At 41.8% G+C, this 70,366-nt stretch overlaps 5 protein-coding genes across 5 annotated transcripts; all 5 read right to left on the reverse strand.

The window, feature by feature from the left end:
- Window positions 1-6,058: 6,058 nt before the first annotated feature.
- LOC132780087 (cytochrome P450 2G1-like) lies at window positions 6,059-18,376 on the reverse strand. The gene is made up of 9 exons (XM_060783623.2): window positions 18,104-18,376; window positions 15,855-16,017; window positions 15,617-15,766; window positions 10,798-10,958; window positions 10,198-10,374; window positions 8,879-9,020; window positions 8,411-8,598; window positions 7,494-7,635; window positions 6,059-6,569 (listed from the first exon to the last, which is right to left on the reverse strand). The coding sequence occupies exons 1-9, from the start codon at window positions 18,281-18,283 to the stop codon at window positions 6,388-6,390; spliced, it is 1,485 nt and encodes a 494-aa protein (XP_060639606.2). The 5' UTR covers window positions 18,284-18,376; the 3' UTR covers window positions 6,059-6,387.
- Window positions 18,377-21,505: 3,129 nt separating this feature from the next.
- LOC137094738 (cytochrome P450 2G1-like) lies at window positions 21,506-32,599 on the reverse strand. The gene is made up of 9 exons (XM_067461235.1): window positions 32,420-32,599; window positions 30,744-30,906; window positions 30,506-30,655; window positions 29,314-29,474; window positions 27,331-27,507; window positions 25,515-25,656; window positions 25,100-25,287; window positions 23,352-23,493; window positions 21,506-21,946 (listed from the first exon to the last, which is right to left on the reverse strand). The coding sequence occupies exons 1-9, from the start codon at window positions 32,597-32,599 to the stop codon at window positions 21,765-21,767; spliced, it is 1,485 nt and encodes a 494-aa protein (XP_067317336.1). The 3' UTR covers window positions 21,506-21,764.
- A 2,876-nt stretch (window positions 32,600-35,475) lies between these two features.
- LOC137095664 (putative inactive cytochrome P450 2G1) lies at window positions 35,476-36,602 on the reverse strand. The gene is made up of 3 exons (XM_067462431.1): window positions 36,512-36,602; window positions 35,956-36,097; window positions 35,476-35,594 (listed from the first exon to the last, which is right to left on the reverse strand). The coding sequence occupies exons 1-3, from the start codon at window positions 36,569-36,571 to the stop codon at window positions 35,476-35,478; spliced, it is 321 nt and encodes a 106-aa protein (XP_067318532.1). The 5' UTR covers window positions 36,572-36,602.
- Window positions 36,603-39,905: 3,303 nt separating this feature from the next.
- LOC137095052 (cytochrome P450 2G1-like) lies at window positions 39,906-56,012 on the reverse strand. Its single transcript, XM_067461237.1, has 9 exons — window positions 55,811-56,012; window positions 54,131-54,293; window positions 53,893-54,042; window positions 51,476-51,636; window positions 46,059-46,235; window positions 44,257-44,398; window positions 43,838-44,025; window positions 41,824-41,965; window positions 39,906-40,417 (listed from the first exon to the last, which is right to left on the reverse strand). Exons 1-9 carry the CDS (start codon window positions 55,988-55,990, stop codon window positions 40,236-40,238), a joined length of 1,485 nt encoding a protein of 494 aa, XP_067317338.1. The 5' UTR covers window positions 55,991-56,012; the 3' UTR covers window positions 39,906-40,235.
- A 2,587-nt stretch (window positions 56,013-58,599) lies between these two features.
- On the reverse strand, window positions 58,600-69,157 carry LOC137095053 (cytochrome P450 2G1-like). Its single transcript, XM_067461238.1, has 9 exons — window positions 68,701-69,157; window positions 65,306-65,468; window positions 65,069-65,218; window positions 64,290-64,450; window positions 61,810-61,986; window positions 60,335-60,476; window positions 59,920-60,107; window positions 59,361-59,502; window positions 58,600-58,999 (listed from the first exon to the last, which is right to left on the reverse strand). Exons 1-9 carry the CDS (start codon window positions 68,878-68,880, stop codon window positions 58,818-58,820), a joined length of 1,485 nt encoding a protein of 494 aa, XP_067317339.1. The 5' UTR covers window positions 68,881-69,157; the 3' UTR covers window positions 58,600-58,817.
- Between the last annotated feature and the right edge of the window lie 1,209 nt (window positions 69,158-70,366).

A 70,366-nucleotide genomic window follows, 5' to 3' on the forward strand; every position in this document is an offset into this window, starting at 1 on the left:
TGTGGCCAACCTTCCCTCTTTCTCTCCTTCTTTCCCTCCTTCCTTCCTTCCCTCCCATCTTTCCTTCTCCTCTTCCTTCTCTATCTCTTTCCTTCCTTCCCCCCTTTTCTTTCTCTTCTGGTCTCTTTTCTTACTTCTCTCTTTCCTTCTTTCCTTCCCTCCCTCTTTCTCTACATCTTCCCCCTTCTTTCACTCTCTCTTTCCTTCCTTCATTCCCTTAGAATCATAGAATCAAAGAGTTAGAAGAGACCTCATGGGCCATCCAGTCCAACCCCCCGCCAAGAAGCAGGAATATTGCATTCAAATCACCCCTGACAGATGGCCATCCAGCCTCTGCTTAAAAGCTTCCAAAGAAGAAGCCTCCACCACACTCCGGGGCAGAGAGTTCCACTGCTGAACGGCTCTCACAGTCAGGAAGTTCTTCCTAATGTTCAGATGGAATCTCCTCTCTCGTAGTTTGAAGCCATTGTTCCACGTCCTAGTCTCCAAGGAAGCAGAAAACAAGCTTGCTCCCTCCTCCCTGTGGCTTCCTCTCACATATTTATACATGGCTATCATATCCCCTCTCAGCCTTCTCTTCTTCAGGCTAAACATGCCTAGTTCCCTAAGCCGCTCCTCATAGGGCTTGTTCTCCAGACCCTTGTTCTCCAGACCCTTTTTTCTTTCCTTCTCTCCTTCTTTCCTTCCCCCTTTTTCTTTCTCTTCTGGTCTCTTTTCTTCCTTCTCTCTTTCCTTCTTTCCTTCCCTCCCTCTTTCTCTACATCTTCGCCCTTCCTTCACTTCCTCTTTCCTCCTTCATTCCCTTTTTTCTTTCCTTCTCTCCTTCTTTCCTTCCCCCTTTTTCTTTCTCTACTGGTCTCTTTTCTTCCTTCTCTCTTTCCTTCTTTCCTTCCCTCCCTCTTTCTCTACATCTTCGCCCTTCCTTCACTCCCTCTTTCCTTCCTTTATTCCCCTTTTCCTTTCCTTCTCTCCTTCCTTCCCCCTTTTTCTTTCCCTCCCTCTGTCTCTTATTTCTTCCTTCTCTATCTCTTTCCTTCCTTCCCCCTTTTTCTTGCTCTTCTGCTGTCTCTCTTTCCTTTCCTTCCATCTTTCCTTTTCTTTCCTTTTCTTCTTCCTTCTTTCTCTAACTTTCCTTCCTTCCCCCTTTTCTTTATCTCCCTTTCTCTTCCTTCCTTCCTGTCTTTCCTGGATTTTGACAGGGCAGGAAGGGGCGGGGTGGGGTTTGGAGGTGGCGTGAAGTAAAAGGAGGTAAGATTGGGGCAGGGGAGTGATGGAGCGTGGGGTTGTGTGTGTGTGTGCGGCGGCGGGGGGGAGTGATGGAGCGTGGGGTTGCGTGTGTGTGTGCGGCAGCGGGGGGGAGTGGGGTTGCGTGTGTGTGTGTGGCGGTGGGGGGAGTGATGGAGCGTGGGGTTGCATGTGTGTGTGCGGTGGGGGAAGTGATGGAGCATGGGGTTGTGTGTGTGCGTGCGGCAGGGTGTGTGTGTGTGCGGGAAGCGGCGTGGCGGGGCTTGGAGTGGGCATGGCTTCCGCAGAGGGAACGTTGGCCGGAAGACTGTGTGCGCGCGCGCCAGGGAACTTGCGGCTGGGCACCAATGCGCATGCTCAGTTGTTTTGCCATTTTGTGAGTGTGTTGTTGTGTTGTTTTTCATTTTGAGTAGATATGTTTGTACCTTATGGGTTCTGTTATGGGCATGGAAAGTTTGGTTAAGTTTCGTTGGGGGGTTTGTGAGTTTTGTTGTTTTGCCATTTTGTGAGTGTGTTGTTGTGTTGTTTTTCATTTTGAGTAGATATGTGGGTTGTGTTATGGGCATGGGAATTTTGGTTAAGTTTCGTTGGTTTTTTTGAGTTTTGTTGTTTTGCCGTTTTGTGAGTGTGTTGTTGTGTTGTTTTTCATTTTGAGTAGATATGTTTGTACCTTGTGGGTTGTGTTATGGGCATGGCAATTTTGGTTAAGTTTCGTTGGGTTTTTTGAGTTTTGTTGTTTTGCCGTTTTGTGAGTGTGTTGTTGTGTTGTTTTTCATTTTGAGTAGATATGTTTGTACCTTGTGGGTTGTGTTATGGGCATGGCAATTTTGGTACAGTTTCGTTGGGGGGTTGTGGAGTTTTGCTGTCCGGTTGAACCAACCTAACAGATTTATATATATAGATTGCTCTAAAAAGAAATTGCATTTAAACCATTGTATAACCATTGTATAAGTTGAAATGGGCTCTGGTCCTTCTTTTGACTGAATTTATTCCATTTCCCCCTTAGTGGCAATGTTGACTTTTGTGGATTTGATTATTTGTGGATTCGATTTAAGATGTTCTCTTTAGGAAGGTCTAGGGACTTCATCCCACTGTGGGTAGAAAGAGGGGGGAATCAATAATAATAATAATAATAATAATAATAAGTACTAAACACTTGGGAAGTGTTTGACTTGTGATTTTGTGATACAAAAATCACATATATATCTCGTTTGCTGTGACATACTGTGATTTTGTGTCAGTAAAATAATAATAATAATAATAATAATAATAATAATAATAATAAGATACATCCTTTTTTCGATAGCCACGCTTTTGAGGTTCTGATTTGTAATAGCATTTCATAACTGTGCGGTTTTCTGGTGCTATATATTTCTACCGCTTCTGTGACTGTTCATTTGTATTTTGATTCTGTAGTCCACGTGTTGATGGATGTCCAGAATCAGCAGCATCCACCACAGTCCTTTTTATCCTGGGCGTCGACCGAGCCAGTATAGACTTCACTTTGGTTTTTTTCTCCATAGCGTTAATGGGTTAGGTGCTCTTAGTTCCACTCCTCAGCTGAGACCTCTCTGGCCTGGTTGGACCTGCTGGTAGTTACACTACTGCCAGCACAGCTCTCAGCATCCTTGGAGCAGTTAAGCCCCCCACCACGACAAGGTGGCACCCTAGAAGGTCTGGTGGCAGAGGACTTTTACAAGTAAAACAAGCAGTTGAAGAAGAAAAACACACCCTGGGCAGAATATGTCAAGGAAAGCCAAGAACCCGCTTTAATTGAAGTCAGTAATTGGAAACTTCTCAAAGCACAGTAGGCAAAGAATCAGTACAAGAAAACTGCACTCCAAACCAGAGCTGACAGCTGGCACAACAAAACATTGCATGGGCAGTTCCTTGACAAAACTGAAGGAAAAGTTGACAGGGAGAAGACCTGGTTATGGCTTACAAATGGAACCCTGAAGAAGGAGACAGAAGGCCTGATTCTTGCAGCCCAGGAGCAAGCCATCCGAACAAATGCAATTAAGGCCAGGATTGAGAAATCAGCTGATGACCCAAAATGCAGACTGTGCAAGGAAGCTGATGAAACCATGGACCATGTCATCAGCTGTTGCAAGAAAATTGCACAGTCGATTCCCACAAAAAAAACCAAATACAGCCTTTATTTTATGAACTAGAGCAGAAAACTCTGAGCATGTCTGTTAAAAAGGAACCTTCTAACATGTTCCAATGCACAGTGTGTCCTGGCAGGGCCGTAGCCAGGATTTCGTTTCGGGGGGGGGGGGGGGATTTCAGGGGGAGTTTCGGGGGGGGGGGGCTGAGTCTGAGTGAAAGAGGGTCTAGCCTAGCAAACCTTTTGTATCATTACCCCAATATCCCCATGCATATGGGATAGATTGAGTATGGTGATCAGATCATGATATGAATAAACATAGCAGTTTAAATAATGCACCAGTAAGGTCTTTTCGCGAACCACCATGAGAATTTGGGGGGAGGGGGGGGACTGAAGCCCCCCAAGCCCCCCCCCCCCCCCGGCTACATGCCTGTATCCTGGTGTATATTTTGCTTAGGGTTACATTGAATGTTTGGGCATATTGTGTACTGGAACCTTTGTGCATCAGGATTTCTTGTGTGGTTTCGTATTCTGCACGGGCCCAAATAATTATCAAAGCTGTGCGTCATGGCAGGGATATGCACCCTTACTAGTTAATGTAACATTGGGCCCTTCCACACAACCCCATATTTCAGAATATCAAGGCAGAAAACCCCCAATATCTGCTTTGAACTGCAATATATGGCAGTGTGGACTCAGATAACCCAATTCAAAGTAGATATTGTGGGATTTTCTGCCTTGGTATTCTGGGATATAGGGCTGTGTGGAAGGGTGCTTTGCCATCATAAAGTTACACATCACACCCTTTGTTGGAGGATCTTGGTTGTTATTTCTTATGAGCAATAATTGTTTCAGTTACAGATTACTTCCAAACATTGGTGCATTTCAGTACATGCTGGTGGTATAGTATAATACGTATGTGCATACACAGGGGCAAAACTATGACTTGTCAACAAGTGAGGCAGAAATGAGTCAGAGTACTTCCTCCTGTCTTGAGTAGTTTGTGTTTGGAAACAATCATGCTGAATGTAGTGGCTGAGTGAAAGGGAAACTCACAATGCCCTTGGCTAATGGTGCGTATCCCAAACAGTCCCAGCTCACCCCCAGGAAGATTTTGAGGCACTCAACTTCTTTGTGAGATCTTCTGGTTGAATACGTTGTGAATACTTATTCTAGCTCACCCTAATGCTCATTGGGTGCTTCTGGTATTATAGTCAGGCCTTCATATTTGTTGTTTTTACATATTTTATTACTCTCAGGTTTGATGAATATGTTCTCTCTAAAACATATAGTTAACTGTGAGTCACACTGGAGGACCTAGAGATGCCTAGATAGAAAACCTGTTTAGTCATTTGTCGATCCTCCACTGGAAGCTGACCATGGAGTTAGGCTGGAGGACCTAGAGACTCTCAAAGGGGCAATCTCTTAGGTTAAAAAAACCCACAGAATTTGTTATTCACAATATTCCCGATCTCATTATGGATCTTGTGTCCTAAACCCTGTGACAGGGAGTGGTCAACCCACCTGTTTAAGGAGCTCCACTGGCTGCCGTTTATTTTCCGGTCCCAATTTAAGGTGCAGATGCTTACCTACAAAGCCCTAAACGGTTTGGGACCTGCCTACCTGCGTGACCGCATCTCTGTGTACGAATCCACACTATCTCTTCAATCATCTGGAGAGGCTCTGCTTGTGCTCCCACTTCTATCGCAAGTGCAATTGGTGGGGACGAGGGAGAGGGCCTTCTCGGTGGTGGTCCCTCAACTCTGGAACTCACTCCCCAAGGACATCAGACATGCCCCAACCCTGGCAGTCTTTAGGAGGAGCCTGAAAACGTGGTTGTTTCAGTGTGCCCTCCAAGAATAAGGAAACTCCAAGCAATATGTCCCTAAACACACTTTATTAGTTATCTGGGATTGTCTGCACATTTCATCCCTCTCTAAAATTTCTATCCTAGTTATATGTCACCTGGTCATGCCCAGCATTACTTTTAAATTTTAATTATTACATTTGGTCGAGCCATAGGTTTTAAACGTCGTGTTATTGTTAATGTTTATTGCTTATTTTCTGCTTATGAGTTTATTTATTCAGTTCTTGTGGGTTTTTTCGGGCTATATGGCCATGTTCTAGAGGCATTTCTCCTGACGTTTCGCCTGCATCTATGGCAAGCATCCTCAGAGGTGAGGTCTGCTGAAACTGGGAAAAAATTCACACCTAGCCCAACTTACAAAAGCCCTTTGTCTCACCCTGGTCATTCCACAGATATATAAACCCCCCTTTTCCCCAGTTCCAGCAGACTTCACCTCTGAGGATGCTTGCCATAGATGCAGGCGAGACTTCAGGAGAAATGCCTCTAGAACATGGCCATATAGCCCGAAAAAAACCCACAAGAACTGAGTGATTCCAGCCATGAAAGCCTTCGACAGTTTATTTATTGTTTTGTATTACTGTTGCTATTGTTTTTATTGTTGTATTGTGGGCTCGGCCTCATGTAAGCCGCACCGAGTCCCTTGGAGAGATGGTAGAGAGGTACAAATAAAGTATTATTATTATTATTATTATTATTATTTATTAAAATGAGGGGTCTGCTTTGTTGATCTAGATGTCCAGCTCTGTTTGAGGGATCAACAGTAGTCCTTAGAGCAAAGTAGCCTTATGATAAACCTGAAGCAAAACACAAAAACAAAACAAAAGCAAATGAACAAATGCTCAATGCATTGCTGTTATATTTCAAGGTGACCCCAAGGCTTAAACACTTCATAGGTATAGAGGCAAAACTAGAGAAAACAGCATCACAGCCTTTGGACTCAAGGCAGATGTCACAGTATACAGTTAATCATGAGGTTCTTGACTCTCAGCGGGGGTTATCAAGAAGCCTACATTCTAACAAGCCCTGATCTGTGGATGAAGTGCAGAGACCAATTTATTTAAAAGAAACTATGTCTGAGCTAGAAAACAGAACGTGGGGTCTCCACTGAGGAGCTGTGGTATTCAGCATATATAAGAGAGTGACGGCTGTAGACCATGCATCCTTTGTCTCAGCGTGGGATGACGGAGAGCTGGTAGAAAGGTGGAATGGTGGCAAAGCCACTCTCCTGAGGACTGGTGTTAATATCTTCAGGGGGTACAAGAGATTTCAGCTGGAAACTCTGCAGGATGGTGGTGAAGAAGAGGAAAAGCTCCATGCGGGCCAAGGCTTCACCAAGACAAATCCGTTTCCCTGCAAACAAAAAAGGAGACTGTTGCTGAAGGCTTTCATGGCTGGCATCACTGGGTTGTTGTAGGTTTTTCGGGCTGTATAGCCATGTTCTAGAAGTATTCTCTCCAGACATTTCACCTGCATCTATGGCAGGCATCAGAGGTAGCTCTACCTAGTTCCAACAGACAAGAGTTCTTTCTCCCATCCTTCACTTTCAACAGATATATAAATCCAATTTTCCTGGTTTCCAACAGACCACATGCCTCTGAGGATGCCTGCCAAAGATGCAGGCAAAACATCAGGAGAGAATGCATCTAGAACATGGCCACAGCCCGAAAAACTTACAACAACCCAAAAAAGGAGACACATCAGGAGAGAAGGGAATAATTGTCTTAGATATTCTATATACTTTACCATTCGTTAGGCATGACCAGAAAAGACATTGAGATCAACAGACACAGAGCAAAGTGAGGTCATGGGCAAAACCTGCTTGAGATGGGATTGCTGGTCTTGAGGGAAATTATATAGAATATCTAAGACGATTATGCCCTTCCCTCCTGATGAGTCTCCTTCTTCTTACAAAGAAGTCTATTGTAAAATCTAGAGTTCATATTTAATATTAGGATAAACTGAACTTATGGGAATCCTAGTATCAAGTTACAGATTTGGAAAGAATCTTCAGACTCTTTACCATTTGTTAAGCATGACCAGAAAAGTCATTGAGATCAATAGACACAGAGCAAAGTGAGGTCATGGGCAAAACCTGCTTGAGATGGGATTGCTGGTCTTGAGAGTTTGAAGATTCTTTCCAAATCTGTAACTTGTTCAGTTTATCCTAATATTAAATATGAACTCTAGATTTTACAATAGACTTCTTTGTGAGATCATGATATTAGAGATGAGAAAATATTGGAAAAATAATTTAAGTGTATGGAAGAACTGTACCTGAGGAGAATGGGACAAAGGCGTCATTCTTCTTGAAACGCCCATTCTCATCCAGGAAATTCTCTGGGTAGAAAGCAAAGGGTCTTTTAAACATTTTGGAGTCATGAAGGACACTGCTGAGAACAGGGTAGATTTCTGTCCCCTGTAGAAAAAAAAGAAACAGGGTTTTAGTGGGACATTCAAAGTTACAGGAATGGCACCAGGAGGTTCTAGAGCCGCATGTGGTCCACCATCCATCCATTGGTGGCCCATATTTTTCATTTAAATATTCAGCATAAAGATACTGAACCGACTGAGACTATCTGTACCTGGATCCATGCACCATTTTGTTTTCCTGATAGGAAAAATTAAATCTGTTTCCACCAAGAGCAGATTAGCAAATAGGTAAAGTAGAACATCCCATAAATACTGCTCATTGCTTCATGACACAATTTCTGGGACCTTCCTCTTTCTTTCTTGCAGTCACAATCCTTTATCCTTTAGAAGTGACATAGCTTACATCTTCCGTACAACTATGTGTTCCAGATTTGGGAGACAAGTTTGAACTCCCCCCCCCCCCCCCCGGCCAAATACCCCAAAAGCTGTTTTGAATATCAAAAATAAGGAGAACTATCCTACTCGACAGTGTTAAATGCCTTTTTGGATATAGTATTTGACGTATATAAGAATAGCCACCAGAACATCCCACATTAAATGTCCATAGCAAATTTCAGGCTGTAGGAAGGCATGCTGCATATTGGGGGGGGGGGGGGGGGGGGGGAGGGGGGATATTCCATAAAAATGGATCACCATTTCAAAACAACATATTCCTTATTCACTTTACTTATACCCCATCTTTTTTCCTGACCCATTTTGTTTAAGGTGGGCTAAGTACACCCATATTGCTAGGGGTTACCTGCAATCCCTTCATCCTGTACCTTAGGGATGAGGTATCCTCTGAATTCAGTGTCACAGATAACCCGGTGAGCCACATCCATGGGAATGAGATCACTGCATCTCTGTATTTCATGGATGACGGCATCCATGTATGGCATCTGGCTCCGGTCTTCGATGTTTGGGACACGATTGTGGCCAATCACTCGATCAATTTCTTCATGCACTTTTGCTGTCAAAAATATTCATTAAGTTAATCTTCAGAGTAAACATTCTGAAAGGGAGTTGAGTTTCTAATGTCAATATAAGCAAATGGAACAACCATAGATGCAGGCAAAACGTCAGGAAAGAATGCCTCTAGAACATGGTCATATAGCCCGAAAAAACCTATAACAATGGGACAACCCTTTGAATACCAATTTCAGGAGGTATTGTGAAAGTGTATGTGTATGTCTTCTGTTGTATTCATTGGGATGTTTCTAGTTGCGTTTCCCATACCAACCCATCCATACCTTGAACTTCAGGATGTTTCATCAGAAACAGAAACCCATATCTCAGGGTGGAGCTGACTGTCTCTGTTCCAGCAAAGAAGAGGTTCAGGGTCGTGAGTAATAAGTTCCTGTCATTGAATTCACTGGATGCCTTGTCTTTTTCCTGAAAACAGGATAGAGCAAAACATTGTGAGGCCACTCTAGTAAGGACAATTGGGAAAACACAACCAAGTTGCATGTTTCTTTCTTCATCATAAGAATCCTAGCATTTTAGAGTTGGATGTCATCCCAATGGCCACCTGGTCCACCCATATGCAACTGAATGTCTAAAAGATGCCCAATACAACCACTTTTTAAAGACTTCCAAAACTGAAGTATCTATCACTCTTCCAGACAGTTAATTTTACTGTTGGAAAGCTCTTATAGTGAAGACGTTCTTCCTGACATTGTGGTAGAATAATATATTTTAGGTTAGTAACATTTCACTTTGTACAGTAAAAAGGAGCCTCCGGTGGTGTAGTGGGTTAAACCCCTGTGCTAGCAGGACTGAAGACCAACAGGTCTCAGGTTCAAATCCGGGGAGAGGCGGATGAGCTCCCTCTATCAGCTCCAGCTCCTCATGCGGGGACATGAGAGAAGCCTCCCACAAGGATGATTAAACATCAAATCATCTGGGAGTCCTCTGGGCAACGTCCTTGCAGACAGCCAATTCTCTCACACCAGAAGTGACTTGCAGTTTCCCTGACACGACAAAAACAACAACAACAACAAAAACTTTGTACAGTGGGGAGCCTCCCACAGGATAGTAAAACACCAAAACATCTGGATGTCCCCTGGGCAATATCTTTGCAGACGGCCAATTCTCTCACACCAAAAGTGGCTTGCAGTTTCTCAAGTTGCTCCTGACACGAAACCCCCCCCCCCCCCCCACACAACTTCATACATGAAATGCAAACTAGGGAATAAGTTCCAGATAATACGAAACAACAAGTCATTGTTATTTTTTAATTACTTATTTCTCTTTGGCACCTCTTATTTTATTAAGGATAGGATGATAATACACTGCACAGTCACATTGATCTACCCAACAGTGTAAGTGCACATTGATCTACCCAATAGTATAAATGCATTAGACAAATGCCATAGTCTCCTATCTTTTTAAATACACAGCTACAGGTCAGTCTTATAACTCCAGACAAGGTTAGGAAGTTTGGTGTCCTATGATTCCTATAAGATGAAACATCATAGCCAAGGGTCGGGAAGAGGAAAAGAATTGTAATCTGGAGGACACCAGGTTGCCTGGAGTTGGCCAATCATCAATTCATGACCCACCAAATTACCTTCTCCATCTGGGCAAGGAAGCAATCGATGAAATCCCGTGGGTAGTTGGGATCAAAGGTGTCTTTATTCTTCTTCACTTTCTTAGCAATGAAGCTTATCATATCTTCCAGGATATCATAGATTTTAGTGTGGGGTCCAGGGAAATACTTCAGAAGGTTTTCATACATGTCATAAAGCTGCATGAGAAGATAAAATATGTCCAGTTGATCATTTGCCAGATTACTCCCTGGCATCATAGAATCATAGAGTTGGAAGAGACCTCACGGACCATCCAGTCCAACCCCCTGCCAAGAAGCAGGAAAATTGCATTCAAAGCACCCCCAACAGATAGCCACCCAGCCTCTGTTTAAAAGCCTCCAAAGAAGGAGCCTCCACCACACTCCGGGGCAGAGAGTTCCACTGCTGAACAGCTCTCACAGTCAGGAAGTTCTTCCTAATGTTCACATGTTCAGTAGAGTTTTCCTAGTTTTGCCCATTTTTAGCTGGATGTCCCATTTTGTTTAAGGTGGGCTAATTACACCCAGAAAAATCTTTGGGCAGCATCCTCTTACAGACTTGTGTGCATGGAGGGATACCCCAGGAGGGATATTGGTGGTTACCTGAGACCAGGATGTGCTTATCTCTCGGAAGCTGTTGTTCATCATCTCCATAAGGGCCTGGAATTCCTTATCTTCATAGTCAAAGCGGTCCCCAAAGACAATGGAGCATATGACATTGGAGACAGCCCGACTGAGGAAGTAAGTCGGATCAAAGGGCTTCTCTGAAATACAAGACAGAGGGACAGGAAGAAGCGGGGTCTCATCACTTCACTGAAGATATTTCTTATACCCTGCAGATGTTTCAGATAGATGGGAATTTTAGCTCAGAACATCTGGAAAGTTGTATTGTCGAAGGCTTTCATGGCCGGAATCATTGGGTTGTTGTAGGTTTTTTCGGGCTATATGGCCATGTTCTGGAGGCATTTCTCCTGACGTTTCGCCTGCATCTATGGCAAGCATCCTCAGAGGTAGTGAGTGAATTCACTCACTACCTTTGAGGATGCTTGCCATAGATGCGGGCGAAACGTCAGGAGGAATACCTCTAGAACATGGCCATATAGCCCAAAAAAACCTACAACAACCCATCTAGAAAGTTGTCATCAGGATGGGGACAGTTGGCTTAGACCAGTGGTTCTCAACGTGGGGTCCCCAGATGTTTTTGGCCATCAACTCCCAGAAATCCTAATAGCTGGGATTTCTGCGAGTTATAGGCCAAAACACCTGGGGACCCACAGGTTGAGAACCACTGGGTTACACAATACCTTGCAGGATGTGTGAAAAATGGAATGATTGTCAACTCTCCCCTATCTAGTGACAGTATCACCTGTTACAAGGTTACAAAGTTCCTTTGCAGGGGAGATTATTTTTCTTCTCCCCACTTTCCCACACATTTAGAAAGAAAGAAACATTCCATTTTTCCTTTCATTTATTCTCCCTGATTTTTTTCAGTATTCCTTCCCCATCCATCCCACATTTGGGCATCATGCCCTAAACCGCAATGTCTTCCATTGCTTCTGTTATTTATCTGGAACTTAAACCTTCCTCAATCTGATGCCTTCCAGATATATGGAAGTCATGTCAGTTCTTGTCTAACATGTCGGGAAATATATTAAAATGTTTATCTGCATAAAAACATTGGCTTGACTTCATGATTGCAGTTATGAATACATAACCTAAAGTTACACCTTCCTAAATGATTTGCATGCACAATCTCTATGTCTTTGACACTGTGGGGAAGTCACCTGATCCTGACATCCTGGGCAGCAGCCACTGCAAGTGATGGGATTCTATTCTCCTACCTATTCAGGTGCAATAATTTTTTTGAATATTTTTAATTGATGTTTTATCAAAATAAAAAAGAAATAGAAGAAAGTATTTCTTTACAATGAAAGTGGGGGAACATTTTCATTTACAGAAAGTAGGAAATAGAAGGGGGGGAAGAGAGAGAGAAGAAAATAAAAATAAAAATATTTGTTGACTTCCTTCTTGCTTTTGATGATCGTCTGGTTTATTTATAGATAGAATTATACTATTGTTTTTCTGCTTCCCCTCCGTTTTCTCCCCCCCCCCTTAAAATTGATCCTCTTCAACAAATGAGATCTATTTTCCTCTGTTTAAAATAGTCTTTTACTGGGTACCAATTAATTTCTATCTTAGGAAAGCCTTGGTTGGAAGAGAGCCAATAGGTAAGACTGTCCATATTCAAAATCTCAAGTACTTTGCTGGGAAGAAGTATGGAATAGGAAATTAAAATATTCAAAGGCAATGGAACTTAAAGAAAATTGGATTAAGATGGCCCATAGGTGGTATATCACACCACACAGATTAGGAAAATTCAACAAAAACACAAATACAAAATGCTGGAAATGCGGAGAACAAGAAGGGATGTACTACCACTTATGGTGGACCTGTCCGAAAGCAACAGAATATTGGAAGAAAATACAAAAAAGTTACAAAACATATTAGAGATAAACATACCCCCAAAACCAGAAATTTTCCTACTAGGAATACACAATATAAAAATGGGGGGAAAAAAAGACAAAATTCTATTCCTTTTGACAACAGCGGCCAGAATAACATATGCAAAATACTGGAAAAAGAAAGATTCCCCCAGATGAAGAAGAATGGCTAACAAAAATATTAGATATAAGAAACATGGATAAACTGACGTACATACATATTATCAAAAAAGAAAGGTACTCCGATGGCAGAAATAGACTGGAAACAACATATTTAACAAAAGAAAAGAATATGAAAATAATCACTTAAAGGAACATGATTGAGAACATGGAAATAGGGGAGAGCAAGATATAAAAGAAGGAAAAAGAAGAAAGAAGAAGGAACAGGACAAAAACTCTCCAGAGGATACCAGGAAGTCAACACAACATCTACAATAACCACATACACCCCTATCCCTCACTGTACATTTCTAAACTTCTTTTCTCACAATTCACACATAAAAAGAAGGACAATCTGGACACTCTCCACTACATCTATACTATTATTTATTTATTTATTTATTTATTTGCTTTATTTCTATACCGCATTTTTCAGCCCAAAAAGGCGACTCAATGCGGTTTACAGGATACAAATTATCATAACAATGTCAGTGCAATTAAAAAACACAACAAATATAACAACAGGATCAACAACACCGATCCACAACAATTAACAAACAACATGAAACAAACATAGCGCCTCAATGAAATCAGATCCGAACTCATAATCCTTGTATCATTCCTATGTTCCATTTACTGTTTTCCTATGTTCAGTTGCACTGTTAACCAAACGCTTGTTCATAAAGCCAGGTCTTGACCTTTCTCCGAAACGCCAGCAATGATGGTGCCTGTCTGATGTCTACCGGTAAGGCATTCCATAGCCGAGAGGCCACCACTGAGAAGGCCTCTTACCACTGAGAAGGCCCTTCCCCCCCCCTTTTCCCCCTCTCTATATTTTCCCTCACAGAGCGAGAAACTTTTATAAGTCTAAAAGTTTCCAACACTATCTTTATCTATTGTTGTATTTTTAAGAAAAGAAATAAAGATTATTTTACAAAAAAAATAATAATCTCAAATTCTTTGCTCAACCAGTCCTCTTTTTTTTGGTATATCTTTTAGTCTCCAGTTCCTTGCATAGACTATTCTAGCTGCAGTTACCAAAAAGTTAATCAGAATCTCTTTATTTTTGTCTTTTTCTATGTCTAGCATGCCTAATAAAATTATTCCTGTTCTCTTCAAATTTTTATTTTTAAGATCTTTTGTATGGCATCATCATTTATAATTTTCCAAAACTGTGGTGCTTTCGGATGAGACCATCAAGTATGAAAAAAGTTCTGACCTGTTGATCTCATTTCCAACATTTGTTGGATGCATTTTTGTAACATTTGGAAATTTTATATGGTGTGATATACCATCTATATAGCATTTTAAACCAATTTTCTTTCAGATCATAAGAATAAGTATATTTAAGTCTTTGATTTCAGGTTTCCCCCCCATTGTTTTAAATCAATTTGGTGGCCAATGTTTTGAGCCCATTTGACCATATATTCTTTTATCGGTTCTTTTTTTGTTGTCCACTCAATATATTTTTTTGTATATTCTGGTAATCAACTTATTTTCTGTCTTCTTTATCTTATCCCAGAAACCTTTCTTATCTGCAAAGCCTAACTCTTTGTCTTTCTTGAAGAGTAAGAGTCCAGGTGCAACAAATTGATTCACGCCCCTTCCATGAGCTATCTCTGGTACAAGGAGGCTTTGAAAAAGGGACTCTGCTCCTGACTATTTCACAAGAGATTGCTTGTGGAAAGAAGTCAAGAAAGACAGCCTACTGAGTCCCAATCGAAATGAAAACAGAGCCCTGTCACTCACAGTGGCTGCTACCTGGTACGTCAGGGCTGGAGTGTTGGGCCAAAAGACATTATTTAGTCTCATTGCCCTTATTTTACAGGTGCTGTTACAACATGCCTCACTTGTATATGAGGTCTGTATGAGTCATTGCTCACCATTATATCCCCCAGTACCCTGGTATCTCCTCTATTTGGAGATTCTAAATGATTTAAAACATCTTTTTTGAGGGTAGCATGAGTAATGTAGCTTGGTCAGGATACCATTCTGGCATCTAAATCATTAGAAGTTTGTCCTTCCTCTAGTTTTTACTCTAGTAGCATGAGTAATGTAGCTAGATCATAGCTACATTTCCCAGTGAAGTATCTCAACCATAGTAGTAACCAGAAAATTCACAGAAAATGTTATTGTTTTATTGTCTTGTTTGATTTTAATTGCTTGTGTTGTTGTTGTTGTTGTTGCTTGTACTGTTGTATTCTGGGCTCGGCCTCATGTAAGCTGCACCGAGTCCCCTGCGGAGATGGTAGCGGGGTATAAATAAAGATTATTATTATTATTATTATTATTATTATTATTATTATTATTATACTCCACTGGGAAATGTAGCTATTATGTACTTACTTAGGTGATCCCTCGTTGGCTGAGTAGGATAGTCTTCCAGGATCAGAATTCTTGTGAGTCTGTAGGTGGCTGTGGAGCCCTATTCTTGACCTGCATCTTCTTCCGCAGTGAGGGCATTGGTTTCCTGGTGGAAGGCGGTCTCGGTCAGGGTAGCTTGACACGCCTTCCTCTTGGCATGTTTCTCTCTTTCACCCTCCATTCGTGCCTCTTCAAATTCTGCAGCACTGCTGGTCACAGCTGACCTCCATTATATACTACAATGACTTTAGTATCCTGACCTAACTACATTACTCATGCTACTAGAGTAAAAACTAGAGGAAAGGCAAACTTCTAATGATTTGGATGCCAGAATGGAAAATGACATGGCTGATATTTTTTGATGAGGTTGTATTGCTATTTATCACATCTCAAATCACCCTTAGTCTTCCTGAATTCCTCCAGCAGGAATTGGGCCTCCTCCTGGATTCGCTCATGAATGGATTTTTTCCCCATTCCAAAATCCCTCAAGACTGTGAGAGAAAATCGCCGTAGTTGCTTCCAACGCTCTCCATTGGCAAAGACCACCCCTGTGGGAAATAGAAAAGATATGAAGCAGCCAACAGGAAGAAGCAGAAAATGGGAATTGTGATAGCAAAGCTAATAGGAATGGCTCACCATGTCCTTCGAAGGTCCGTTCCAGGGTAAAGTGGGTGGCCCTTCCACTGAATTCTTCTGCCTTGTCTATCAGGGCTTCTTTCACGGCATCATGTCCACACAAGACCACAACTGGGCGTGTTCCAAAATAAACAGTGAACACAGGGCCATATATTTCACTCAGCTGTGTAGAAGAATAAGCTGTTATGTAGGGACAATCTGGTTATGAGATCAACAGATCTTTTGTAATGGTGACCCTTTGATGTGGTTCTGTCCCATAGTTCAAGTGTGCAAAAACTAATGAGTCCTACAGCATAATGATAGTTCTTCCACACTTGAGTTATGGGACAGAACCACATCAAAAGATCACCATTACAAAGGATCTGCTGATCTCATAACCAAAGGAAAGGCTCTGGCATAAACCAATACACCAGTGGTAATTGGCACACTGGGTGCCGTGCCAAAGGATCTCAGCAGGCATTTGAAAACAATAACATTGACAAAATCACAGTCTGTCAACTGCAAAGCCCACCTTACTTGGATCTGCGTGCATCATTTAAAAATACATCACACAGTCCTAAACGCTTGGGGAGTGTTCAGCTTGTGATTTTGTGATACGAAATTCAGCATATATCTTTCGTTTGCTCAGTTTTCTGTGTGCCAAGGAGGGAGTCTCTCATTTGGTATCAGCCACTGATTGAGGTTCTGGGTTTTAACCTGCCTCTTTTGGATTCTCGTTGGCTGAGGTGACTTGGAAGGCACTGAACAGACTGCGCTCTGGCACCACAAGATGCAAGCCAACCTTAAGAAATAGGGCAACAAAGTGGAGTCCATGGCATGCGAGTGTGGAGAAGAACCAACCATAGACCAACTATTACAATGCAAGCTGAGCCCTGCCACATGCACAATGGAGGACCTTCTTATAGCAACACCAGAGGCACTCCAAGTGGCCAGCTACTGGTCAAAGGACATTTAATAGAATGCCAAGTTTGCAAACGTTGTGTTTTTTGTTTTGGTTTTGGTTTTTTTTTTTAAAAAATACAATACAACTGTTTGGGTCGCTCCTGATATGATAAATAAATAAATCTGGTTTGCAGTGCCATACTGTGTTTTTGTGTCGGAATAATAATAATAATCATCATCATCATCATCATCATCATCATCATCACATCAAACTACTCTGGGACTTCTGAATTCAGATTGACAAGGTTCTGGGGCACAATACTCCTGACCTCAAAATCATGTTAAAAAACAAAGTATGGATTGTTGATGTTGCAATCCCAGGTGACAGCAGCATTGAAGAGAAACAACTGGAAAAGCTGACACGATATGAGGATTTAAAGATTGAACTGCAAAGACTCTGGCACAAACCAGTCAAGGTGGTCCCAGTGGTGATCGGCACACTGGGTGCAGTGCCTAAAGACCTTGGCCTGCACTTAAACACAATAGGTGCTGACAAAATTACCATCTGCCAGCTGCAAAAGGCCACCTTATTGGGATCTGTATGCATTAGTCACGATACATCATACAGTCCTAGACACTTGGGAAGTGTCCGACATGTGATCCAATACAACAGCCAGCAAAGTGATCTTGTCTGCTGCGGACTCATCTTGTTGTGTTTCAGATAATAATAATTCTTACCCTGCTCCCCTCATGGCTAAATAATTCCATAGTAGAGGCTTTTCTGGTTTTCTTTTTTTAAGTAAGCACATTAGATTTGGCCAGAGCAAACCACTGTCTGCACTAAAATCATAACATCCAGGTATTTTTCTCAGTTCAAGGAGAAAGAAACCCAAGTTTGGTCACACCCCAGATAAATTGTTTGACAAAAAAACTAATAACTTTCTACAGTCTTCTTATCCTGTTCAAGATCCACTGACAGAACAGTCTAAAAAGCTGTCAGTGTGTATCCAAACAAATCAAAGTCAGCTTGAAATTATGCAGGTAATTACAAGTGCCTGCTGTCCTTTAAGATGGGTGTTGCCTAGACAGTCCACAAGCAAGCAGAAGGACCATGGGCTGGTGGAGGGAGATGTTTTAGTTGGAGGAAACTCTAGGAAAAGATCACCAAAATCAGACACAGAAAAAAAATAGATTCATGATTATTTGGGAGGAATTGCAGGGAAACAGAAGAGTCTCCTGAGGTTTTTGCAAGAGAAGAAATGGGAGAAGGGTCAGGAGACAGCAGAACCTTGAATAAATCTTGATAGCCTCCTTAGATTTGCCACCATCCCCAACTTGCTCATACTGTGTTTCCAAGGGATACTCACCCTGAGAAGAGATTTTAAGGTTTCTGATGACTTGATCTGTAGGAAATTCCCAATCACAGGCAAGGGAGTGGGTCCTGGAGGAAGTCTCCCCTTGTTTGATAGTTTCCTCTTAAATGATACAATGGCAAGGCAAGACAGGTAGATGACAAGGAAAAGAATGACTGCTCCGGATAGATCCATTATGGAATTTGCACTCCTTATGCTCCTTTACCCAGAATGGGTCCACTCCATGTATTTAATACAGCCTGGATTGGGCCCCACCTTCTGCCTTACATAACTAAATTACATGCACATGTGGGATGTTTATCTGTAGAACCAGAGTCAACATTAATAATTTATTTCCTAGTTAATCATTTTTATTATGACAGAGGGCATGTAGATTTGTCTTCCTGCAGGGAAAAAAACCTGCTTAGCTTTCTTGAACCCTTGCAATAAAATCATGTCTGGCAATTGAGATCACCAGCACCAACAGCCAGAGGGAATGGCACTCCTTGAATATATAAGTAGAAGTGGAAATTGTCCTAACCACTGGATAGTAACGGTGAAGGTTTCACTGTGACATTAAGTCTAGTCATGTCTGACTCTAGTGGGTAGTGTTCATCTCCATTTCTAAGCCAAAGAGCCAGCGTTGTCTGTAGACTCCTTCTAGATCATGTGGTTGGCATAACTGCATGTAGCACCATTTACCTTCCCACTGTCTATTGATCTGTTCACATTTGTATATTTTCGAACTGCAAAAGCTGGTGCTAACAACAGGAGCTCACCGCGTTCCCTGGATCTGAACTGCTGACCTTTCAGCCAGCAAGTTCAGCAGCTCATTGCATTAACCCACTGTGCACTGGGTTATACAGCATTGTAAAAATGCAACAAATTTATTTGAACGGTGGACACCCTGACTAATTGCACATGCTTATGCTCAGAATGATTTTGTTGTTGTTGGCGGTGGTGGTGGTACACCAACAAAGCATTCATGTATGGTCACCATGTCTTTCTATGCACAGCATTTCAATGTACTGTCAAAGGTTTTCATGGCTGGAATCACTGGGTTGTTGTAGGTTTTTCGGGCTATATGGCCGTGTTCTAGAAGCATTCTCTCCTGACATTTTGCCTGCATCCATGGCAAGCATCCTCAGAGGTTGTGAGGTCTGAGACAAAACGTCAAGAGAGAATGCTTCTAGAACATGGCCATATAGCCCAAAAAAACCTACAACAACCCACAGCATTTCATTTTGATTCATTCCAACATAGATGTCAAGCAGATGAAGAGATACTTCAAGTGAAGCTCAACTGTCAATAGTGAAACCCACAGAGATGCAAACCCACATCTTTTGGAAACCAGGAATCCATGGCCAACAGATGTATAATTTTTGAATGCTTTATAGCATTTGATAAAGATATCAAATAATTGCTTGCATACAGAATTGTAACTGATGATGTTGAAAAACTAGGGACCTCATAAGAAAATAAATAAAAAACTTTATTATTAATTGCTTTCCTTTCGTACAGCGTTTCTCAAATTCTGCTCTTCCGGATGTTTTGGACTTCAGCTCCCACAATTCCTAAGATTTGGTAAGCTGGCTGTGATTTCTGGGAACTGAAGTCCAAAACACCTGCAGGAGTACAGTTTGAAGAACACTGCTTTAGAAGATCCTTTAGATTGCTCTTGTAGTTCTGGATTGTGCCTTTGACAAGAAAATGAATGTGGAAACAGATACCAATAGTCATGGAGTAAGTAGGAGAGAAGAACAGAGAAGTAAATAATGAGAATGTAACCTATTAACAGGTACATTATGAACTATAGTAGCCTAGAATTCACTTTAATGATAACAATCATGCGCATGGAAGAGCTTTTAATATGGTAATATGCCCCCAATTTTTATTATTGGCTGTGAACACTCATACTGGCATGCAAAGAATTTAGTCATGATGTAATGTGATGCAAATGCAAATAGCGATGACTGTTCTATTCCTTCTCATAAGGAAATGTATACATTTCTAGCTGCTGTTAGGTTGGGATTGTGCTAGCCTTGGGAAATATCCCTTTGCTCATTCCTTCGGTGCAGAGAGTTGGATCTCCACTCTGATGTATATTTCATTGGGCTGAGCTGGCTGGGCCAAAAAACCACAGGAGATATTCAGCATGAAAAGGGGCAGTTTTCCTAAAGTTTGCGATCTATCAGAAAAATTGTAGCAGAGATAGTAATAAAATGAGAAAATGTCAAAAATATAGGGATAGATTGGTACCAAAAAGGCCCTATAAAATTTGAACGTCTCTCTCTCCATCTCTCTCTCTCTCTCTCTCTCTCTCTCTCTCTCTCTCTCTGTGTGTGTGTGTGTGTATGTATGCTTGTCTGTCTGTACCACAAAGGCTATTGCTAGATGAAGAGACTGTCTGTGATATCACTGGACTAGCTGTTGCTAGATCAAGTGGGCCTCCATAATATCACTGGAAAAGAAAACTAACATGCATTTGAGGGGAAGGGAGGAAGGAAGGAACCAGGAAGAGAGCCTTGGAAACATGACTAAATTGGCCCTCTCAGAGCAGGAGATGGGAGGAAGGGAGGGGAAGAGAGGAAGGATAGAAAGGGAAAAAAGAAAAAAAAGAAAAGAAAAATAAGGGGAAGGGGAAGGAAGGAAGGAAAAGGAAAAGGAGAGAAGGAAGGAACAGAAATAAAAGTGGAAGAGGTATGAAGAGAGGGAAGGAAAGAAAGCTACAGAAGAAGTGAAAGCAAAGGGGCAGCAGGGTCTTTGACACGTGCGAATACAAGGTATATACTAATATAGATAGATAGATAGATAGATAGATAGACAGACAGACAGACAGACAGACAGACAGAAATGGGGGGGGGATTCTAGAATTGGAGTTGAGTTAGAGTTGCACTGGTTAATTGGAGTCGCACTGGAGAACACATGTTTAGGCATTTGTAGGTCCTCCAATGGATAGTTTCTCTCAGATTAAAAATGTGTGTTATTCACAATGTTCCCACTTTCACAGGAGTCCTGCGCCCCTCACCCCTGTGAAAATGAAACATCTACAGGCTGTGTTTGAGGCATTAGCAGTGGTCCTTACTGTAAAGGACCTGCTATCCCATGAAAAAGGGGGTCCAAAGCAAATGCTCAAGGTATTGTTTATATGTTTTATATTTCAAGATGTACACATTCCTTAGGTACAGAAATTAAAAACAGAGAAGATGGGATGACAGGCTTTTAGACTCAAAGTATATGTCTTAGTCCACAACGAATCATGAACTTCACACTTTTCATGTGGCAAAAAACAGAATATGGGGTACGACTGAGAAGTTGTGGGATTCAGCCTCTGTAAGAATTGTAACCTACACAGGCAGCACAGGAACCAGCTGGAAGCTAGACAGTGGCCAAAAAGATCCACTGACTGCAGATCAATCTAATTCAAAGAATATATTGTTGTTACATTTTATATCTCAAGATTTACCCATTCTTTTGGTACAGAGATCAATAGAGAGAAGAGAACATGACAGTCTTTCAGGCTCAAAGCATATGTCTTGGTCTGAAGTGAATCACAAGTTTCCTCCTTCTCTACACAGAGTATTCAGCAGAAAACCGATTATGGGGTCTCCACGAAAGAGCTGTGGGATTCAGCAAGTGTAAGAGATGAATGGCTGTAGACAATGAGCCCTTTGGGTCAGCGTGGGATGACAGAGAACTGGTACAAGGGTGGGACAGTGACTAAGCCGCTTTCCAGAGGAGTGAGGTCAATGTCTTCAGGGGGGATAGTGGGCTTCAGGAGGAAGTTCTGCAGGATGGTGGTGAAGAAGAGGAAGAGCTCCATGCGAGCCAAGGATTCACCCAGACAGATCCGCTTCCCTGCAAGCAAAAAAAAATAAAAAATAAAAAATAAAAAAATAAAAAAGCAGAATCATCAGGAGGAAAGGACATAAACAGCTTATTTTGAGATTTCTTCTGCTGAAGCTTTTGATGAGGCCTTTGCTATATAGACACCCTGACTCACTAGTAAAAACCTAAGGGTTTTTCTATGGATTTTCTTTCATAATGAGCAATTGCACCTCAAGCAAGTTTTTGCTCATGTCTTCACTTTTTTTCTGGGTCTTTTCTGGCCATGCCTAACTGTCCAAAGATTATTTGCAAATTCATAACTCTTGATACTGGGATTTAATACTACATCTAAACTCTAGATTTTATAACTTCTGTAATTAGTACCACACTGTGGTTGCCTTCAAGCAGCACCTCCTAAAAACTTCTCAGTGGATTATAAGGTATTAGAAAACACTAGAAAAACAATTTTGTGTTCAGTAACCTTGGTGAGATCAATCCTGAATTTTTGAAATCTTGACAATTTTGAGTTTTTTCTGCACAAACTTTTTCTGCACAAAGAATTTCAGGGCAAAAAATAATATCACTGCTGGAAACAATTGTTTTCTGGAGAGAAAAATGCTTTTTTTGGCCAAATATGTTTTCTTCTGCACTATTTTCTGTGCCAGGAACTACTACGGAAAATACTGTTTACTGTATGAAAACATGTGAAAAGTAGTATAGAGAAGTCCTAAACTGCAATTAGTATTTAAAAACTGCACAACTGTTAAAGATTTAATTTTTAAATTGGAAAGAAAAAACCCTTCAATTATTTGTTACTTTCTTTAAGAAAGAAATTAGCAAATAATTACATCTCAGTTATTGATACCGTCAGTGAAAGCTGGGAAGACTCGAGAATGCTTAGAAACTACTTAGAAACAGTATAAATACTCAAGGTACAAAAATAACAATGTAAAGATCTTCATAATATAAAACCTTTGGTTTGGCTGTGTGCAGTAGGTGAGTACTACAGGAAGATAGGCTGCTTTTTGTGAGAGATCAAGGACACTCATGATCATAGGAATAGGAGCTCCTGGCATCACAGTGGGTTAAACCCCTATGCTGGCAGGACTGAAGACCAATAGGTCGCAGGTTCAAACCTGGGGAGAGCGCTGATGAGCTCCCTCTATCAGCTCCAGCTCCTCATGCGGGGACATGAGAGAAGCCTCCCACAAGGATGTTAAAACATCACAACATCCGGGTGTCCCCTGAGGAACGTCCTTGCAGACAGCCAGTTCTCTCACACCAGAAGCGACTAGCAGTTTCTCAAGTTGCTTCTGACACAACCAAAATAAAATAAAATAAAATAAATCATAGGAATAAAAGCCAGACATGTGGAGAAACACCAAACATGTTGGAGTTCTGCTTCTCATTTCCAAAATGTGGGAAAGGACTGTACCTGAGGAAAATGGGACAAAGGCATCGTTCTTCTTGAAACGCCCATTCTCATCCAGGAAATTCTCTGGGTCGAAAGCAAAGGGTCTTTTAAACATTTTTGGGTCATGAAGGACACTGCTGAGAACAGGGTAGATTTCTGTCCCCTGCGGAAAATATAAATAGGGTTGTGGTGGGAAATTCAAAGTTACAGGAATGGCATCAGGTCATTTTAGAGCACAGCCTGGTCTGTCACCCATTGGTTGCCATGAATACTATTTAAATGTTCAGTGTAACCAACCAACAACATTTACCTTCTCTTTCTTGCAATCACAGTCCTTTGTACTTTAGTGGTGACATAGCTTGTGAGTTCAGTACAACTTATGTGATCCAGATTTAGTAGACAAGATTGAACTCTGAAACATGTCTTACCAGAAAGAGCATCATTCTGGGCAGCTAAATCAGGAAATCCCAATTGGATGGTCCCCCACGAGGGTCTAACTCCAGGGAAAAACCAAGAGTGGTCAACTTGGAAGTCCCTGAACAGACTTGGAGTGGGCAGATCAAAAGACAACCTGGCAAAATTGAACCATCTAAAAGAATCCTCCACCTTGTGTGACTGTGGAGTAGAACAAACAGGTCCACACCTGTATTCTTGTCCACAATGCCCTGCTTCATGTACAGAGAAGGAATTGTTTAAAGCTATAGACAATGCGGTTGCTGTTGCTCAGTTTTGGTCAAAAATTATTTAGCCACGTGCTCCTTCTAATTATATCAGTTTTATACTTATGTATGCAATGTTTTTGAGATGAAATAAATAAATCATTGGCTCAGCAGGCAGGATGGCTAATGTTGAGATCCAGGACACGTGTGTAGTTGCAAACTTTGTTATCAGCTGAAACCAATAAATAACCTTTTGTTATCCCAAAATGTCTGCACCCTACACCACTGGAGAAATTACACTGTCTAGCCGGTATCGCACCACCTGACATCCACCGGGAAGTGGCAGCCAATAGTGAAAGGACCAAGGCAGAGACATCTCCAGCTCATCCCCTGTTTGGGTATCAGTCAGCACGTCAACGACTTAAATCCAGACATAGTTTTCTAAGATCTACAGAGGCACTTGCTGGAACACCTCAGCAAGCGAGAGTCCAAAAGTGGCAGGCTCAAACCCAGAACCTCAACCAATGGCTGATACCAAATGAGAGACTCCCTGCTGGGCACACAGAGGACTGGGCGACTTGGAAGGTGCTGAACAGACTGCGCTCTTGCACCACGAAATGCAGAGCCAACCTTCAGAAATGGGGCTACAAAGTGGAATCCTCGACATGCGAGTGCGGAGAGGAGCAAACCACAGACCACCTGCTGCAATGCAACCTGAGCCCTGCCACATGCACAATTGAGGACCTTTTTGCAGCAACACCAGAAGCACTCCAAGTGGCCAGATACTGGTCAAAGGACATTTAATCAACTACCAAACTCACACATTTTGTATTTTCTCTGTTTGTTTGCTATGTTCTGTTAGAAATGTAATATAATTGACTGGCTGCCCTGACACGAGAAATAAATCCCAAAATGTTCTCTGTGTATCATGTGCTTCATTGTGAATAGTGCCTACAATGCTCACACAACATCCAGAACTAGACAATGTCCATAGGCATTTCCAAATATACTTAGGATGGCTTTGGGGGAAATGAAGCACTGAATAAAAATATAGCAGCATTTCGGAACAACATATCACTAGGGGTTACTTGCAATCTTTACTGCTTATACCTTAGGGATGAGGTATCCTCTGAATTCAGTGTCACGGATAACCCTGTGGGCCAAATCCATGGGAACGAGATCACTGCATCTCTGTATTTCGTGGATGACAGCATCCATGTATGGCATCTGGCTCCGGTCTTCAATGTTTGGGACACGATTGTTGCCAATCACTTTATCAATTTCTTCATGCATTTTTGCTGTCAAAAATATAGTAGCTGTGAATTAATCTCCAGATTAAGAATTCTGAATGGGAGCTCAGTTTCTAATGTCTATATAACCAAATGGAACATCTGTTTTCAGAGATAGCCAACCTCTGAATACCAGTTTTGGGAAGAATCCTGAAATTTTATGTGAGGGCCTTTGCCCTAAAGGTTGAGGGGATAGTCAACTAGTTTTCCCCTTGTCATTGCCCACCATTCCATACCTTGAACCTCAGGATGTTTCATTAGATACAGAAACCCATATCTTATGGTGGAGCTGACTGTCTCTGTTCCAGCGACAAACAGGTTCTGGATAGTGAGCTCTAAGTTCCTTTCATTAAATTCACTTGCTGGCTTGTTTTTTTCCTGAAATAGGAAAGAACAAATTCATTGTGAGAACACTACAGGAAGGCCCTTGATAGCAAGACTGGGAAAGTGTATTCTGTTTTGAGGGTGAAAGGAGACTGGACAAGTTACATATTTCCTTCCCAGTCACTCAAATCCTAGAATTCCAGAGCTGGAAGGTATCCTAACATCCATCTAGCCCACCAACCCTTTACTACAGAAGAATATGCAACTAAAGCATATTTAAAAGATGCCAATCCAACCACTTTTAAAATACTTTTTAAAGCAGAAGAATCTACCACTCTTCCAGGTAGCCCGTTCTACTGTGGAATAGTTCTTATGGGGAAGAAGTTCTTCCTAATGTTTTGATAGAATCTCTTTAAGATGAGAACCAGAATGTAGTTCCATTTCATTTTGTACTTGAAATGCAAACTAGGAATGATATTGGCTGTTAGCAGCAGTTCCAGACATTGCAAAATGACCAGTCTTGATTAAAACTATTGCCCTTTTCTCTTTGCATACAATATTATGGATATGATCATAATGCATTTTGATTTCCTGGCCTAATGTTCCTTATCAAAGCCACACCCAGCAGTATAAATGGCAGAGTTCTGAGAAATGTATTGGGATCATCTTCTGTCTTGATCAGTATGAAACCACTGGTGGCCCCAGAGCGAGGTAGGAATCTTGATGCCTTACAAGTGTTTGGAACTAAAACGCCTAAACTCATAGACATGTGTCAAGGAGAAAAAAAGAATTGTAATTTGGATGACATCAAGTTGCCTGGAGTTAGGAGATCTTCAAGTCATTAAAACTTTATTACGGTCCAGAGAACCAAGCTGCTCAATGACAAAAGGTGCACAACTGCAAACGGACCAACAAACCGATAAGAGCAACTGAACACTGGATGGCGTGCAATGCAGGATGACACAAACAAGGGCAAGAACACTACAAATAGATACAAGTCATGTTTCAGCCTGAGTCCAACACAGGAAGTTGTCTTATCTTGTCTTAACCTGGTTACCTCAGAGAGAAACTTGTCAACAGCCAAGGTCACATGCGGGAAATTGTCACCTAGTAAAAACTTTACCGGGAATTGGCTTGAATTACTGGGTAAGTTTCTCGGCAGTGGTTTAATAACATGTAGCCAAGCCTGCTTATAAAATCTGCAGGACAATAAGGTGTGATACATACATTCAACATCCTGGTTATTAGACAGGCAAACTCTTGCCCATGGGACTCCTGCAAATCTACCTCAAAGCACTTCAATTAGGAACACATTGCGCCCTGCCTTACGGAATACGCAGTGATATTTGGCCACAGTCAAGTTCATAAGATAATTTGCTTCTTGGAGAGGTCTAGCATAATGTATACTCAGGGCACTTGGGGAACAAGAAACACATGAGCAAGAATGCGGCTCATAGAAAGCAATGGATTTAAGTGCCATGTCAAATGGATTTAAGTGCCATGTCAAAACCCAGATTAGATAAAAAGGATGAAGAAAGATCAATAGAAGAGACTTTTTAAAGAGTTAAGCTTGAATCAGTTGCTAGTGTAATAATTCTGGGCTGATGATGAATCAGACCTGAGCCCAGTCTGAAAACACTGATCAATATTTAAGGGCCCACCACCGAGCTCTTGTCGACAGGGGAATTTCCCCGGATTCTTCACGTCCTTTATGAAACACCCAAATACCTTTTCCATCTGGGTGAGGAAGCAATCGATGAAGTCCCGTTGGAAGTCAGAGTCAAAGTTCTCTCTGTTCATCTTCACTTTCTTGGCAACAAAGAGCCTCAAATTTTCCAGGCTATCATAGACTTTGGCGGGGGGTCCTAGGAAATACTTCAGAAAGCTCTCGTACATGTCGTATAACTACATGAGAAGACAAAACATGCCAATTTGAAGATCTGCCATATTACTCCCTGGCATCAGTAGTGTTTTCCTAGTTTTGCCCAGGAGAATTTCTATGTGAGCTAAGTACAATCAGAAACTTCTTTAGGTGGCATTCTGTTTCAGACTTCTGTCCATGGAAGTGCCACATCTCATGCTCAAATCCCTTTTTGTATGGCAGGCAGAAAGCTATTTCCTTGCTTTAGTGCTTCACTCCCACTTCCCACCAATAAGGGACAGCTGCAAGAATCCCTTTCCAGGGTTTTCCAGCTCTGTTTTTTAAATGAATATCTCATTGTGTCTCAACCAATTCAACATAGATGTGCAGCCTCAAAGGTGAAGTTTCTGGAATATAACAACTATTTTCAAAGTAGGTACTAAACAATGAAAAAGAAAACAACATTTTAAAAACCAAGAAGAGATTTCCCCCCAAATTTTGTTACATAGTACTATCTATGGCTTCGATTTAAAATATTATCTTTAGGAATCTCTAGGTCCTCCAATGTAACTCTAGCATACCAGATCCATATGATATTTACGTGTATTTTACTGATTGATCAATGTATCTGTACTAGAAGACCTAAAGATTCCAAGACAGGCATCTCTCAGGTACCCCAACCCAGAGAATGTGGAGGACTGGTGTATTTAGGAGTTCTGAAGTTCTTGGCTGCATATAATAAAAAGGCAAATAAAATAAAGATTGCAGATACATTTATTTATGTATGTATAGAGAGCACAGCATATATACAGTACAAGAATTCATTATATGCATACATAAACATTAAAAACATTTGTCTCAAAATACACTGTTTAAAACCATCTTGATCATCTGTGTCTAATCTAATTGGCCTGGTAAGGTATCGCTGCTTTATTGCACTGTCCCGAAAACTTGGTTCCACAGCCACGTTTTTACTATCCTTCTGAAGGACAGGAAGGAGGGGGCCAATCTGATCTCAGCAGGAGGGGAGTTCCATAGCTGGGGGGCAATCACCAAGAAGGCTCTGTCTCTTGTCCCCACCAATCATGCCTGTGACAATGGTAGGATGGAGAGCAGGGCCTCCTTGGAGGATCTTAATCTCTGCCATGATTCATAAGGTGAGATGCATTCGGAATTGTGCCTGGTAGCAAACTGGCAGCCAGTGGAGCTGGCGTAACATAGGAGTTATATGCTCCCTGTGTGCCACCCTAGTTATTAACCTGGGTGCCTATCGTTGGAGTATTTGAAGCTTCTGAGCAGTCTTCAACTACAAGTCCATGTAGAGTGCATTGCAGTAGTCTATCCTGGATGTAATGAGATCGTGGACCGCTATGGCCAAGTCTGGCTTCCCAAGATACGAGCACAACTGGCGCACAAGTTTTAACTGTGCGAAAGCTCCCCTGGCCACTGCCGTAACCTGGGATTCCAGGCTCAGTGATGAGTCCAGGAGAACTCCTGAGCTGCAAACCTGTGCCTTCAAGGGGAGTGTAACCCCATCCAGCATTTGACTAATCAGTCAAATACATGAAAAGAACATACAAGTCTTCTATGCTAGTATCATGGCTAGCTGAACATTTCTGAGGTGGAAATATTTCCTTTAGATCAGTGGTTCTCAACCTGTGAGGCCCCAGGTGTTTTGGCCTACAACTCCCAGAAATCCTAGCCAGTTTACCAGCTGTTAGGATTTGTGGGAATTGAGGGCCAAAAAAAATCTGGGGACCCCAGGTTGAAAACCATTGCTTTAGATACTACAGGTGGCATCAAGATCCTCCTTCATTGATGTAATAGTCAGAAGAAGAGGTATGGGTTACCTGAGCCCAGCTTGAGCTTGACTCCCGGAACAAGGTGTTAATCATCTCCATGAGGGACCGGAATTCCTTGTCCTCATAGTCAAAGCGATCCCCAAAAACAATGGAGCAAATGATGTTGGAGACAGCCTGGCTGAGGAAGTAGGTGGGGTCAAAGGGCTTCTCTGAAGTACAAGGACAGAGAGAAAAGAAGGGTTTCGTAGAAAAAGTCTCATACAACTTGATGTTTGAAATGAATGTGCCTTGTAGTCCAATATATCTGGAAGGTTGGCATCAGGTTGGGTTAGACCAGTGGTTCTCAGCCTAGGGTCCCCAGATGTTTTTGGTCTTCAACTCCCAGAAATTCAACTCCCAGAAATCCTAAACTGGCTGGGATTTCTGGGAGTTGTAGACCAGAAACATCTGGGGACCCCAGGTTGAGAACCACTGGGCTACACAATATCTTGCAAAACATGTGGAAACATGGAATGGTTGTCATGGGTTTCAATTCCAGCCCCTTCCCTAGTGGCGATAGTTTCACCAGTATCTAAGGGTGCATCCACACCGGCACTAAAATCAAGTTCCAAGCCATCTCAAGGTCAGGTCAACCACGAAATGTACATCCTCGATGAGAGCTGCAGTGTACTTCCAGATGGAAAGAACATATTAAAAAATCTCACTAGAAATTCCAGAGTAAGCCACAAAATCCACTGCAACTAATAATCAGTGTATATTCCATTTAGGACAGAAACCCAAGACCAAAATCTGTTTCATTTAGTCTTCATTTAGTCCTTTTTTCAAAATTCCTTCCCCAGCATCCATGCCAAATTTGGGCATCGCCTTCAAAAATGATTTGTATGCACCGTCCCTATGTATTCAACAGTGTGGGGAATATGTACAGAAAGTAAAGTCAAAGGACAGTAAAGCCAAAGCAACCACTGCAAGCGATAGCGTTCTCTTCTCTTAACTATGAAGGTGATGCAGACTGATATTTTCATTCTCCTTTAATGAGCTATCACCCAATAGATTTCCATGGCTGAGCAAAGATTTGATGCTTGGCTTTCCACTGACTTACAATATCATAACTACAGTAATTAATATTTATTGTTTTTGCATTATTGCAGTAACTGAAATCCTTCTGTTAGAATTGCTGTTGTAACTTGCCTCACTTTAATAGGAGAGGGCTGTATGTGTCCTTGTTCATCACTCAACTTACCCTTAGTCTTCCTGAATTCCTCCAGCAGGAACTGGGCCTCTTCTTGGATCCGCTCTTCAATTGATTTTTTCCCCATTCCGAAATCCCTCAAGACGCCAAGGGAGAATCGCCGAAGTTGCTTCCAACGCTCTCCTTCGGAAAAGACCACCCCTGCAAGAAAAAGGAAAGAAATGAAGAGGCCCATGAGAAGCAGCAGAAAATGGGGACCATGATAGCAAAGCTGATAGGAATAGCTTACCATGTCCTTCAAAGGACCGTTCCAGGGTAGGGTTGGTGGCCCTTCCACTGAATTCATCTGCCTTGTCTACCAGAGCCTCCTTCACGGCATCATGTCCACACAAGACCACAATGGGCTTTGTTCCAAAATAGACAGTGAACACGGGGCCATATCTTTCACTCAGCTGTGTGGGAATATATTATGTAAGGACAATCTTGTTATGAGGTCGGCAGATCTTTTGTAATGGTGTTCTTTGAAATTGTTCTGTCCAATAACTCAAGATCTCTTGTAATGACATTCTTTCACATTGTTATATCTGGGGGGCTCAATTGTGCAAGAACAAGCAGGCTCTGAGTCCTCCAACAGAAGGGGACAGAGTGGAGGAGGTCTCTCTAGTTTATGATTAAATCATTCCAGAGGCTTCCCTGATTCATTTAAAAGGCTTTATGTTTGAACAGAGCAGGGGTCAAATGGTGTCCCTTAAATCTCTTGGTACAAGGCATTGCCATCATTAAAATCCTCCCCAGGTATTTTTTTCCCATTTAAAGTGGAAGAAACCTAAGTCCAAGCACACATCAATGAACAAATCTATAACAAAGATGCTTCTTTCCCTATATGTGTGTGTTTGTGTGCCTGCCTAGACCTACTTAAATATTTATTTATTTCCATCATTTCTACCCCATCCTTCTCAACATCCCAAAGAGGGACTTAGGACAGCTTATATTTGGCACAATTTGATGCCATTAAATATAACAAAGCAATATAGCAACAATTAAAACAATAAATAGAACATTAATTAAAACAATAAAGCAATATTAACTGCTGTATCACCGTTCCAGTCAAATTCCATATCCAAAGAGCTATATATGCCTGCTGTCCAAATGCCAGAACCATGACTCCAATTTCTTCCTAAAAGACAGGAGGGATGAAGCTGATCTTACCTCGTTGGGAAGCAAGTTCCACAGGTGGGGGGCTACAGCCGAGAAGGCCCTGTCTCTCATCTCCACCAGACATATTTGCGACACTGGTGCGAGTGAGAGCAGGGTCTCCCTGGATGATCTTAAACTGCAAGGCGGGAGGTAGAAGGAGATGTGTTCAGACAAGTAAGCTGGGGCAGAACTGTAGAGCTTTAAAGGTCAAAACCAGCACTTTGAATTGTGTTCGGAAGTGGATCAGCAGCCCATGGAGCTGACACAACAAGGGGGTGGTGTGCTCCCTGTATGTTGCTCCAGTTTGTAATATGGCTGCAGCCCGTTGGATTAGTTGAAGTTTCTGAACAGTCTTCAAAGGCAGCCCCCATGTAGACTGGAAGCCCAAGAAAACACTCTCATGAACATTAAAACAAATCAGCTTGTAAGCAACCTGGGTTAAGAACATTGTTGCATCTGCATACTGTCATTTCAAATATATGTAGACTATACAGTCTACAAGCAAACAAAAGGATCATGGGGAGGAGAGGTGGTGCATGAAGATATCTCAGTTGGAAGAAGGTCTGGAAAATCCCCCAAAATTAGAGAAAAACTCATGATTACTTGGAAGGAATTGCAAGGAAACAAGGATTCCTGCAAGATCTATTGCAAAGGAAGGGTTGGAAGAGGTTTCAGGAGGCAGCCAGCATTTTGCAAATGTTGATTCTTCCTCAGATTTACCTCTATCCCAAATATGTCCCATTATGTTTCCAACTGACAGTCACTCACCTTGAGTAGAGATTTTAAGATTTCTGATGACTTGATCTGTAGGAAATTCCCAATCAGAGGCAAAGGAGTGGGTCCTGGAGGAAGCCTCACATTGTTCGACAATTTCCTCTTATATGATACAATGGCAAGGCAAGACAGGTAGAAGACAAGAAAAAGGGTGACTGCTCCAAATAGCTCCATGGTGGAGTTTGCACACCTTATGCTCCTTTACCCAGAATGTGTCCTGTCCGTGTATTTAATTTGGCCTGGATTGGGCCCCGCCTTCTTTCTTACATAACTATGTTACACTCACATGTGGGATGATTAATCAAGATTAATAATTTATTTCCTTGTTAATCATTTTTATCATCACAGAGGACATGTAGAATTTTACATTTCTTGAACCCTTGTAAGAAAATCATGCCTCGTAATTGAGATGACTAACTAACAACAAAACAATACAAATTGAGAGGGAAGAACAATGCTGTCTATGTACAAGTCAAAATATGTATGTATTTAGCGGTATTGCTTCTAGATGACTTGATGGATCTGGACCAAACTTGGTATGCAGACCCATTGTGACCCAACTTGAAAAACTGGTAGGATTTTGGAAGGACTGGATGATGGGAGTTGTATTGAAATCACATCCAGAGAGTCTTTGAATCCCACCCACCAATAATGGATCTGGACTAAATCTGGCACATATACCCATGTTTACCAACTCAAAATATTGGCAAGGTTTAGAGCCCACCCACATCTGAAGAGTAATGTGAATCTCACAAATGATGGACCTGGATCAAAAATGGTACAAATACTATTACAAATGGAAGTGGAAATTTCTCCAACCATTGTATAGAGTTGTAAAAATGTAACAAATTTATTTAAAAGGAGGACACCGGCTAAATGTACTATGGTGAATATTTCATGCAGCATGCATATGGCCAAAAGTAGGTGTCAGATAACAAATAGTTTTTTGTTGGTACAGTAACAAAATATTTCTGTATGGTCACCATGTCTTTCCATGTTCAGCTATTCAGCTTGAAGGATTGTTGAATTATGCCATCATAGATGCCCGGCAGATGAAGATAAACTTTGAGTGAAGATCACAGCTTTTGTAAACTGTGTGGACTTTGGATCACAAAAATGGAATCTAGAACATATGTGTTCCATCTGCAGCACTATGTTCACCCCGACCCATAAACAGGAATATAATTTTAATGCTTTATAGCAAATCAAAGAAGACAATATAGGCATATTAAATAATTATAATTGTTTATATGCAGACTGATATATACACATTACTTGACTCTATACATACTTAAGCAATCCCTTGTTGTCCGAGTAAGATTGTCCTCAAAGTGCGATGGTAACTCCTTGGGTTAGTAGGCATCTTGTGGCCAAATTTGTCCAGCGGTTTTTGAGTTATGTTAATCCCACAAAGGAACATTACATTTTAATTTATATAGATAGTTAAGTCGTCATCTTCTGAAACATTGTCATAACTCCCCAAGCCTAGAATTCCTGGGTGAGAGAGACCCACAGTGCTGAGTAAAATGGCAGCAACAGCTTTACTTCTCCCCCCTGAGGACACACATACCTAAACCAGAGTGTCCTGCTCCTCACTTCACTGAGACTTTTACTTTAACTTTCTATGTCTCCCTCTATGCCTCAGTTGATGGGGCTGCCCGCACTTCTCTGGTCACCTTTACCACTCCGTGCCAGCACGCTGCATATCACTATGTCTTATTTTTGGGGTATGACTTATATTGTGCAAATGCTTGGAAATCCTGCTACTGCTTATTTTATGGATATATCTTATTTTAGGGGAAACACGGTAGATGTCGGTCTGTCTGTTTGTACCACAAAGGCTGTTGCTAGTGAAGTGGCCGTCTATGATATCACTTGGAAAAAGGTGACATGTATGATGGGGAGTAAGGGACACAATGAGAGCTCATCTCAGAGCTAGTTGTTGTTGTTCATTCGTTCAGTCATCTCCGACTCTTCGTGACCTCATGGACCAGCCCACGCCAGAGTTCCCTGTTGGCCGTCACCACCCCCAGCTCCTTCAAGGTCAGTCCAGTCACTTCAAGGATGCCATCCATCCATCTTGCCCTTGGTCGGCCCCTCTTCCTTTTGCCTTCCACTTTCCCCAGCATAATTGTCTTCTCTAGGCTTTGCTGTCTCCTCATGATGTGGCCAAAGTACTTCAACTTTGTGTCTTGTATCCTTCCCTCCAGTGAGCTAGAGACAGGAGAAAAGGGATGAGAAGGAAGGAAGGATAGGGAGAGGGAGAGGGAAGGGAAAGGAAAGCAGAAAAGGTATGAGGGGGTGGAAGGAAAGAAAAAGAAAGAAAGAAGGGATGAAAGTGGAGGTAGAGAGAAAGAGAGAAAGAAAGATGTTAGGAGTGGGACTTGAGTTGCAGATGGATAAGAGGAAGTTAGGAAGAAATTTAGGTTTAAGACATGTTCCCCAAATATGGGATGGATGAGGAAAGAATATTGAAAGAGGATAGAGACAATAAATGAAAGGAAAAATGGAATGGGCAACTAAGGAAAATTTCCTGTTTCCAAAATAAATGGGAAAACTGGGGGAAGAGAAATAATTCCCCTTATCAACAACATCATCATCATCAACAACAAAACAAGATATCTGTGTGATTTAGGCTGATTCCACACAGCCATCTAAGCCTGGTCAGGAGGTTGATTACAGGGACCTGGTTCCATGCAGAGCACCTACACGGCACCACAGGAACTAGCTGGAAGCTGGACAGTGGCCACAAAGATCCATTGATTGCAGATCAGTCCAATGCAAGAAATATATTGTTGTTATATTTTATATTTCAAGATTTACATATTCTTTAGGTACAGTGATAAAAACAGGGAATAGAGGATTATAGTATTTTAGTATGAAAGCATATATCTTGGTCTGCAGTGAATCATGGACTTCATCACTCTCTTCATGGAGCTGAAAACAAAAGCTGTGGTATTGAACATCTGTAAGGAAGTTATGGCTGTAGACAATGAGCCCTTTGGGTCAGCGTAGGATGACGGAGAACTGGTAGAAGGGTGGGACAGTGATCAAGCCGCTTTCCAGAGGAGTGAGGTCAATGTCTTCAGGAGGAAGTTCTGCAGGATGGTGGTGAAGAAGAGGAAGAGCTCCATGCGAGCCAAGGATTCACCCAGACAGATCCGCTTCCCTGCAAGCAAAACAGGAGAATCATCAGGAGGAAATGACATAGAGAGATTTCTCTCAAATGTCTTCTAACGAAGACTTAGGTGGTTTCTTTACTGTATAAGCATCCTGCCTTGCTCCAATAAACCAAAGGAATCTATGGACTTTCTCTCATGACCAGCAATGAACTTCAAGCAGATTCTATCAATAACCTCACTTTTCTGGCCATGACTAACTGACTGCAAAATCGGCACCACAACTTTGATTGCTTTGCAGCAACATCTCTTGATGGACGTCTTTGTGAGATCTTATGGTCCAATATATGAGAGATGAGAAAATGTTGGGAAAGCAATTTTAGGGATCAGAAGTATATGAGAGAACTATACCTGAGGAGAATGGGACAAAGGCATCATTCTTCTTGAAACGGCCATTCTCATCCAGGAAATTCTCTGGGTCAAAAGCAAAGGGTCTTTTAAACATTGTGGGGTCATGAAGGACACTGCTGAGAACAGGGTAGATTTCTGTCCCCTGTAGAAAAAAGAAACAGGGTCGTGGAGGGAGAGTCAATGTTTCAGGAGTGTCACCAGGATGTTTTAGAGCAGAGCATGGTTCGTCTCTTAGTGGCCCATGAATACCATTTAAATGTTTATTGTAAAGGACAGCACTTTACCCTTTCCTCATGGTTTCAGTATCATGAGTAAGGCAACACTATGACAGAACTATCCTATCTGTTAAATGTTTTTCAAACTCCTTAAGAGACACCAAAACTTCTAGCAGTAAACAAGATCGATTGGCAAATTTTACGCTGTATGAAGACATGCTGTGTTGCTAAATGATACTTGCAGATGACCTTGGAGGAAGGGAGATGGAATCCATAAAAACGGATTGCCTTATCAGAACAACATATTGCTAGAGGTTACTTGCAATCCTTATTGCTAATACCTTTGGGATAAGGTATCCTCTGAATTCAGTGTCACGGATAACCCTGTGGGCCACATCCATGGGAAGGAGATCACTGCATCTCTGTATTTCATGGATGAAATTGTTTATATGCAGACTGATATATACACATATATATTACTGTAAAGGACCTGCTATTCCTAGTTAATCATTTTTATTATCACAGAGGGCATGTAGATTTGCACAGAGGGCATGTAGGTTTGTCTTCCTGAAGGGAAAAACCTGCTTAGCTTTCTTGAACCCTTGTAATAAAATCATGTCTGGCAATTGAGATCACCAGCACCAACAGCCAGATGGAATGGCACTCCTTGAATATATAAGTAGAAGTGGAAATTGCCCTAACCATTGGATAGGAACGGTAAAGGTTTCACTGTGACATTAAGTGTAGTCATGTCTGACTCTAGTGGGTGGTGTTCATCTCCATTTCTAAGCCAAAGAGCCAGCGTTGTCTGTAGACTCCTTCTAGATCATGTGGCTGGCATAACTGCATGTAGCGCCATTTACCTTCCCACTGTCTATTGATCTACTCATATTTGTATATTTTCAAACTGCAAAAGCTGGTGCTAACAGCAGGAGCTCACCCTGTTCCCCAGATCTGAACCGCTGACCAAAAGGTCAGCAAGTTCAGCAGCTCATTGCTTTAACCCGGAGAATGAGATGGAGAATGACCCAGGAACGGCCAAGACGATGAAACGGATGAGGATTGGAATGAGAGGATATCGCTCTTTTAAAATTGTTATTGCACTTTTTTGTCTAAATGCACTTAATTGTTTTTGCTTTTTGAATGTATGTATTGATGGCATCGAATTGTGCCGATATGTAGACCGCCCTGAGTCGCCTTCGGGCTGATATGGGCAGGATATAAATAATTAAATAAATAACCCACTGTGCACTGGGTTGTATAGCATTGTAAAAATGCAACAAATTTATTTGAACAGTGGACACCCTGATTAATTGCACATGCTTATGCTCAGAATGATTTTGTTGTTGTTGGCGGTGGTGGTGGTACACCAACAAAATATTCATGTATGGTCACCATGTATTTCTATGCACAGCATTTCAATGTACTGTCAAAGGCTTTCATAGCTGGAATCACTGGGTTGTTGTAGGTTTTTCAGGCTATATGGCCATGTTCTAGAAGCATTCTCTCCTGACATTTTGCCTGCATCCATGGCAAGCATCCTCAGAGGTTGTGAAGTCTGGGACAAAACATCAGGAGAGAATGCTTCTAGAACATGGCCACATAACCAAAAAAAACCTACAGCAACCTACAGCATTTCATTTTTGATTCATTCCAACATAGATGTCCAGCAGATGAAGAGATACTTCAAGTGAAGCTCAACTGTCAATAGTGAAACCCACAGACGAGATGCAAACCCACATCTTTTGGAAACCAGGAATCCATGGCCAACAGATGTATAATTTTTGAATGCTTTATAGCATTTGATAAAGATATCAAATAATTGCTTGCATACAGAATTGTAACTGATGATGTTGAAAAACTAGGGACCTCATAAGAAAATAAATAAAAGACTTTATTATTAATTGCTTTCCTTTCGAACAGTGTTTCTCAAATTCTCCTCTTCTGGATGTTTTGGACTTCAGCTCTCACAATTCCCAAGATTTGGTAAGCTGGCTGTGATTTCTGGGAACTGGAGTCCAAAACACCTGCAGGAGTACAGTTTGAAGAACACTGCTTTAGAAGATCCTTTAGATTGCTCTTGTAGTTATGGATCGTGCCTTTGACAAGAAAATGAATGTGGAAACAGATACCAATAGTCATGGAGTCAGTACTAAGTAGGAGAGAAGAACAGAGAAGTAAATAATGAGAATGTAACCTATTAACAGGTACATTATGAACTATAGTAGCCTAGAATTCACTTTAATGATAACAATCATACTCATGGAAGATATTTTAATATGGTAATATTCCCCTATTTTTTTTATTGGCTGTGAACACTCATACTGGAGTGCAAAAAGTCTAGCCATGATGTAATGTGATGCAGATGCAAATAGGGATGACTGTTCTATTCCTTCTCATAAGGAAATGTATAAATTTCTAGCTGCTGTTAGGTTGGGGTTCTGCTAGCCTTGGGAAATATCACTTTGCTCTTTTCTTCTGTGCAGAGAATTAGATCTCCACTCTGATGTATATTTCATTGGGATGAGCTTGCTGGGCCAAAAAACCACAGGTGATATTCAGCATCAAAAGGGGCAGCTTCCCTAAAGTTTGTGATCTATCAGAAAAATTGTAGCAGACATAGAAATAAAATGAGAAAATGTCAAAAATATAGGGATAGAATGGTACCAAAAAGTCCCTGAAAGTTTGAACGTCTCTCTCCCCATATGTGTGTGTGTGTGTGTGTGTGTGTGCTTGTCTGTCTGTACCACAAAGGCTATTGCTAGATGAAGTGACTGTCTGTGATGTCACTGGACTGGCTGTTGCTAGATCAAGTGGACCTCCATAATGTCACTGGAAAAGAAAACTAGCATGCATTTGAGGGAAAGGGAGGAAGGAAGGAACCAGGAAGAGAGCCTTGGAAACATGACTAAATTGGCCCTCTCAGAGCAGGAGATGGGAGGAAGGGAGGGAAGAGAGAAAGAATACAAAGGAAAAAAAGGGGAAAAAAGAAAAGGAAGGGGAAGGGGAAGGAAGGAAAAGGAAAAGGAGAGAAGGAAGGAACAGAAATGAAAGTGGAAGAGGTACGAAGAGAGGGAAGGAAAGAAAGATACAGAAGAGATGAAAGCAAAGGAGCAGCAGGGTCTTTGACACGTGTGAATACAGGGTATATACTAATATAGATAGATAGATAGATAGATAGATAGATAGATAGACAGACAGACAGACAGACAGACAGACAGACAGACAGAAATGGGGGGATTCTAGAATTGGAGTTGAGTTAGAGTTGCACTGGTTAATTGGAGTTGCACTGGAGAACACATGTTTGGGCATTTGTAGGTCCTCCAATGGATAGTTTCTCTCAGATTAAAAATGTGTGTTATTCACAATGTTCCCACTTTCACAGGAGTCCTGCGCCCCTCACCCCTGTGAAATGAAACCCTTGTGAAAATGAAACATCTACAGGCTGTGTTTGAGGCATTAGCAGTGGTCCTTACTGTAAAGGACCTGCTATCCCATGAAAAAGGGGGTCCAACGCAAATGCTCAAGGTATTGTTTATATGTTTTATATTTCAAGATGTGCACATTCCTTAGGTACAGAAATTAAAAACAGAGAAGATGGGATGACAGGCTTTTAGACTCAAAGTATATGTCTTAGTTCACAACGAATCATGAACTTCACTTTTCATGTGGCAAAAAACAGAATATGGGGTACGACTGAGAAGTTGTGGGATTCAGCCTCTGTAAGAATTGTAACCTACACAGGCAGCACAGGAACCAGCTGGAAGCTAGACAGTGGCCACAAAGATCCACTGACTGCAGATCAATCTAATTCAAAGAATATATTGTTGTTACATTTTATATCTCAAGATTTACCCATTCTTTTGGTACAGAGATCAATAGAGAGAAGAGAACATGACAGTCTTTCAGGCTCAAAGCATATGTCTTGGTCTGAAGTGAATCACAAGTTTCCTCCTTCTCTACACAGAGTATTCAGCAGAAAACAGATTATGGGGTCTCCACGAAAGAGCTGTGGGATTCAGCAAGTGTAAGAGATGAATGGCTGTAGACAATGAGCCCTTTGGGTCAGCGTGGGATGACAGAGAACTGGTACAAGGGTGGGACAGTGACTAAGCCGCTTTCCAGAGGAGTGAGGTCAATGTCTTCAGGGGGGATAATGGGCTTCAGGAGGAAGTTCTGCAGGATGGTGGTGAAGAAGAGGAAGAGCTCCATGCGAGCCAAGGATTCACCCAGACAGATCCGCTTCCCTGCAAGCAAAATAAATAAATAAATAAATAAAAAATAAAAAAATAAAAAAGCAGAATCATCAGGAGGAAAGGACATAAACAGCTTATTTTGAGATTTCTTCTGCTGAAGCTTTTGATGAGGCCTTTGCTATATAGACACCCTGACTCACTAGTAAAAACCTAAGGGTTTTTCGATGGATTTTCTTTCATAATGAGCAATTGCACCTCAAGCAAGTTTTTGCTCATGTCTTCACTTTTTTTCTGGGTCTTTTCTGGCCATGCCTAACTGTCCAAAGATTATTTGCAAATTCATAACTCTTGATACTGGGATTTAATACTACATCTAAACTCTAGATTTTATAACTTCTGTAATTAGTACCACACTGTGGTTGCCTTCAAGCAGCACCTCCTAAAAACTTCTCAGTGGATTATAAGGTATTAGAAAACACTAGAAAAACAATTTTGTGTTCAGTAACCTTGGTGAGATCAATCCTGAATTTTTGAAATCTTGACAATTTTGTTTTTTCTGCACAAACTTTTTCTGCACAAAGAATTTCAGGGCAAAAAATAATATCACTGCTGGAAACAATTATTTTCTGGAGAGAAAAATGCTTTTTTTGCCAAATATGTTTTCATCTGCACTATTTTCTGTGCCAGGAACTACTACGGAAAATACTGTTTACTGTATGAAAACATGTGAAAAGTAGTATAGAGAAGTCCTAAACTGCAATTAGTATTTAAAAACTGCACAATTGTTAAAGATTTAATTTTTAAATTGGAAAGAAAAAACCCTTCAATTATTTGTTACTTTCTTTAAGAAAGAAATTAACAAATAATTACATCTCAGTTATTGATACTGTCAGTGAAAGCTGGGAAGACTCGAGAATGCTTAGAAACTACTTAGAAACAGTATAAATACTCAAGGTACAAAAATAACAATGTAAAGATCTTCATAATATAAAACCTTTGGTTCGGCTGTGTGCAGTAGGTGAGTACTACAGGAAGATAGGCTGCTTTTTGTGAGAGATCAAGGACACTCATGATCATAGGAATAGGAGCTCCTGGCATCACAGTGGGTTAAACCCCTATGCTGGCAGGACTGAAGACCAACAGGTCACAGGTTCAAACCTGGGGAGAGCGCTGATGAGCTCCCTCTATCAGCTCCAGCTCCTCATGCGGGGACATTAGAGAAGCCTCCCACAAGGATGTTAAAACATCACAACATCCGGGTGTCCCCTGAGGAACGTCCTTGCAGACAGCCAGTTCTCTCACACCAGAAGCGACTTGCAGTTTCTCAAGTTGCTTCTGACACAACCAAAATAAAATAAAATAAAATAAATCATAGGAATAAAAGCCAGACATGTGGAGAAACACCAAACATGTTGGAGTTCTGCTTCTCATTTGCAAAATGTGGGAAAGGACTGTACCTGAGGAAAATGGGACAAAGGCATCGTTCTTCTTGAAACGCCCATTCTCATCCAGGAAATTCTCTGGGTCGAAAGCAAAGGGTCTTTTAAACATTTTTGGGTCATGAAGGACACTGCTGAGAACAGGGTAGATTTCTGTCCCCTGCGGAAAATATAAATAGGGTTGTGGTGGGAAATTCAAAGTTACAGGAATGGCATCAGGACATTTTAGAGCACAGTCTGGTCTGTCACCCATTGGTTGCCCATGAATACTATTTAAACGTTCAGTGTAATCAATCAACAACATTTACCTTCTCTTTCTTGCAATCACAGTCTTTTGTACTTTAGTGGTGACATAGCTTGTGAATTCAGTACAACTTATGTGATCCAGATTTGGTAGACAAGTTTGAACTCTGAAACATATCTTACCAGTTCTCCTCTGAAACATGTCTTACCAGAAAGAGCATCATTCTGGGCAGCTAAATCAGGAAATCCCAATTGGATGGTCCCCCATGAGGGTCTGCCTTCAGGGGAAAACCAAGAGTGGTCAACTTGGAAGTCCCTGAACACACTTGGAGTGGGCAGATTAAAAGACAACCTGGCAAAATTGAACCATCTAAAAGAATCCTCCACCTTGTGCAACTGTGGAGTAGAACAAACAGGTCCACACCTGTATGCTTGTCCACAATGCCCTGCTTCATGTACAGAGGAGGAATTGTTTAAAGCTACAGACAATGTAGTTGCTGTTGCTGTTGCTCAGTTTTGATCAAAAATTATTTAGACACTTGTGCTCCTCATATTTTGATCAGTTTTATACTTATGCAATGTTTTTGAGATGAAATCAATCAATCATTGGCTCAGCAAGTAGGATGGCTGATGTTGAAATCCAGGACACATGTGTAGTTGCGAACTTTGTTATTAGCTGCAACCAATAAATAACCTTTTGTTATCCAAAATGTTCTCTGTGTATCATTGTGAATGGTGCCTACAATGCTCACACAACATCCAGAACTAGACAATGTCTGTGCTGGTACGGCTGTACCAGGAGCTTCAATTTCCTTTTCTTCCTTTGAGTGTTTGCCTGTATTCCAATGTTCCATCCATTTTGCAATAAGGTGGCTTCCATTGGTTTGTAATTATAGGGCCAATGACCCATCAATCATCATTAGGTTCTTTAGTTCCGCCCCTTTCCCCAAGGTTCAGGAGGGAAAGGGGGCCATTTTGGTTCAGTCTTACAGTTGAAAGCTTAGCTACAGGACGTGAATCAGCTCCACCTGTAGAGAAGCTTCGTTTCTTATGAAATTCTGGGGGGAAACGGTCCCAAATCTCTGGCTGGGGAATTTACAGCCTCAAAGCTTTAAGGAAAAGCCTTTAAAGGAAACAGTTTACAGTGCAACCCTTGTTGGGGTTAAAGAAACAAACCTACAACATTTGTGGAGAAAATCCAACGGACTCCAGCTGGAGAATCTACAAAGCCTTGGCTGGTAGGTCTACTTGGGTCTACTTGGGACCCAAGAAGCAGTTTGGAGCCAGGAGTAGGGCCCACACCAGCAAAGTTTAGAAAGTAGATAGCCCAAGGAGGGGTTAAAAAGAGTTTTCCTCTTAAAGAAAAGAAAGAGTTCACAAAGCCAGTTGCCTGTCCTTTGTGGACAAGATTAAGAAAGCCAGCAGTTGATTCAAAGCCTTGAAGTATTTGTTTGACTTGTTGAAGATCTGAGAAGTATTTGATTGTTTGTTGAAGACCTAAGCAATAATAAAGGACCTTGTTAAACTTTTCAAGTTTCTAAAGGCTTTGTATAGGAAAATCCTTAGGGCCTCTTAGCTGAAGCACCCCGGAGTCCCGCTGGGCACAAAGAGCACATTCTGTTCAAAAGCCAATTGCTATAGGCCCAGTGCATGACAGCACAATGTCCATAGGCATTTCCAAATATACTTAGGGATGGCTTTGGGAGAAATGAAGCATTTAATAAAAAATATATCAGCGTTTCAGAACAGCATATGGCTAAGGGTTACTTGCAATCCTTAATGCTTATACCTTAGGGATGAGGTATCCTCTGAATTCAGTGTCACGGATAACCCTGTGGGCCAAATCCATGGGAACGAGATCACTGCATCTCTGTATTTCGTGGATGACAGCATCCATGTATGGCATCTGGCTCCGGTCTTCAATGTTTGGGACACGATTGTTGCCAATCACTTTATCAATTTCTTCATGCACTTTTGCTGTCAAAAATATGGTAGCTGTGAATTAATCTCCAGATTAAGAATTCTGAATGGGAGCTCAGTTTCTAATGTTTATATAACCAAATGGAACATCTGTTTTCAGAGATAGCCAACCTCTGAATACCAGTTTTGGGAAGAATCCTGAAATTTTATGTGAGGGCCTTTGCCCTAAATGTTGAGGGGATAGTCAACTAGTTTTCCCCTTGTCATTGCCAACCCACCATTCCATACCTTGAACCTCAGGATGTTTCATTAGATACAGAAACCCATATCTTATGGTGGAGCTGACTGTCTCTGTTCCAGCGACAAACAGGTTCTGGATAGTGAGCTCTAAGTTCCTTTCATTAAATTCACTTGCTGGCTTGTTTTTTTCCTGAAATAGGAAAGAACAAAACATTGTGAGAACACTCCAGGAAGGCCCTTGATAGCAAGACTGGGAAAGTGTGTTCTGTTTTGAGGGTGAAAGGAGACTGGGCAAGTTACATATTTCCTTCCCAGTCACTCAAATCCTAGAATTCCAGAGCTGGAAGGTATCCTAACATCCATCTAGCCCACCAACCCTTTACTACAGAAGAATATGCAACTAAAGCATATTTAAAAGATGCCAATCCAACCACTTTTAAAAGAAGAATCTACCACTCTTCCAGGTAGCCCGTTCTACTGTGGAATAGTTCTTATGGGGAAGAAGTTCTTCTTAATGTTTTGATAGAATCTCTTTAAGATGAGAACCAGAATGTAGTTCCATTTCATTTTGTACTTGAAATGCAAACTAGGAATGATATTGGCTGTTAGCAGCAGTTCCAGACATTGCAAAATGACCAGTCTTGATTAAAACTATTGCCCTTTTCTCTTTGCATACAATATTATGGATATGATCATAATGCATTTTGATTTCCTGGCCTAATGTTCCTTATCAAAGCCACACCCAGCAGTATAAATGGCAGAGTTCTGAGAAATGTATTGGGATCATCTTCTGTCTTGATCAGTATGAAACCACTGGTGGCCCCAGAGCGAGGTAGGAATCTTGATGCCTTACAAGTGTTTGGAACTAAAACGCCTAAACTCATAGACATGTGTCAGGGAAAAGAAAAGAATTGTAATTTGGATGACATCAAGTTGCCTGGAGTTAGGAGATCTTCAAGTCATTAAAATTTTATTACGGTCCAGAGAACCAAGCTGCTCAATGACAAAAGGTGCACAACTGCAAACAGACCAACAAACCGATAAGAGCAACTGAACACAGGATGGCGTGCAATGCAGGATGACACAAACAAGGGCAAGAACACTACAAATAGATACCAGTCATGTTTCAGCCGGAGTCCAACACGGGAAGTTGTCTTATCTTGTCTTAACCTGGTTACCTCAGAGAGAAACTTGTCAACAGCCAAGGGCACATGGGGGAAATTGTCACCTAGTAAAAACTTTACCGGGAATTGGCTTGAATTACTAGGTAAGTTTCTCGGCAGTGGTTTAATAACATGTAGCCAAGCCTGCTTATAAAATCTGCAGGACAATAAGGTGTGATACATACATTCAACATCCTGGTTATTAGACAGACAAAGTCTTGCCCATGGGACTCCTGCAAATCTACCTCAAAGCACTTCAATTAGGAACACATTGCGCCTTGCCTTAGAGAATACACAGTGATATTTGGCCACAGTCAAGTTCATAAGATAATTTGCTTCTTGGAAAGGCCTAGCATAGTGTATACTCAGGGCACTTGGGGAACAAGAAACACATGAGCGAGAATGCGGCTCATAGAAGGCAATGGATTTAAGTGCCATGTCAAATGGATTTAAGTGCCATGTCAAAACTCAGATTAGATAAAAGGGATGAAGAAAGGTCAATAGAAGAGGCTTTTTAAAGAGTTAAGCTTGAATCAGTTGCTAGTGTAATAATCCTGGGCTAGATGATGAATCAGACCTGAGCCCAGTCTGAAAACACTGATCAATATTTAAGGGCCCACCACCGAGCTCTTGTTGACAGGGGAATTGCCCCAGATTCTTCACGTCCTTTATGAAACACCCAAATACCTTTTCCATCTGCGTGAGGAAGCAATCGATGAAGTCCCGTTGGAAGTCAGAGTCAAAGTTCTCTCTGTTCTTCTTCACTTTCTTGGCAACAAAGAGCCTCAAATTTTCCAGGCTATCATAGACTTTGGCGGGGGGTCCTAGGAAATACTTCAGAAAGCTCACGTACATGTCATAGAACTACATGAGAAAACAAAACATGCTGAGTTGATGATCTGCCATATTACTCCCTGGCACCAGCATCATTTTCCTAGTTTTGCCTAGGACAATTTCTAGATAAGCTATGTATGCCTAGAAACATCTTTGAAGATCTGTCATATTACTCCCTGGAATCAGTAGCGTTTTCCTAGTTTTGCCCAGGAGAATTCCTACGTGAGCTAAGTACAATCAGAAACTTCTTTAGGTGGCATTCTGTTTCAGACTACTGTCCATGGAAGTGCTACATCTCATGCTCAAATCCCTTTTTGTATGGCAGGCAGAAAGCTATTTCCTTGCTTTAGTGCTTCACTCACTAAATTCCCACTGTCTGCTCCTGGGAAAGACTAATGTGCATTTGGAATTGCACTGTCTTCTCCTTTCAAGTAAACTAATGCTTCTCCATTATCTGAATCCCACTTCCCATCAATAAGGGACAGCTGCAAGAATCCCTTTCCAGGATTTTCCAGCTCTGTTTTTTAAATGAATATCTCATTGTGTCTCAACCAATTCAACATAGATGTGCAGCCAAAAGATGAAGTTTCTGGACTATAACAACTATTTTCAAAGTAGGTACCACACAATGAAAAAGAAAACAACATTTCAAAAACCAGAAAGATATTTTTTTCTCTCCAAATTTTGTTACATAGTATTATCCATGACTTTGATTTAAAATATTATCTTTAGGAATCTCTAGGTCCTCCAATGTAACTCTAGCATACCAGATCCATATGATATTTACGTGAATTTGGCTGATTGATCAATGTATCTGCATATAACATCATATTAGAAGACCTAAAGATTCCAAGACAGGCATTTTTCAGGTGCCCCAACCCAGAGAATGTGGAGGACTGGTGTTTTTAGGAGTTCTAAAGATCTTGGCTGCATATAAGAAAAAGGCAAATAAAATAAAGATTGCAGATACATTTATTTATTTATTTATTTATTCATTATATGCATACATAAATATTAAAAACATTTGTCTCAATATTAAAATACACTGTTTAAAACCATCTTGATAATCTGCGTCTAATCTAATTGGCCTGGTAAGGTATCACTGCTTGTCCAGTTTTGTTGGATTCGTTTCGATCTGTTCAACTCGACGAGGTCATCAGGGTTCTGGGAGAGGCGAGGCCCACCACATGCATCCTAGACCCCTGCCCTTCCTGGCTGGTAAAAGAAGCCAGAGGGGGTTTGGCAGAGTGGGTAAAGGTGGTGGTTAATGCCTCCCTTCGGGAAGGCAAGATTCCAGCCAGCTTAAAACAAGCTGTCATCAAACCGCTGTTGAAAAAACCATCACTAGACCCCACTCAATTCGTCAACTTTCGGCCAGTCTCCAATCTCCCCTACTTGGGCAAAGTCCTGGAACGTGTGGTGGCCTCGCAACTCCAGGAATTCCTGGTGGACACGGACTATCTAGATCCGTCACAGTCTGGCTTTAGGCCGGGACATGGTACTGAGACAGCCTTGGTCGCCTTAGTTGATGATCTGCGCCGGGAACTGGACAGGGGGAGTGTGTCCCTGTTAGTTCTGCTGGACCTCTCTTCGGCCTTCGATACCGTCGACCACGGTATCCTTCTGGGACGCCTCGTGGGAATGGGTCTCGGGGGTACTGCCTTGCAGTGGCTCCGGTCCTTTCTCGAGGGTCGCTCCCAGAAGGTGTCACTAGGGGACTCCTGCTCGACTCCTCAGCCATTGTACTGTGGAGTCCCGCAGGGCTCAATACTGTCCCCTATGTTGTTTAACATATACATGAAGCCGTTGGGAGAGATCATCCGGAGTTTTGGGGTGCGATGTCATCTGTACGCAGATGATGTCCAACTCTATCACTCATTTCCACCTGCCACTAAGGAGGCTGTTCAGGTCATGAACCGGTGCTTGGCCGCTGTCACGGACTGGATGAGGGACAACAGATTGAAACTAAATCCAGACAAGACAGAGGTACTCCTGGTCAGTCGTAAGACCGAACAGGGTACGGGGTTACAGCCTGTGTTGGACGGGGTCACACTCCCCCTAAAAGCACAGGTACGCAGTCTGGGAGTTCTCCTGGATTCATCGCTGAGCCTGGAACCCCAGGTTTCAGCGGTGGTCAGGGGAGCATTCGCACAATTAAAACTTGTGCGCCAGCTGCGTCCGTACCTTGGGAGGGCTGACTTGGCCACGGTAGTACACGCTTTGGTTACATCCCGCTTAGATTACTGCAACGCTCTCTACGTGGGGTTGCCTCTGAAGACTGCCCGGAAGCTGCAGCAAGTACAACGCGCGGCAGCCAGATTACTAACGGGTGCGGGATACAGGGAGCACACCACTCCACTGTTACTCGAACTCCACTGGCTGCCGATTAGCTTCCGAGCACAATTCAAAGTGCTGGTGTTAACCTATAAAGCCCTAAACGACTCCGGCCCTGTTTACCTCTCCGAACGTATTCTCCCCTACGAACCATCAAGACCACTAAGATCGTCTGGAGGGGCCCTGCTCTCGGTCCCTCCGCCTGCACAAGCACGGCTGGTGGGGACGAGGGACAGGGCCTTCTCGATGGTGGCCCCTCGACTTTGGAACTCCCTGCCATTAGAGATTAGAACTGCCCCCTCCCTCATGACGTTCAGGAAACTAACAAAGACCTGGTTGTGGAACGTGGCATTTGACAACTGATTTAATTCTTTGCCCACATGAAAGGAGGATGATGAATGTGATTGTGATGGTGTTGGACGATTTGGCTCTTTTAACTAGGATGTTAATATTTTAATGTGTATGGTGCTGATATTTTAATCGTGTAATGAAGTGGCATTGTGTTGCTATTGTATATTTTTTGTATGTTAACACATGTTGTGAACCGGTCCGAATCCCTCTTTGAAGGTGAGAGGGTCGGTATATAAAACCTCGAAATAAATAAATAAATAAATAATATTGCATTGTCCCGAAAGCTTGGTTCCACAGCCAAGTTTTTACCATTCTTCAGAAGGACAGGAAGGAGGGGGCCAATCTGATCTCAGCAGGAGGGGAGTTCCATAGCTGGGGGGCAATCACCAAGAAGGCTCTGTCTCTTGTCCCCACCAATCATGCCTGTGACAATGGTAGGATGGAGAGCAGGGCCTCCTTGGAGGATCTTAATCTCTGCCATGATTCATAAGGTGAGATGCATTCGGAATTGTGCCTGGTAGCAAACTGGCAGCCAGTGGAGCTGGCGTAACATAGGAGTTATATGCTCCCTGTGTGCCACCCTAGTTATTAACCTGGGTGCCTATCGTTGGAGTATTTGAAGCTTCTGAGCAGTCTTCAACTACAAGTCCATGTAGAGTGCATTGCAGTAGTCTATCCTGGATGTAATGAGATCGTGGACCGCTATGGCCAAGTCTGGCTTCCCAAGATACGAGCACAACTGGCGCACAAGTTTTAACTGTGCGAAAGCTCCCCTGGCCACTGCCGTAACCTGGGATTCCAGGCTCAGTGATGAGTCCAGGAGAACTCCCAAGCTGCAAACCTGTCCCTTCAAGGGGAGTGTAACCCCGTCCAGCATTTGATCAATCAGTCAAATGCATGAACAGAATATACAAGAATATATGCTAGTATTATGGCTAGCTCAACATTTCTGAGGTGGAAATATTTCCTTTAGACACTACAGGTGGCATCAAGATCCTCCTTCATTGATGTAATAGTCAGAAGAAGAGGTATGGGTTACCTGAGCCCAGCTTGAGCTTGACTCCCGGAACAAGGTGTTAATCATCTCCATGAGGGACCGGAATTCCTTGTCCTCATAGTCAAAGCGATCCCCAAAAACAATGGAGCAAATGATGTTGGAGACAGCCTGGCTGAGGAAGTAGGTGATTCTACATGTTTCATTTAGTGCTATATTCAACTGCTTCACATGGGTAGACTTGTGCCAACAGGGTAAGCATACTCAGCAGTTGAATAAGACAAGGTTCTTATTAATTTTGGCTCTGCACCCCATGTGCTGCCAGTAAGTTTCCTCAGTATGTTATTGCATGCAGCTACTTTGTGCTTGGTGTTCATGCAGTGTTTCCTAAAGGTTAGTGTTCGGTCCAAGGTGACGCCAAGATATTTAGAATGGGGACAGTGTTCAAGCTCTTAGCCTTCCCAGGTAACTTACAATTTCCTGTTGGCTTCATGGTTACGTAGGTGGAAAGCACACACTTGTGTCTTGGCAAGGTTAGGCTCCAGGTGCTTATCTTTGCAGTAGCTGGAGAGATCTTCCAAGGCATTAGTAAGTTGGTGTTTGACAGTTTCAAAGTCTTTTGCTTTTTTTGTTAGGCCAAGGTTATCAGCATATATGTGAGTGGTGGCTGTGCTGATCATTAGTCTTTACTAATGATCAACACAGCCACCACTCACATATATGCTGATAACATCTTTATGCTAAGCAAGGTCGGTGCCTCTATAAAGGTGTATCTGCTCTTCAACAGGATAGGTCACTGACTAATAATGCTCACAAGGCACAATAAAGAAGAATGCAGAGCCCTCCCCATTTTTGGAGAGAACTTTTGCAAATTTGATTACACTATGTAATGCAATTTTTGTTCCTACATAATAAATGCCATATTCTAATTGGTTCAAACATAAAACATGGAAAAGGTTTATTAAACTGCAGCATGTTTTGCAATAGTTTTTCAATGAATATCTCATTGAGTGTCAACCAATTCAACATAGATGTGCAGCCACAAAGGCAAAGTTTCTGTAGGGTAACAACTACTTTCAAAGTACGTACCACACAATTAAAAAGCAAATCACATTTTAAAAACCAGGATTTTTTTTCAAATATTGTTACATAGTATTATCTATTGCTTTGATTTAAAATGTTTTCTTTAGGAATCTCTAGGTCCTCCAGTGTAATTTCAACATGCCAGATCCATATAATCTTTATGTGTCTTTGACTCATTGATCAATGTATCTGCATGTAACATCAAACTTGTAAAACCTATAGATTCCAAGAGAGGCATTCTCTCAGTTGCCCCAACCCAGAGAATATGGAGGATCATGTATTTAGGAATTCTGAAGATCTTAGCTGCATATAAGAAAAAGGCAAATAAACCAATGATTGCAGATATATTGATCAATCAGTCAAATGCATGTAAGGAACATACAAGTTTCCTATGGTAGTATTATAGCTCAACATTTCTGTGGTGGAAATATTTCCTTTAGGTACTAGCAGGTGGCACCAAGATATTCCTTCATTGATAATAATAGACAGAAGAAGAGGTATGGGTTACCTGAGCCCAGCTTGAGCTCATCTCCCGGAACAAGACATTAATCATCTCCATGAGGGACCGGAATTCCTTGTCCTCGTAGTCAAAACGGTCCCCAAAAACAATGGAGCAAATGACGTTGGAGACAGCCTGGCTGAGGAAGTAGGTGGGGTCAAAGGGCTTCTCTGAAGTACAAGGACAGAGAGTAAAGAAGGGTTTCCTAGAAAAAGTCTCATACAACTTGATATTTGAAATGAATGTGCCTTGTAGTCCAATATATCTGGAAGGTTGGCATCAGGATAAGGAAAGTTGGGTTAGACCAGTGGTTCTCAACCTGGGGTCCCCAGATGTTTTTGGTCTTCAACTTCCAGAAATCCTAACAGCTGGTAAACTGGCTGGGATTTCTGGGAGTTGTAGACCAGAAACATCTGGGGACCCCAGGTTGAGAACCACTGGGCTAGACAATATCTTGCAAGACATGTGGAACCATGGAACGGTTGTCATGGGTTTCATGACTCCCATGGCTTACTTAGCAAACCTGGAGGTGCCTAAACACCGAAGAGCTTTCACATTGGCAAGATGCCATGCCCTTCCATCGGCAGTACTGGAGGGGAGAGACCGGAAGACCCCTGCCCAGGAGAGACTTTGCCCGTGTGAGTCTGGCTACATTGAAACAACTGAACATGTGCTCCTCCAATGTGTATTCTATAGAGACATTAGAGCTAATTTCATCACTCCATGGCTTTTAAAACATCCAGGGCGCACTGAAAGATATTACATCTCCCGGTTGCTCTCGGACTCTTGCTCTGTGACAACCTACAGTGTTGCCAAGTTCTGTGCAGCAGCAATTAACATTAGAAGGCTGATGACCGACTCCACCAGGCAACTTCCTGCCGGGAATATAGTTAGAATGATTTGTAATAACTGAAATGCTGTACATGCTCCCCTCTCATCCCTTTTTAGAGCTTCCCAGTTGTCTGATATTTGTTATTAGCCGCCCCCCTGTTTTAGATTCATACATGAACTTTAAACTGTAAGTTTAGACTGCTTTTTAATCTGTCTCTTTTATAACATGTTTTTAATCTGCTTTTTATCTGACCTACTTGGGAACTGCGATTCCCTTCCTTGGGCACCTGTGCCCCATTTTATACTGTGCTGGTCAAAGACCGTAATAAATCATTGATTGATTGATTGATTGATTGATTGATGGAATGGTTGTCATGGGTTTCAATTCCAGCCCCTTCCCTAGTGGTGATAGTTTCACCAGTATCTAAGGATGCATCCACACCGGCACTAAAATCAAGTTCCAAGCCATCTCAAGGTCAGGTCGACCACAAAATGTACATCCTTGATGAGAACTGCAGTGTACTTCCAGATGGAAAGAACATATTAAAAAATCTCACTAGAAATTCCAGAGTAAGCCACAAAATCCACTGCAACTAATCCGTGTATATTCCATTCAGAACAGAAACCCAAGACCAAAATCCGTTTCATTTAGTCTGCCTGTTCTTTTTTCAAAATTCCTTCCCCGGCATCCACCCCAAATTTGGGCATCACCTTCAAAAATGATTTGTATGCACCATCCCTATGTATTCAACAGTGTGGGGAATATGTAAGGATAGTAAAGCCACTGCAAGCGATAGGGTTCTCTTCTCTTAACTATTAAGGTGATGCAGACTGATATTTTCCCTCTCCTTTAATAAGCTATCACCCAATACATTTCCATTAGGGCTGGGCGGTTTCGTTCGTTAATTTCGTAATTCGTTATTAATTCGTTATTTTTTTGATAACAAAGCGATATTGAATCATTCAGGAGCAACTAAAAAATGAAACGAATTTTTCCAATTCATTTCGTAATTGTTTCGTAATTGTTTCGTAATTGTTTCGTAATTGTTTCGTTATTATTTCCGCATGTCAGGTGCAAGTTTTAGGGTTATTGTTTGTTTTCTCAGTGAAAAAAATATAATTATCACACCAACAGTCAACAACAGAGGGAGAGGGAAGCTTCAGAAGTTCCCCCTGTCCCATTTGGAAGTTTTTTTAGCATATTGCGCGATCGCGTCCGCCATTAACGAATCGATTCATAATCGATTCGTTATTGTTTCGAAATTGTTTCGTAATTTCTGAAATTTCGTAAATATCGAACTTTTTAAAAGAAAAATTTCGGAATTCTTTTAAATAACAAAACACAAACCCCCCCTAAAAACGAATCGAATTTAGAAACAAATTTTTCCGTGGTTGGACAGCCCTAATTTCCATGGCTGAGCAAAGATTTGATGCTTGGCTTTCCACTGACTTACAATATCATAACTACAGTCATTAACATTTATTGTTTTTGCATTATTGCAGTAACTGAAATCCTTCTGTTAGAATTGCTGCTTTAACTTGCCCCACTTTAATAGGACAGGGCTGTATGTGTCCTTGTTCATCACTCAACTCACCCTTAGTCTTCCTGAATTCCTCCAGGAGGAACTGGACCTCTTCTTGGATCCGCTCTTCAATTGATTTTTTCCCCATTCCGAAATCCCTCAAGACGCCAATGGAGAATCGCCGAAGTTGCTTCCAACGCTCTCCTTCCGAAAAGACCACCCCTGCAAGAAAAAGGAAAGAAATGAAGAGGCCCATGAGAAGCAGCAGAAAATGGGGACCATGATAGCAAAGCTGATAGGAATAGCTTACCATGTCCTTCAAAGGACCGTTCCAGGGTAGGGTTGGTGGCCCTTCCACTGAATTCATCTGCCTTGTCTACCAGAGCCTCCTTCACGGCATCATGTCCACACAAGACCACAATGGGCTTTGTTCCAAAATAGACAGTGAACACGGGGCCATATCTTTCACTCAGCTGTGTGGGAATATATTATGTAAGGACAATCTTGTTATGAGGTTGGCAGATCTTTTGTAATGGTGTTCTTTGAAATCGTTCTGTCCAATAACTCAAGATCTCTTGTAATGACATTCTTTCAAATTGTTATATCTGGGGGGCTCAATTGTGCAAGAACAAGCAGGCTCTGAGTCCTCCAACAGAAGGGGACAGAGTGGAGGAGGTCTCTCTAGTTTATGATTAAATCATTCCAGAGGCTTCCCTGATTCATTTAAAAGGCTTTATGTTTGAACAGAGCAGGGGTCAAATGGTGTCCCTTAAATCTCTTGGTGCAAGGCATTGCCATCATTAAAATCCTCCCCAGGTATTTTTTTCCCCATTTAAAGTGGAAGAGACCTAAGTCCAAGCACACATCAATGAACAAATCTATAACAAAGATGCTCCTTTCCCTATATGTGTGTGTTTGTGTGCCTGCCTAGACCTACTTAAATATTTATTTATTTCCATCATTTCTACCCCATCCTTCTCAACCTCCAAAAGGGGTTCTTAGGACAGCTTATATTTTGTACAATTTGATGCCATTAAATATAACAAAGCAATATAGCAACAATGAAAACAATAAATAGAACATTAATTAAAACAATAAAAACAGTATTAACCGCCGTATCACCGTTCCAGTCAAATTCAATATCCAAAGCACTATTTATGCCTGCTGTCCAAATGCCAGAACCACGACTCCAATTTCTTCCTAAAAGACAGGAGGGATGAAGCTGATCTTACCTCGTTGGGAAGCAAGTTCCGCAGGTGGGGGGCTACAGCCGAGAAGGCCCTGTCTCTCATCTCCACCAGACATATTTGCGATGCTGGCGGGAGTGAGAGCAGGGTCTCCCTGGATGATCTTAAACTGCAAGGCAGGAGGTAGAGGGAGATGTGTTCAGACAAGTAAGCTGGGCCAGAACCGTAGAGCTTTAAAGGTCAAAACCAGCACTTTGAATTGTGTTCGGAAGTGCATCGGCAGCCCGTGGAGCTGACACAACAAGGGGGTGGTGTGCTCCCTGTACGTTGCTCCAGTTTGTAATATGACTGCAGCCCATTGGATCAGTTGAAGTTTCCGAACAGTCTTCAAAGGCGACCCCACGTAGACTAGAAGCCCAAGAAAACACTCTCATGAACATTAAAACAAATTGGCTTGTAAGCGATCCTGGATAAAGAAGATTGTTGCATCTGCATACTGTCGTTTCAAATGGATTTAGACTATACAGTCTACAAGCAAACAAAAGGATCATGGGGAGGAGAGGTGGTGCATGAAGATATCTCAGTTGGAAGAAGGTCTGGAAAATCCCCCCAAAATTAGAGAAAAGCTCATCATTACTTGGAAGGAATTGCAAGGAAACAAGGATTCCTGCAAGATCTATTGCAAAGGAAGGGTTGGAAGAGGTTTCAGGAGGCAGTCAGCACTTTGCAAATGTTGATTGCCTCCTCAGATTTGCCTCTATCCCAAATATGCCCCATTATGTTTCCAATTGACAGTCACCCACCTTGAGTAGAGATTTTAAGATTTCTGATGACTTGATCTGTAGGAAATTCCCAATCAGAGGCAAAGGAGTGGGTCCTGGAGGAAGCCTCACATTGTTCGATAATTTCCTCTTATATGATACAATGGCAAGGCAAGACAGGTAGAAGACAAGGAAAAAGGTGACTGCTCCGAATAGCTCCATGGTGGAGTTTGCACACCTTATGCTCCTTTACCCAGAATGTGTCCTGTCCGTGTATTTAAATTGGTCTGGATTGGACCCCGCCTTCTTTCTTACATAACCATGTTACACTCAGGTGTGGGATGATTATTCAAGATTAATAATTTATTTCCTAGTTAATTGTTTTTATCATCACAGAGGACATGTAGAATTTTACATTTCTTGAACCCTTGTAAGAAAATCATGCCTCGTAATTGAGATGACTAAATAACAACAAAACAATACAAATTGAGAGGGAAGAACAATGCTGTCTATGTACAAGTCAAAATATGTATGTATTTAGCGGTATTGCTTCTAAATGACTTGATGGATCTGGACCAAACTTGTTATGCAGACCCATTGTGACCCAACTTGAAAAACTGGTAGGATTTTGGAAGGACTGGATGATGGGAGTTGTATTGCAATCACATCCCGGGAGTCTTTGAATCCCACCAATAATGGATCTGGACTAAATCTGGCACATATACCCACGTTTACCAACTCAAAATACTGGCAAGGTTTAGAGCCCACCCACATCTGAAGAGTAATGTGAATCTCACAAATGATGGACCTGGATCAAAAATGGTACAAATACAATTACAAATGGAAGTGGAAATTTCTCTAACCATTGTATAGAGTTGTAAAAATGAAACATATTTATTTAAAAGGAGAAACTGGCTAAAGGTACTAGGGTGAATATTTGATGCAGCATGCATATGGTCAAAAGTAGGTGTCAGATAACAAATAGTTTTTTGTTGGTACAGCAACAAAATATTTCTGTGTGGTCACCATGTCTTTCCATGTTCAGCTATTCAGCTTGAAGGATTGTTGAATTATGCCATCATAGATGCCCGGCAGATGAAGATAAACTTTGAGTGAAGATCACAGCTTTTGTAAACTGTGTGGCCTTTGGATCACAAAAATGGAATCTAGAACATATGTGTTCCATCTGCAGCACCATGTTCACCCCGACCCATAAACAGGAATATAATTTTAATGCTTTATAGCAAATCAAAGAAGATAATATAGGTATATTAAATAATTATAATAGTTTATATGCAGACTGATATATACACATTACTTGACTCTATACATACTTAAGCAATCCCTTGTTGTCCGAGTAAGATTGTCCTTGAAGTGCGATGATAACTCCTTGGGTTAGTAGGCATCTTGTGGCCAAATTTGTCCAGAGGTTTTTGAGTTATGTTAATCCCACAAAGGAACATTACATTTTAATTTATATAGATAGTTAAGTCATCATCTTCTGAAACATTGTCATAACTCCCCAAGCCTAGAATTCCTGGGTGAGAGAGACCCACAGTGCTGAGTAAAATGGCAGCAACAGCTTTACTTCTCCCCCCTGAGGACACACAATACCTAAAGCAGAGTGTCCTGCTCCTCACTTCACTGAGGAGACTTTTACTTTCACTTTCTGTGTCTCCCTCTATGCCTCAGTTGGTGGGGCTGCCCGCACTTCTCTGGTCACCTTTACCACTCCGTGCCAGCACACTGCATATCACTATGTCTTATTTTCGGGGTATGACTTATATTGTGCAAATGCTTGGAAATCCTGCTACTGCTTATTTTATGGATATATCTTATTTTAGGGGAAACACGGTAGATGTCAGTCTGTCTGTTTGTACCACAAAGGCTGTTGCTAGTGAAGTGGCTGTCCGTGATATCACTTGGGAAAAGGTGACATGTATGATGGGGAGTAAGGGACACAATGAGAGCTCCTCTCAGAGCTAGTTGTTGTTGTTCATTCGTTCAGTCGCCTCCGACTCTTCGTGACTTCATGGACCAGCCCACGCCAGAGTTCCCTGTCGGCTGTCACCACCCCCAGCTCCTTCAAGGTCAGTCCAGTCACTTCAAGGATGCCATCCATCCATCTTGCCCTTGGTCGGACCCTCTTCCTTTTGCCTTCCACTTTCCCCAACATAGCTGTATTCTCTAGGCTTTGCTGTCTCCTCATGATGTGGTCAAAGTACTTCAACTTTGTCTCTAGTATCCTTCCCTCCAGTGAGCTAGAGAAAGGAGAAAAGGGATGAGAAGGAAGGAAGGAGAGGGAGAGGGAGAGGGAAGGGAAAGGAAAGCAGAAATGGTATGAGGGGGTGGAAGGAAAGAAAAAGAAAGAAGGGATGAAAGTGGGGGTAGAGAGAAAGAGAGAAAGAAAGATGTTAAGAGTGGGACTTGAGTTGCAGATGAATAAGAGGAAGTTAGGAAGAAATTTAGGTTTAGGACATGTTCCCCAAATATGGGATGGATGAGGAAAGAATATTGAAAGAGGATAGAGATAATAAATGAAAGGAAAAATGGAATGGGCAACTAAGGAAAATTTCCTGTTTCCAAAATTAATGGGAAAACTGGGGGAAGAGAAATAATTCCCCTTATCAACAACATCATCATCAACAACAACAAAACAAGATATCTGTGTGATTTAGGCTGATTCCACACAGCCATCTAAGCCTGGTCAGGAGGTTGATTACAGGGACCTGGTTCCATGCAGAGCACCTACACGGCACCACAGGAACTAGCTGGAAGCTGGACAGTGGCCACAAAGATCCATTGATTGCAGATCAGTCCAATGCAAGAAATATATTGTTGTTATATTTTATATTTCAAGATTTACATATTCTTTAGGTACAGTGATAAAAACAGGGAATAGAGGATTATAGTATTTTAGTAGGAAAGCATATATCTTGGTCTGCAGTGAATCATGGACTTCATCACTCTCTTCATGGAGCTGAAAACAAAAGCTGTGGTATTTAACATCTGTAAGGAAGTTATGGCTGTAGACAATGAGCCCTTTGGGTCAGCGTGGGATGACGGAGAACTGGTAGAAGGGTGGGACAGTGATCAAGCCGCTTTCCAGAGGAGTGAGGTCAATGTCTTCAGGGGGGATAGTGGGCTTCAGATGGAAACTCTGGAGGATGGTGGTGAAGAAGAGGAAAAGCTCCATGCGGGCCAAAGATTCACCCAGACAGATCCGCTTCCCTGCAAACAAAACAGGAGAATCATCAGGAGGAAATGACATAGAGAGATTTCTCTCAAATGTCTTCTAATGAAGACTTAGGTGGTTTCTTTACTGTATAAGCATCCTGCCTTGCTCCAATAAACCAAAGGAATCTATGGACTTTCTCTCATGACCAGCAATGAACTTCAAGCAGATTCTATCAATAACCTCACTTTTCTGGCCATGACTAACCGACTGCAAAATCGGCACCACAACTTTGATTGCTTTGCAGCAACATCTCTTGATGGACGTCTTTGTGAGATCTTATGGTCCAATATATGAGAGATGAGAAAATGTTGGGAAAGCAATTTTAGGGGTCAGAAGTATATGAGAGAACTATACCTGAGGAGAATGGGACAAAGGCATCATTCTTCTTGAAACGGCCATTCTCATCCAGGAAATTCTCTGGGTCAAAAGCAAAGGGTCTTTTAAACATTGTGGGGTCATGAAGGACACTGCTGAGAACAGGGTAGATTTCTGTCCCCTGTAGAAAAAAGAAACAGGGTCGTGGAGGGAGAGTCAATGTTTCAGGAGTGTCACCAGGATGTTTTAGAGCAGAGCATGGTTTGTCATCTCTTAGTGGCCCATGAATACCATTTAAATGTTTATTGTAAAGGACAGCACTTTACCCTTTCCTCATGGTTTCAGTATCATGAGTAAGGCAACACTATGACAGAACTATCCTATCCATTAAATGTTTTTCAAACTCCTTAAGAGACACCAAAACATTTAGCAGTAAACAAGATCCATTGGCAAATTTTACGCTGCATGAAGACATGCTGCGTTGCTAAATGATACTTGCAGATGACCTTGGAGGAAGGGGGATGGAATCCATAAAAACGGATCACCTTATCAGAACAACATACTGCTAGGGGTTACTTGCAAGCCTTATTGCTTATACCTTTGGGATAAGGTATCCTCTGAATTCAGTGTCACGGATAACCCTGTGGGCCACATCCATGGGAAGGAGATCACTGCATCTCTGTATTTCATGGATGACGCCATCCACATATGGCATCTGGCTCCGGTCTTCAATGTTTGGGACACGATTGTGACCAATTACTCGATCAATTTCTTCATGCACTTTTGCTGTCAAACAGATGGTAGTCATGAATTAATCTTCAGATTAAGAATTCTGAATGGCAGCTCAGTTTCTAATGTCTATAGAAGCAAACTGAACATCTATTTCCGAGACAACAACCCTATGAATACCAGTTTTGGGAAGAACCCTGAAACTGTATGTGAGGGCCTTTGCCCTAGGAGTGGAGGGGGAGAGGCAACTAGTTTTCCCCATGCCATTGCCCATCACTCCATACCTTGAACTTCAGGATGTTTCATCAGAAACAGAAACCCATATCTCAGGGTGGAGCTGACTGTCTCTGTTCCACCAATAAACAGGTTCAGGGTAGTAAGCACTAAGTTCTTCTCATTAAATTCAGTCCCTGGCTTGGTTTTTTCCTAACAATAGGAAAGAACAAAGCATTGTGAAAGCATTCCAGGAAGGCCCTTGATAGCAAGTATGGGAAAGTGTGTTCTGTTTTGAGGGTGAATCAAGACTAGACAATGCATTGTTGAAGGCTTTCATGGCTGGAATCACTGGGTTGTTGTAGTTTTTTTCAGGCTTCTAGAACATGGCCATACAGCCCAAAAAATCTGCAACAACCCAGAAGGCCAGTCAAGTTACATATTTCCTTCCCAGTCACTCAAATCCTAGAATTTTAGAGCTGGAAGGTATCCAAACAACCATCTAGCCCACCTACTCTTTACCATAGAAGAATATTCAACTAAAGGATATCTAAAAGATTCCCCATCCAACCACTTTTTGAAGACTTCCAAAAAGAAATATCTATCTTTCTTCCAGGCATTCCGTTCTATTGCGGAACAGTTCTTATGGGCAATGTTTTGACGGAATCTCTTTTAGATGGGAATCAGAATCTATTTGCATTTCATGTTGTACTTGAAATGTAAACTAAGAACAATATTGGCTGCTAGCAGCAGTTTCAGAGTCTACAAAATGACCAGTCTTGATTAAAACCATTGCACATTTCTCTTTGAGTAAAATATGATGGATATGATCATAATGCATTTTGATTTCCTGGCCTAATGTTCCCTATCAAAGCCACACCCAGCAATATAAATGGCAAGGTTCTGAGAAATGTGTTGGCATCATCTTCTGTCTTGATCAATATGATCAAGATAGAAAATGATGGCCTCAGAGCAAGGTAGGAAGCTTTGTGTCTTACAATTGTTTTGGACTAAAACTCCTATAAGCCTGCAACAGCATAGACACATGTCAGGGAGAGTAATCTGGAGGACATCAAATTGCTGGAGTTAGGAGATCTTCAAATCACCCGTACAGAGTCCCAACTTGCTCAGTGACAAAAGGTACACAACTGCAAACAGACCAACAAAGCAATAAGACCAACTAAATACAGGACACAAACAAGCGCAAGGAAACTACAAATAGATACAGGGCAAGTTTCAGCCTGAGCCCAACACAGGAAGTTATCTTATCCTGGTTACCTCAGAAAGAAACTTGTCAACAGCCAAGATCGCATGAGGGATATTGTCACCTAGTAAAAAAATTACATGGAATATCTCTTTGGATAGGATATGGTGGATATGATGTAATACATTCTGATTTCCTGACCTAATGTGTGTTATCAAACCATACTACCACATGTTGATCTATCCAACATGTGGTAGTATGTGTCAGGAAGAGGAAATCTGGAAGACACAGGGTTGCCTAGATCTAGGAGAACCTCATATCTTTCATGAAACTCCCAAATACCTTTTCCATCTGGGTGAGAAAACAATCGATGAAGTCCCGTTGAAAGTTGGGATCAAAGGTGTCTTTATTCTTCTTCATTTTCTTGGCGATGAAGAGCCTCACTTTTTCCATGCTATCATAGACTTTGGTGGGTGGTCCTGGGAAATACTTCAGAAAGCTGACATACATATCATAGAACTGCATGAGAAGACAAAAGATGTCCAGTTGGTGATATGCCATGTTCCTCCCTCTCATTAGCATTGCTCTCCTAGCTTGGCCCAGGAGAAGGTCTAGAGTTGGCAGTATCATTTTTGTTTAAGGTGAACTATGCACATTTAGAAATATCTTTGAGTGGCATTCTGTTTTTTACTTCTATCCATGGAAATGCATCTTGCTGAAGTCTCATTTTGTACGGCAGGCAGAAAGCTATTGCCTTACTCTTGAGCTTCATCCTCCAAACTCCCACTACTTGTCTATTGTCATGTCTTGTGCATTTGAAATTGTACTGTAATGTTGTGTTCCCTCAAGTAAGGTAAAACCTATGGCTTCTCCATTATCTGAAGCGCCTCACCTCACCCCACTTCCCACCAGTAAGGGACAGCAGTAGGAATCCTTTCCCTGAGTTTGCTGCCTTTGGGACAGTGGGAAGATATGGAACTGAATATGCCATTTAATTTTGTGCTAATTTAATTAGCTTCATAAGCTTCATGTGCCAGCTGCATAGAGTACACCATATGAGATGCACCAGATAGCTTCCATAAAGGTATATGCTGCCCATCAACAAGATAGGTAACTGACTAACAATGCGCACAAGGTACAATAAAGTGAAATACAGTCAGCCTCCTCATTTTTGGTTTTCATTTTTGCATATTTAATATTCATAGCTTTGATTTAAAATTTTCTCCTGTGGAATCTCTAGTGGGATTCTGGCATATCAGATTCATATTTTCTCATTCATTGATTTATCAATGTATCTACTTTTAGAGTCATATTGGAGGAACTGTAGATTTCAAAAGAGGTGCTCTCTCAGGTGCTCCAACCAAGAGAATGTAGAGGATCATGTATTAAGGAATTCTGAAGAACTTAGCTGCATATAGGGGAAAAAAGCAAACAAACGAATGGTTGCAGATACTAGGGCTGTGTAAAAGTTTGTTTGTAACTCATTTGTCAAATATAGTTTAGGGCAGGGCCTTTTGAATTCTCTGCCACAGGGCTCCTCACCTTCTCAAACTACATTTCCCAGAATTCTGCTTACTACCTTGTGCCTCCTTCTCCTACCTGAAAGTTTTGGTGGAGGAAAACTTATGTTTATTCTCTAAAGGGATTTTTAGATAAAAGAGGATTGTTGGGAGTTGAATCAACCCTGGGAGGTAGGCAAAGTTGAGAGGCAGAAATTCAAAAGGTTTTCTATTATTATTATTATTATTATTATTATTATTTCAAAAGCTGGATGGGTATCTGTTGGGGGTGCTTTGACTGTGCTTGATTTTCCTGCCTGGCAGAAGGGGGTTGGACTGGATGGCTCCTGGGGTCTTCCAGAGAAATAGTACTGTTAAGTTTATGTTGGTTAAAATTCCCACCAAAAATCAGTGGATGTGCAAATCTTTCTGAAACTTAGAGGGAATGATACCCTGGTTATGTTGTATCATTGAAAATATAAATTAGAGGTGATAACTTGCAGTTTTTTTTAAAATATTGTTTTTAAAAACATTTTTAAATTCCCAAAAATCAGTGAATGAGTGAAATGTTCTGAAATTAGGGTTGGGTTTACAGTGGTAAATGTGTTCTACCATTGTAGGAAGTTTCATCCTGATAAAAATGAGGGAGTAAGGAGTCCCATAAGCTCCTTCCTTGCCCAATTACTTAACAAAAAGTAACAAAAATATTATTTTGTTATAGTTATGAAACTCGTAACAATATTTTAGAAACATTTTAGAAACAATTCATCACCCCTGCCTAATTTAGTAATGAACATCGAAGCATTTCTTTCATTGATTGCAGAGGCCTAGCAGATACATTGATTAATCAGTCAAATGTATGTGAGGAACATATAGATCAGCTATGATAGAGTAAAGGCTAGCTCAACATTTATGAGGTGGAAATATTCCATTCACATACTAGAAGATGGCACCCAGAACCTTCGTCATTGATCTAATAGACCAGTGGTTCCCAACCTTCTTTTTTGACCAGGAACCACTTTGATCAGGGACCGCTCTCCAACATTAGTATCAAAGGGGTTACAAATCTAATTTTGGTCAACTTTAGATTCGGTTTGGTTATTTGGGGTCTTGATTCAAAAAATTGCATTGGATAGACCACATCAGATCTAGTTTCTGATACAGAACATATGCCATCCAGTAGTCGCCATCTGCTCACCCACAGAAAACCATATGTAATAATCTAGAGCCACGGCCCTTATTTTCGGTTTCATGGCCCACCAGTGGGCTGTGGCCCACAGGTTAAGAACCACTGTAATAGACAGAAGAAGAGGTATGAGTTACCTGAGCCCAGCCTGAGCTCATCTCCCGGAAGGCAACGTTCATTATCTCCATGAGGGACTGGAATTCCTTGTCGTCATAGTCAAAGCGTTCCCCAAAAATAATAGAGCAAATGACATTTGAGACAGTCCGACTGAGGTAGTAGGTGGGGTCAAAGGGCTTCTCTGAAGTTCAAGAACAAAGAGAAAAGAGGTGTTTCCTTGAAAAGCCTCATATTTCCTTGTACCTGGAAACATCCTCTGCGACAGTTGCTTTAAAGTGCTCCCCAAACCTATCTTTTATATCATACTATCCTCCAAAAAAAGACCAAGTTTTTGAGCCATGAGACATCCAGTTCTTTCTGGTCCAGCACCTTTTCTGGTATCTAAGAGGACCCTTCTTTTTCAGTTGTTGTTGTAATTTGCCCCATTTAAAAGAGAGGAATGTATGGATCCTTGCTCACCACCCACTCCTTCTAGACCCTGGTGATTTCTCTGTTTTAAGGGTCTTTTTTTGGGGGGGGGGGTCTCCTGCAGCATGTAGATAGGTCACCTTATTTAAGGCATTGTAACTAGATCATCATAGCTACATCTCCTAGAAGAGGATCTCATCCTTAGAGTTATGCGCAAAATTCACAGAAGATAAAAAATTGGATGAAGGGGAAAGTTCTGATGAAATGCCAAAATGGAAAATACTGGTGTGGTTGATATCTTTTACTATGATTACATGTTCTAACATAGTGAAATACCATTTTCTTCTGAAGAATGAAAACAACGATTGCTTTTTCTTACAGCTCAACTCACCCTTAGTCTTCCTGAATTCCTCTAGCAGGAACTGGGCCTCCTCTTGAATCCGTTCTTGAATTGATTTTTTCCCCATCCCAAAATCTCTCAGGACACTGACAGAAAATCGCCGTAGTTGCTTCCAACGCTCTCCATTGGCAAAGGCCACCCCTGCATGAAAAAGAAATAAATGAAACAGCTAACAGGATGTAGCAGAAAATATGTATTGTGATAGCAAAGCTGATAGGAATGGCTCACCATGTCCTTGGAAGGTCCGCTCTAGGGTAGGGTTGGTAGCCCTTCCACTGAATTCGTCTGCCTTGTCTATCAGGGCTTCCTTCACAGCATCATGTCCACACAAGACCACAACTGGTCGTGTTCCAAAATAGACAGTAAACACGGGGCCATATCTTTCACTCAGCTGTGTGGGAAAACCATCTATTATTTAGAAACACTCCTGTTTTGAGCTTGGCAGATCTTTTGTAACAGTGTTCCTTGAAACTGTCATATCTGACAGCTGAAGTGTGCAAGAACTAGTGGGCTTTGAGTCCTGCAGCAGAAGGGGGCAGAGTGAAGAAGGTCTAGTTTATGATTGAATAATTTCAGAGTAGAATGAATCTTAATGGGGCTTTTCTGTTTCATTTAAATCAAGTATTTGAGATTTGACTAGAGTAATGGTCAAATTATGTTCTTTATATCTTTTGGCATAAGGCATTTTCATCACTGAAATCCATTCCAGGTGTTTTTCTCCATTCAAAAAGAAAGGAACCCAAGTCCAGGGATGAACAAACCTGTGACAAAGAAGTTCCTTTCTACAAAAAGTCTTTTTATGACTGCCTACACTAGTTAGATAGAGGCCTAAGGTATTTATTTATTTATTTACAGTATTTATATTCTGCCCTTCTCACCCTGCAGGAGACTCGGGAAGGATTACAATGTACATATACAGGCAAACATTCAATGCCTTAGACACACAACACATATAGACAGACAGTCAGAGGCTATTTAACATTCCAACTTTTTCTGGCCATCAGGGGAGCTGTCGCTTCACCGTCCATCTGCGACACTGATGAAGTACTTCCACATTCCCTGCATGCTCGCTGATCTTTATGGCCTCATAAATTAGTTAAATTAGCCTCCCCACAAAGTGGTACCTACATTTCCTACTTGACAGATGCAACTATCTTTCGGGCTGCAAAGGTCGACAACAAGCTACACAAATTTGGTTGGAAGCTCACTCCGACTCAGATTGGTTTTGGACTCATGACCTTTCTGTCAGTAGTGATCTTAATGCAGCTGACATCCAGTCAGTTGCTCCAAAGTCCTGGTGCAATTTCTCTATTTGGTACAATTATTTCTTCTTTTTTAATTATTATTTTGGTACAATCACTCTCATGAACATTAAAAAAAATCAAAGTCAGCTTGTAACTGATCCAAGATAAGGAACATTTTTGCATCTCCCTGCTGTCCTTTCAAAGGGATGTAGCCTACACATGTTGTGTTGGGGATCACAACCAGACTCAGTGAAGACATCTGCCCTTGCGCTATGCTACTCTGCTGCTGAGTATGCATGCCTGGTGTGGAACACATCTCACCATGCTAAAACAGTGGATGTGGCTGTTAATGAGACATGCCGCATTATCACGGGGTGTCTGCGCCCTACACCACTGGAGAAATTACACTGTCTAGCCGGTTTCGCACCACCTGACATCCGCCGGGAAGTAGCAGCCAATAGTGAAAGGACCAAGGCAGTGACAATCAAAGAGCATTGTGAACCCCACCAATGATAGAAATGGATCAAACTTCCCACACAGAACCCCCATTACCAACATAAAATACTGTGTTTTCTGATGGTCTTTGGTGACCCCTCTGACACCCCTTCGTGACCCTCACAAGGTCCTGACCCCCAGATTGAGAAACACTGCCCTGAGAGGTTGAGAAGGGTAAGTATATACATACATACATACATACATACATACATACATACATGACACAGTCACTCCACATGTCAGTCAAAAGTTTATTACAGCCCAAAGACCCAATTGGCTCAGTGGGAAAAAGGTGCACAACTGCAAACGGATTAAAAATGATGTTGTTGTTGTTCATTCGTTCAGTCGTCTCCGACTCTTCGTGACCTCATGGACCAGCCCACGCCAGAGCTCCCTGTCGGCCGTTACCACCCCCAGCTCCCTCAAGGTCAGTCCAGTCACTTCAAGGATGCCATCCATCCATCTTGTCCTTGGTCGGCCCCTCTTCCTTTTGCCTTCCACTTTCCCCAGCATAATTGTCTTCTCTAGGCTTTCCTGTCTCCTCATGATGTGGCCAAAGTACTTCAACTTTGTCTCTAGTATCTTTCCCTCCAGTGAGCTGTCGGGCTTTATTTCCTGGAGGATGGACTGGTTGGATCTTCTCGCAGTCCAAGGCACTCTCAGAACTTTCCTCCAACACCACAGCTCAAAAGCATCGATCTTCCTTCGCTCAGCCTTCCCTAAGGTCCAGCTCTCACATCCGTAGGTGACTACAGGGAATACCATGGCTTTGACTAGGCGGATCTTTGTTGCCAGTCTGATGTCTCTACTCTTTACTATTTTATCGAGATTGGACATTGCTCTCCTCCCAAGAAGTAAGCGTCTTCTGATTTCCTGGCCACAGTCTGCATCTGCAGTAATCTTTGCACCTAGAAATACAAAGTCTGTCACGGCCTCCACGGTTTCTCCCTCTATTTTCCAGTTGTCAATTATTCTTGTTGCCATAATCTTGGTTTTTTTGACGTTTAGCTGCAACCCGGCTTTTGCGCTTTCTTCTTTCACCTTGATTAGAAGGCTCCTCAGCTCCTCCTCGCTTTCGGCCATCAGAGTGGTGTCATCTGCATATCTGAGGTTGTTAATGTTTCTTCCAGCAATTTTCACCCCAGCTTTGCATTCATCCAGCCCCACACATCGCATGATGTGTTCTGCATACAAGTTAAAAAGGTTGGGTGAGAGGATGCAGCCTTGCCGTACGCCTTTCCCAATCTTGAACCAGTCTGTTGTTCCGTGGTCAGTTCTTACTGTTGCTACTTGGTCCTTGTACAGATTCCTCAGGAGAGAGACAAGGTGGCTTGGGATGCCCATCCCACTAAGAACTTGCCACAATTTATTATGATCCACACAGTCAAAGGCTTTAGAATAGTCAATGAAGCAGAAGTAGATGTTTTTCTGAAACTCCCTGCCTTTCTCCATTATCCAGCGGATATTGGCAATTTGGTCTCTCGTTCCTCTGCCTTTTCTAAACCCAGACTAATTAAACGCAGGACGATGTTCAATACGAGATGCATATGAACATGGGTAAAGGCACTGCAAATAGATACAGGTCAAGTTTCAGCTGAAATCTAATACAGAAAGGTATCCTGGCTACCTCAGGGAGAAACTGGGCAACAGCCAACGTCATGTGGAGGAAATTGTCCTCTAGTAAAAATTTTTAGATGGAATTGGGAAGATCTAGTCGCTGATAGGCTGAGAAAGGCGGTATGCAAGTATAGTAAATAAAATAAATAAATCTACCAAGTTTCTCAGTAGTGGGCTAATATTGTGTACCCGAGCCTGTTTATAAAAACTGTAGGACAATAAGATGTTATATGTCATACATTCAACATCATGGTTAAAGTCACTCACCTTGAGGAGAGATTTTAAGGTTTGTGATGACTTGATCTGTAGAAAATTCCCAATCAGAGGCAAGGGAGTGGGTCCTGGAGGAAGCCTCCCCTTGTTTGATAATTTCCTCTTAAATGATACAATGGCAAGGCAAGACAGATAGAAGACAAGGAAAAGGGTGACTGCTCCGAATAGCTCCATGATGGAGTTTGCACTCCTTATGCTCCTTTACCCAGAATGTGCCCTGTCCGTGTATTTGATTTGGCCTGGATTGGGCCCCTCCTTCTGCCTTACATAACTATGTTACATGCACATATAGGATGTTTTATCTCTGGTACCAGAGTCAAGATTAATAATTTATTTCCCAGTTAATCATTTTTATTATCACAGAGGACATGTAGACATTTACATTTCTGTATTCTTGCAGGAAAAATCATGCATAGCTTTCTTGAACCCTTGCAATAAAATCATGCCTGGTAATTGAGATGACTAGCAGCAACAACAAAACAAAAGATCCAGAGGGAAGGACAGTGCTATGATACAAATCAAAATATGTATGTATGTAGTGGGACGGCTCTTAGATGGCTTGATGGATCTGGACCAAACTTGGTACACAGACCCTTTATGACCCAGCTTGAAAATCTAGCAGGATTTTGGTAGGATTGGAAGGGAAAGTGCACTCACATCCAAAGAGTCTGTGAATCCCATCATTAATGGATATAGGATGATGAGAGCTATAGTTTTCCTCCATCGGATTACCCATGTGTAGTGGATCAAACATGATACACATAGCCATCATGAACAAAAGGATTTTATGAGCTCGAGAGAAGATAGTGATAGTTGCAGTCCACCTACATATGGAGAGCTGTTTCAATCCTGCCAATGGTGGAGTTGGACCAAACTTAGTACACATACTAAGTGATTTAAAATAGTCACAGGGTTTCATGGGCCTGTCAGAGGTTGATGGGAGTTGTAGTCTACCCACATTCAGACAGCACTGTGAATCACTATATATTTAGACCAAACTTGATACACACCCATCATGACCAAGTTTAAATACCAGGGAGGTTAGAGGGGGCTTGGCAGAGGATGACGAGAATTGCAACCCACTCATATGTGGAAAGCTCTGTGAATTCCACCACTTACTTACTTACTTAGGCGATCCCTCGTTGGACGAGTAAGATGGTCTTCCATTATGGATTTCCTTGTGGGTCCGTATGTGGCTGTGGAGCCCTATTCTTGCTCTGCATCTTCTTCCGCAGTGAGGGCATTGGGTTCCAGGTGGAAGGCGGTCCCGGTCGGGGTTGGCTTGACGCGCTTTCCTCCTGGCACGTTTCTCTCTTTCACCCTCCACTCGTGCCTCCTCAAATTCTGCAGCACTGCTGGTCACAGCTGTCCTCCAGCTGGAGCGCTCAAGGGCCAGGGCTTCCCACTTCTCAGTGTCTATGCCAGAGTTTTTAAGGTTGGCTTTGAGCCCATCTTTAAATCTCTTTTCCTGCCCACCAACATTCCGTTTTCCGTTCTTAAGTTCGGAGTAGAGCAACTGCTTTGGGAGACGGTGGTCAGGCATCCGGACAACGTGGCCGGCCCAGCGGAGTTGATGTTGGAGGACCATCGCTTCAATGCTGGTGGTCTTTGCTTCTTCCAGCACACTGACGTTTGTCCGCTTGTCTTCCCAGGAGATTTG

Source organism: Anolis sagrei, chromosome Y (genome assembly GCF_037176765.1).
Source record: "Anolis sagrei isolate rAnoSag1 chromosome Y, rAnoSag1.mat, whole genome shotgun sequence".
NCBI classification, from domain to species: Eukaryota; Metazoa; Chordata; class Lepidosauria; order Squamata; family Dactyloidae; genus Anolis; species Anolis sagrei.

Coding starts and splice junctions, on each gene's coding strand:
- LOC132780087 (XM_060783623.2), bottom strand. CDS start 18,283: ATGGATCTATCCGGAGCAGTCATTCTTTTCCTTGTCATCTACCTGTCT. Junction 16,018..18,103: donor CCTTAAAATCTCTTCTCAGG/GTGAGTATCCCT, acceptor TCTTCTACACAG/CTGAGTGAAATATATGGCCC. Junction 9,021..10,197: donor TCCTTGCCCAGATGGAGAAG/GTAATTTGGTGG, acceptor TCCTGTTTTCAG/GAAAAAGACAAGGCATCCAG.
- LOC137094738 (XM_067461235.1), bottom strand. CDS start 32,599: ATGGAGCTATTTGGAGCAGTCACCCTTTTTCTTGTCTTCTACCTGTCT. Junction 30,656..30,743: donor ACGGTCCTTTGAAGGACATG/GTAAGCTATTCC, acceptor TTTTTCTTGCAG/GGGTGGTCTTTTCCGAAGGA. Junction 25,657..27,330: donor TCCTCACCCAGATGGAAAAG/GTATTTGGGTGT, acceptor TTCCTATTTCAG/GAAAAAAACAAGCCAGCAAG.
- LOC137095664 (XM_067462431.1), bottom strand. CDS start 36,571: ATGGATGTGGCCCACAGGGTTATCCGTGACACTGAATTCAGAGGATAC. Junction 36,098..36,511: donor GAGGATACCTTATCCCAAAG/GTATTAGCAATA, acceptor TTTTTTCTACAG/GGGACAGAAATCTACCCTGT. Junction 35,595..35,955: donor CTTTGTCCCATTCTCCTCAG/GTATAGTTCTCT, acceptor TTTTGCTTGCAG/GGAAGCGGATCTGTCTGGGT.
- LOC137095052 (XM_067461237.1), bottom strand. CDS start 55,990: ATGGAGCTATTCGGAGCAGTCACCTTTTTCCTTGTCTTCTACCTGTCT. Junction 44,026..44,256: donor GAAACATCCTGAGGTTCAAG/GTATGGAATGGT, acceptor TATTTTTGACAG/CAAAAGTGCATGAAGAAATT. Junction 40,418..41,823: donor CTTTGTCCCATTTTCCTCAG/GTACAGTCCTTT, acceptor TTTTGCTTGCAG/GGAAGCGGATCTGTCTGGGT.
- LOC137095053 (XM_067461238.1), bottom strand. CDS start 68,880: ATGGAGCTATTCGGAGCAGTCACCCTTTTCCTTGTCTTCTATCTGTCT. Junction 65,219..65,305: donor GCGGACCTTCCAAGGACATG/GTGAGCCATTCC, acceptor TTTTTCATGCAG/GGGTGGCCTTTGCCAATGGA. Junction 61,987..64,289: donor TGAGCTCAGGCTGGGCTCAG/GTAACTCATACC, acceptor CTTCTCATGCAG/TTCTATGATATGTATGTCAG.